This window comes from Gracilinanus agilis, chromosome 2 (genome assembly GCF_016433145.1).
Source record: "Gracilinanus agilis isolate LMUSP501 chromosome 2, AgileGrace, whole genome shotgun sequence".
Taxonomy (NCBI): domain Eukaryota; kingdom Metazoa; phylum Chordata; class Mammalia; order Didelphimorphia; family Didelphidae; genus Gracilinanus; species Gracilinanus agilis.
This window is the reverse complement of record NC_058131.1, coordinates 170,843,774-170,915,862: the sequence shown is the minus strand read 5'-3', so window position 1 is coordinate 170,915,862 and position 72,089 is coordinate 170,843,774. Positions and strand designations below refer to the sequence as shown.

Genomic DNA, 72,089 nt, shown 5'->3' with positions numbered 1-72,089 from the left:
ACATAATAGAAATATCATAGAATTTTAGAATTGAAAGGGACCTCAGCAATAATCTAGTCCAGTGGTTCCCAACCTTTTTTTGCCTACCACCCCCTTTCCAGAAAAAATATTACTTAGCCCCCTAGAAATTAATTTTTAAAAAATTTTAATAGCAATTAATAGGAAAGATAAATGTACCTGTGGCCATCACTGCTCCCCTGGATTGCTGCAGCACCCACCAGGGGGCGGTGGCACCCACTTTGGGAATCACTGATCTAGTCTAACACATATCCAAAAATGAATCTACCATACACCTAACTGGGCACCCAAAGTTTATTGGAAGATCCCTGGTAAGGAGGCACCCACTGCTTTACAAGGGATTCCACTTTTGGATCATCGTAATGGTTAGGAAGTTTTTCCTGATGCCAAGCCTAAATTTGTCTTATTGTAACTCCCACTCGTTGCATATAGTTCTACTCTAAAGGGTCAAATATAACAAGAATAATCCTTTATAATAACTAATATATAGCATGTACTATATGCCATGCACTGTGCTAAGATACTTTAAAAATATTATCTCATTTAATCCTCACAGCCTCTCTGGAGGTGGGTGCTATTATTTTGCTCATTTAACAGATGAGAAAACTTAGTCAGAGGGAGGTTAAATGACTCACTCAGGATTATACCGCTAATAAATATCTGAGGATTTGAACTGAGGTCTTCCTGATTCCAGGTCAAGCACTCTGCCCACTGAGCCACCTAGATGCCCTTCTCCATGTGACAACCTCAAGGACTTGAACACAGCTGTCCTATCTTCCTTGAGTCTTCTAAGCATCCCATTCCTTCATTTGATTCTCATATGAACAGATGGCATTTATCAAGTGCTTACTGTGTGCAGAACACTGTGCCAAGAACTGGGAATTCAACTACAAAAAGTAAGACAGTCCTTGCTCTCAAGGAATTCACATATTTAAAAAACTATTACTTTCTGCTTTAAAATTAATGCTAAGTATTGGTTTCAAAGCTGAAGTGAAGGGCAAAGCAATGGGGGTTAAGTGACTTGTCCGGGGTCCCACAACTAGGAAGTACCTGAGGCCAGCTTTGAACCTAGGATTTCCCGTCTCCAGGACTGGCTTTCTATCCACTGAGCTATCTAGCTGTCCATAAATTCATATTCTGATGGGAGAGAGAGCACATATAGGTTTCAGCAGCAAATTAAATGTGATGGGATCCAATGTCCTCAGAAAGCACAGGCACAACAGATATCATCGCTACTTCTTTAATGGCATTTCCACTTATAAAGAAATATCCATTTCTGATATTGAACCATTTAACAATGGTAAGGATTTTGGTGGTAAGAACTTTCTTTTCTGGGTCTTCAGTAGCTGTGGCTGCAACACCTGCAGGAGCAGTTGCCAATCTGCATGTCCACAGAGGCTGGTTACTTCCCAGGATGATGGCTGAGGACACTGAGCTAGAAGCATTGCTATTCCCAAGGCTTTTGGGTTCAGGGTCTTGGGCTGTCTCCACTGGGATCTGAGAGAAGATGGCAGAGATGATTCCCTAGAGCTGTATTGGTGAAGCCATGGCACAGGTGCCAGGGTGGCATGGGGAGGCCTACTCCATTCCTCTTTTCCACAGCACCTGAGGACAATTTTTGCATGCCCTGCCCCTCTGTCCAGTTGCCCAATGAGAGCACTTCCTCTCTCCACTCTCTGAGGTAATGGGGCAGGGGGCTCACTGGCAGCTTAAAGTTGTACTTTGAGCACATGATTTCAAAAACACTCACCAACACTACCCTAGAGCAAATAGACTCTAATAATAAATAATATTTATTTACAAATAAATAATTAAAAATAATTAGGGGCAGCTGGGTAGCTCAGTGGAGTGAGAGTCAGGCCTAGAGACAGAAGGTCCTGGGTTCAAACCCGGCCTCAGCCACTTCCCAGCTGTGTGACCCTGGGCAAGTCACTTGACCCCCATTGCCCACCCTTACCAATCTTCCACCTATAAGCCAATACACCGAAGTACAAGGGTTTAAAAAAAAATAATTAAAAAGTCTCAAATAGAGACAGGGACCATTAAACCATATATAAGGATCCCTAAGGATCACATATTGACTTAGAAAACTATAAATGTTTATGTATTTTAAAATTTATTTATATATTTTATTATATGATATATTATTTAATATATATGATATATGATATTAATTATATATATGCACATATATATACATTAAAATCAGATAGAAGCTGCATTTTAATTTGGTTCAATCTGTGGGCCATATGTTTGTGGCCCTCTGACTTAGATGTTGGCTTTAACGGCTTGATTGGAAGTAGGACTGGTAGTCTGAGGAAGGCAGCTCCCAGGGCTCCCATATCTATCTGACTCTTGGTAGCAATTGGTTAGCAGTTGGTGGTGATGAGGAAGATGATTTTCCTTTCCCACGATTTCTTCCCTTAATGATGGCCATGGGGAGTGAACTAGAAGCAGATCTAGTTTTGTTGTTGGGTTGGGGTTTTTTGTTGTTATTGTTGTGGGTGGGGCATTGCTATTTCCAAAGAACTAAGGAATTTTTAACTTTAAAAAAATGACCATATATGTCAAGACATCATATGGCATAGACTCAAGGCCCTTTGCCATTCTGATTACTTTTCCTTGAATATTCTCTAACTTATTAACACCCTTTCTTCTTTTTTTAAATTTAAATTTTTATATAACCCTTACCTTCTGCCTTAAAATCACTACTAAATAATGAGGACAGAAAGAAGTTTTGAACATAAGGAGATGGTATGGTGGGTTGTAAGAGAATAGAGGCACTAGTGAAGTTGAAGTCTACATCAGCTTGTTATTGATGCTTTGGGCATTTGTGAATAGACATTTTTGTCAATTTGTTGAGTGTGAGGTGAAAACTCAGATTTATTTTAAAATTTAATTTCTCTTATTACTAGTGATTTGGAGGAATCTTTCATATAGCTATTAATTTTTTGTTGTTGTTCAGTGGTTTTCAGTCATGTCTGATTCTTTGTGACTTCTTTTAGGGTTTTCTTGACAAAGATACTAGAGTGATTTGCCATTTCCTCCTCAAGCTCATTTTATAAATTGGGAAATTGAAGCAAATAGGGTTAAATGACTTGTCCAGGATCACATAGCTAATAAGTATCTGAGGCTGGATTTAAACTCAAGACTTCCTGACTCCAGGCCTGGCACTCTATCCATTGTGCCACCTACCTACCTTTATGATTGTTTATAGTTTGCAGTAACCAAGCTACTCCTGCCAAGGATTGAAAGTGATCTAAATAAATAAGAATAAAGATTTAATTACTTAATGTGTTTCATTTCCTATTAGCATTCGCATTTTGATAATAAAAAGTAAAAAAATAAAAATAAAACCTCCTCAATGAATGTCTAAGCAACAGTGTTATAATGGGGAAATGACTGGATTTTTGAATCAGAAAATCTGATTTTAATTTCTGACTCCGTTAGCAGCTCTATGTTACTGAGAAAACCACTTATCCATTCTGGCCTTTAGTTAACTCTTGTATAAAAAGGAGACTAGGTGGCAACATGGTATTGTGGCAGATTTGCTATCAGAAAACTCAGGTACAAATCTCACCTCTTCTATTTCCTACCACGAGGACCTTGGGAAAGCCAAGTAATTTCTCTAGGTTTCACTTTAATTTGCGATAATTCTGTTAAGATCTGTTTGTTTTTTTTTTAAGCTGTGGAATAGACCTCCCATATTGTTCTTCAACATTTGTGCTAATTCTCCATATATTTTTATACATTAGACTTTTAGTAGAAATACTTGAATGATGTTTTCCTACTCAACAGTTTCTCTTCTTACCCAAGCTACAGAAGTCTTTCAGTGTAATGTAATCAAAATTGTTTTTCTCTTCATATCTCCTAATTTTTTATTAAGAATTTTGCTCCTAGAACATTGTATACAGTAACAGCAATATTGTGGAATGATCAACTTTGATAGACTTAGCTACTCTTAGCAATACAATGATCCAGGACAATTCTGAGGGACTTAGGACAAAGAATGCGATCCACCTCTAGAGAAGGAACTACTGGAGCAAAAATGTAGATGAAAACATATGGTTTATCACTTGTTTATTGGGCATATGTTGGTTTTTATGAGATTATTCACTTGCAAAAATGATCAATATGGAAATATGTTTTGCATGATAATACATGCATAACCCAGATGGAATTACTTGCCAGCTTCTGGTGAGAGGAGGGGTGGGAAGGAGAGAGACAATTTGGATCATATAACTTCAGAAAACTTATGTGGAAATTTGTTATTGCATGTAATTGATAAAATAAAATATCTTTATAATTAAAAGAAAGAATTTTGCTCCTAGCTCCTAGTCATGGTTATAGAAGTTAGTACCATCTATTTTCCTCCAAAAAAATTTTAAACCCTTACCTTCCGCCTTAGAATGAATACCATGTATTGTTTTCAAGGCAGAAGAGTGGTAAGGGTTAGGCAATGGGGGTTAAGTGACTTGCCCAGGGTGACACAACTAGGAAGGCCAGATTTGAATCTAGAACCTCCCATCTCTAGGCCTGGCTCTTAATCCATTGAGCTACTGTCCCTCAACTTTTTTTTTTTTTGGAAGTGACTTTTAAAACAAAAATTGTATCTCTTCTTGGAATGTATGATGGCATATAGTTCAAGTGCTGGTATAAAACTATTTTTAACCAAGTTGCTTTCCTATTCTTTTAGCAATTCTTGTTCAACAAGAAATCTGTTCCCGACCCCCCTAAAGTAATTTAGATTCTTGGGTTTATGAAACACTGAGTGATTGAGTTCAGTTGTTTTGTTCTTTTTAATTTGTGTGCCTATTCCTCTGATAGAGCCTTCATTTTTTCACACACACATCAAAAAATGATGATTACTGTTTTATATAAATTGAAGTCTGAGTAAAGTCAGTGGGCTTTGGGAAGAAGCTGATGAAAAACTTGGGAAAATAAACCAAGAGGTTTTTAATAGACTCTTAGAGCTAGAAGGGACCTCAGAGTTTCACCTCCTTGAAGAAGAATCTGCTCTGTGATACCACCCCGATCAGTCTGTGCTTGAAGAGCTCAGGTGACAGGACACTACTGAGCTCACAAAGCCCTTTTCTTTTGCACAGTTCTAAGTTATTTCTTCTGTCAGGGGAATGAATTGATCAGTGAATTTCCTCTAATCAATTTGATGAGCTCCCTAATCCACCTTATGACACTCTGGGGAACAATTTAGTTTGGAAGTATTTAGGAGGGCCTTATTGAAAGGACATAGAGAACTCCTGAATGGTTTTTGATGAGGGATTTCTCATATAGCCTTTTCTCTGGTCTACAAAAAAGAAAAGCCCACTCTGAGCTTTTCTTTGACTTATTCAGGAGACTAAACTAGCAAGCAGAAGAATCTAATATAGAGGGTGAGCCTGTGCAAAGTTCCTTTCCTCCAAAATCTGGGGCAGTGGTACATGGTTGGTGCATGTATTTGCTGAAGGGTCCTAACGATGGACTTTTCTGGCCCAAATGATGACAACATTCAGGGCACTGATGAGTTCCTACAGAAAGAAGCACAAGGTACTCTGAAATTTTCTTTGGGAATTTTGGGGAGAAAGCTGGGGTAGAGATAAAGATATGCCAGTTGCCTGCCTATAAGTGATAATTAAAGTCATAAGAGAGAACGGAATCACTCAAAAGAAATTTAGAAAGAGAAGAGAAGAGGGCCCAGGATTAAACTTTATTGAAGTAGAGTAGAGGAGGGGGTGAATGAAGATGCAAAACCAGTGAAGCAGAGAGAAGAGACAATCATTGAAGTAGGATAACTAGGAAGTCACCATGTCACAAAGTCAAGGAAGCAGAGAGTATCAAGGAGGGGTGGTTGGTCTATAGCATCCAACGTCACTGAGTGACAAAAGAAAATAAGAACAATTTAAAGGTGGCCATTGGATTGAATAGAATTTCAGTGGCCTTGGAGGGGGCTCTTTCAGTGGAGTGGTCAGAATGAGGTCAGATCCCAAGGAGGCTGAGGATGTGAGTGGGGGCTCAGGAATCGAGTTATTCCCTTAACCTTTCTGGGTCTGTTTCATCATCTAACCAATGAGGGGTTTAAAATAGGGAATCTTATAGCTTTTCCAGGTCTGTATCTATAATGCCATGATCCTTCTTCCTCTGGTGCTCATTTGGGAGCTTAGTTTCCCAACACGAAGGCTAGCTGGGTGATTCTTTTCTCTAGCTTCCAGACCAGCACACTGATGCACTGGCCAAGGTTGAATAGACCTGTCTAGGAAGAGAGGTTTGGGACAGGTCCTAGGGGTCAGAGAGAAGCCCGCACCAAAGTGAGGGAAGGCAGAGCGGGTGCTCTCAGATGAAATCTACTGAGGATGCCTCTGTTGGTACTCAAGGCTTGTTCTAAGGGAAAAGGAATAAAGTGCCTATAATTAGGGAATGGGTAGATTTTGGTGGGGGAGCTGGGTTCCTGAATTCTGCATAGCTTCATCATCTCTCTAAGAGAGCTGTAGATCAATGATGTCAAATGTGGTTTGGCCTTGCAGACAAACCAGATTAAAATGTAATTGGGAAATGCTTTTAAAAGTACAGTACAATATAGATAATGTTAATTTGTGGTTTTCTAAATATGTGGCCAGCCACAATCATTTCCATTTGAGTTTGACACCACTATTCCAGATGACCCCTAAGCTCCTTTCTAACTCTAAATCTCTATGTTCCTGATCTTTTAATTGGCCCCCCAAGCACTAGCTGCTAGCCACAGGGAACCTAGCCTCAGTTCACAGGGTTTCCAGAGCAACAATCATCAAAGTCCCCTTGCGGTCCTCTGGGGCTTCAGTGGGAACTACTGCTGAATGAATGAGATCAGGGAAGGGAGGGAAAGAGAGAGAAAAAGACAAAGGCAAAGTCGACTGATAGGAAGAAGCAAGGGGAATCACAGTCAGGTGGATTCGGAGGAGGGCAACCTTGGATAAGATACCTGTTTGCTTCTGGACTGTTCCACTGTGACCAAGGGTGCTGAACAGGTAGGGAAGCCCTAAGTAAGCTTCTTTCTCTAGCAGACAGGCTGTGTTTCATTGGGCTAATTCTTCAGGCTGCCAGGACCCCAACAATAGAGCTGCATGGTTAATTTTTTTGGTCCCAGAGCTTTAAACAGGTGGGATAAAAGACTAGGCCCAGTCTCTGATTCTAGTGGTTAAACACTTTTGTCCTTTATCTCACCCTTCTATGGCAATTGGATGGAAAGGGGGTTTGGAAATGGGGAATAGAAGTATCTGAGGCTAAGGTTGAGGCTGCTGCCCAGGACATGCATGGTGGTGGTGGGGGGAAGTATCTAGTGATTTAGGAAAGGCCATTCAGAAGAGAAAGTCCCAGTCCATTTCCCATTATGTGGCTAGAAAATTCATCTACTTCCTAGTTGTGTTCTTGTATGAAGGGCTAATAATAATAATAATAATAGCTAAGGTTTATTAAGTGCCTACTGTGTGCCAGGTACTACGCTAAGAACTATATATTTATTATCTCACTTAATCCTCATAACATCTCTGTGTGGTAGATGCTATTATCCCCATTCTACATAGGAGGAAACTGAAGCAAAAAGAGGTTAAGTGACTAGCCCACAGTCATACAGCAAGAAAGTGTTTGAAGCTAGATTTGAATTCAGGTCCTCATGACTCCAGGCCCAGCCCTCTATTAATTGGTTAGCACTGCCCAGCTGCTCTTGCATAAGGAACTAGCCACTTTGATAATCCTGCCATCTTCCCCATAATCCTTCCTCAGTGTTATTGGTCAGGTCAATGTCATCCTACACTCTATGCTGCCTTCATTCCAGCCTATAACTCATCCCTATTCTCCCTTGTTTCCCATTCTTTATTCTTTGCTTGCCACAAGGGCATCCATTTGGGGATGGTAGGTGGAGAGGATGGGGATGTGTTGTTTTTTTTAAGCAGCTAATGAGATAGTAGATAGAATGTTAGATCTGGAGTCAAGAAGATGTGAGTTCAAATCCTGTTTTAGACCTGAGCTGTGAGACCCTGGGCTGGTCATTTGACCTCTCTAAGCCTCAATCTCCTCATCTGTAAAATGAGGATAATAGTAGTACCTATTTCCTATGGTTGTTGTGAGGATCAAATGAGATAATATGTATAAAGTTCTCTAAACACTATATAAATAAATGCTAGCTATTATGATTTTGTATGTGTGTGGTTTTTTTTTTTAACAGCAAAGAGTGTAGCCATCATTATGGTGTAGTTGAAAGATTTGGAGTCAGAGGACTTGGGGTTGAGCCTCTGATTGATGATTCCTGACTGTGTGATTGTGTAAGCCACATTAAGGTGTTGCAGAAAAGTGCTTAGTAAATTTTAAGGTACTATGAAGATGAATAGTTATGATTGCCTCTTACATTAAACAGTCGCTACTTGATGGAGTTCTATAGACACTGGTATGTGCTGCCTTTTTGATCAGGGGTGACATACCAGCTCTATCCTTTCTAGTTTCCTCCCATCTTGTCTCCTAGGCTATGAGCAGGGTTGGCTGCCCTCTGAATCTCTCTTTGCCTATGCCAAAGGCCAGCACTGGACTTAGGAAATGCTTCCTACCAGGCATATTCTGCATACAATGTGTGTGCATATTCTATCATACAATAGAATGATAGAATCACAAAGTTGAAAAGGACTTCAGAGATGAGCAAGCTGTCTATCCACTAGCATGAAGCTTTTTAGAAGATCCAGCACTGTCACCACAGTTTGGCTGAAAGAGCCCTTAATTGGGAATTAGGAGATGGTGAGTTCTAGCTTTGATTTTGCTACTAATCCTTTAGAAAACTTTGGGGAAATTCCCTGAGTCTTAGTTTCTTTGTCAAGAGAGAGAACTGGACTAGATAATAGCTGACCTTTAGAGAGTACCTTTTGGATTACAAAGGAATTTATATCTTTTATCTCATTCAATCTTCACAACAGTCCCATGAGGAACAACATTATTCATATTTTTATAGATAATGAAATGGAGGCATAGTAAGGCCAAGTGGCTTGCACAAACTCACAGAGCTAATAAAGTAAGAGAGCCATAACTGAATTCAGGTCATCTGGTTCCAAATTCGATATTCTGTCTACTATACCACAACTACCTCCTTTGAGATCAACTACCAGCTTTAATGTTACAGGAATATATATAAATCTAGGTTGTTGTTCGTTGAATAAGGGCTGAGGTACAAAGGACTCTCAAGAGAGAAGATGGATGGAGTGGGGGTAGATAGGTTGACACTATAATATTTCTTGAAATAGAAACTCAGGGGGAAAAAGTCTCTAGTCCAGGCAATGAGGGAGGGTCTCAGAGTCCAGGATCACAGTGGTTCTTTAAGCATGACAGGTCAAATTGGGGGTGGGAGTGGGGAGTAGAAGTTCTATGGAATGTGTCTTTTCCATTAGTATCCTCTCTTCTCAGGTACCAGGTTTCATTGTCTTTGAGGCAACTGGAGTCCTAAATTTCTACCAGGGCACATTTATCATGAATGTCACTGGTGACCTAGAGGCCAGAGGATGGGAGCTGCCTACAGTGGCTGCAATAGCCATCTTTTGCCTGGTGTGCCTGCTCTACTTGTTGGCCTTCCTCTATACTCTTCGCTGTCAACACTGTGGCCCTTCCGGACCTTCCAGCCGCCAGCTCTATGAGGAAAATGAAGAGGCCACCTTCCATCCCTCATCCCCTCTTTGTAATGCCTCTGGTTGTCACCCTGATATTGTGGGTTTGGAAAATGTTTCCAACCAGGCATATACACACACCCAGGGTGTGCACAGAATGATAGAATCACAAAATTGAAAGGGACCTGGGAGATCATCTATTCCAATTCATACCTGATGCATGAATCCTTTTCCTGGCTCCCTTGACCAGTGGTCACCTGTTAGCTTCCTTAAAGTTCCCCTGTGGAATTCCACATGAAGCTCCCAGCTTACCTGATCCATGGGAAAGATGGGCATGTGTGTATGTGTTTTGTGCCTTTTGGGGAGGGAAGGTACCATTAATGTTACAGAAGGGGATGTTGTTCAAAAATTACCAAAAGAGAAGAGAAGGGAGAGAATGGGGAGAACAGCTGGCCCTGGGCAATTACCTGCAGATGCTTATATGAGATTAAGAGACTCCTAGAAGACCAATGGAAAGTGGCTGCAGAAAACAGCTGACCTTGACAAGAGTTGGGGGTTGTGAGGGAGAGACCAGAACCACAGTTTCTGTGCCTATTTTCCCTTGAGAGAAGAGTCAAGGACATCAGCCCCAAGAGGGAAAAATGTAAAACCTTAAGAGAAAATTCCAAGGCATCATGTGGAATAATAGGGAACTCTGCCCATCTCTTTTGCTACTTTGGACTACAGACAGCTGGGCTGTACCGACCAACCTGGAATAATACCCCTTACATCTTCTGGCCCTCAGCCACTAAGAGTATGCATTTCCATAGTATTAAAAACAGCTTGGAAGTGGGCCCAGCTTGAAATCAGAGAAAAAGAGGCATTGCTAGAAGTGGTTATAGCCAAGGAAAACTGCTGAAGCTGTATCTTTAGGAATATGGGTCACATTCAGGACAAAAGTAAGGCTCTCCCCTACCTTGATTACAGTCCAAGAACAGAAAGTGTTGTGAAGCCAGCAGTATTTCTTGTTTCTTAATAATTCTACCCTATAATGCACTCGTTAGCAGCCATTCATCTGTGAGTTACACAGTTAAAGGCCTGAAAACATCCTCAGTCACACATGGTGACTTAGAATGGTTTAACAATCAATATATGGGTTGCAAGCTCTACTTGGGCTCACTTATGAGAACACCGTATCAGTGGCAGTATTTTTCAAAGGGGGCTGTAAGGACACAGAATTGCTAAATTGCATCTAGATCTCATTACAGTTGAAAATTACTGCTATGGCTGAAGTGCATGTTTTACAAATTTCATCTAAGCATAGCATATACCTAGTTCTGGCTTTATGTATAAATGACAAATTAGGGATAAGAATTATGCTTTGCCTTTTTTCAAAGAAGTGGGGTATAAAGGGGCAAATGTGGCTATGTCTTTCTGCTATAATCATATCTAAATGTGGCAAGATATTGGAACGAACTGGCATTTATCAAAATGGATTGATGTACTGTGTCATGGCTAAATGGTGTACATGAATGTAAAGGAATATTAAAAAATTATTGCTGATATTTAAAATTTTATTACATGAAAAAACTTTCTCCCAATATCTGTCCTCTTCATTCATCCCAGAGAGCTGTGAAAATTTAACACTAGCCTGTCAAGACAACTTTGGATTTTAAAGCAAAGCATGTTACTTCTAAACCTCTGAACCACATCTCTCTGAGGTGATGGGTAGAGTCCTCTTTACAATGCTGGGAGATATTATACTGGTGTTGGATAGTTGGTCTAAGGACCACATGGTGATTCCTGGTATCCTGAAGACCCATCTCTGATCCAGACTGATGCCAAATCAGAGTGGCTCAGAAAAGTGACATCACAAGGAACTTAAATGGGACTAGAGAAAGGAAGTGGAGCTCTTTTGCCTCAGAATCATGACAAGACAAAGTGGCCAGGACAGCACTGGCATATGTCTCTGTGGATACACACAGTCAGGCTAGGGGCTGCCCAGGAGAGCATTGCTGAGCCTGAGGTCTGGCTGTGAAGCTGGCACAGCCAGATGGGGAAGGAGGCTTGAGAAGGACCACATTTGGCCAATGCCTTTTCTTTCTCTGGCCTACTTTTTATTATTTAATAATTAATTAATTAATAATTATAAATTAAGATGCAGTCTCCAGAGAATCTTAACTAGTTATTCCATACAATAAATATTTTTGAAGGGAAAAAGAAAGAAAAAGAAGGGAAAAAATCAGCAAAACTGATCAATACATTGAAAAAATCAGAAAATATGTGCAGTGTGCAACATCTATGGACCTCTTATCTCTGCAAAGGAGTGGAGATGGGATGTCTTCTCATACCTCTTCTTTGGAGCCACAATTATTCTTTATAATTTTGCAATATTCACTTTTGATTGTTTTGTGATATTTCTTTCGGTTTACATTGTAATCATTGTGTATATTTTTCCTGGGTTCTGCTTCATTCTGCATCAGTTCATGTAAATTTTCCCATGCTACCCCTAATTCTTCATATTTGTAATTTTTATAGCACAGTAATATTCCATTATATTCATGTACTGCAATTTGTTTAGCCATTCTGTAATCAATAGGCATCTATTTTGTTTCCAATTCTTTTCTAACACAAAAAGTGCTGCTGTAAATATTTTGGTGTATATGGGATCTTTTTTCTTACCATTGACTTCCTTGTGTTATAAACCTAGTAGAATAGTTTCTGCATCAAAAGATATGGATATTTTAGTAATTGTATTTATGTCATTCCAAATTGCTTTCCAAAACTGATATACTGATTCGCAGCTCCAAATGTAGTAGAATATTCCTGTACCACAAAAATGGCAATAGTGAAGCTTTCAAGGAAGAATGAAAAGCTATATTTCAGAAACTAGTACAGTGGTCAATAAACGCTCACCAACATTGACCTATTTTCTGTTCTTCACACAATGCTAAATCTCCCATCTCCATTCCTTTGCTTTGGCTCTCCCCCATGACTGGAATACATTGAACTCTTTGGCACCTCCCTTTCTCAGCTAGGGAATTTGTCTTGACTAACAGTGGGGAATGTTGATTGCAGCTGTCAACTACTGATTGCTTTTACATAGTTTCCAGAGCGACCCCCAGTCAAAGGTGATTGAAATCAATTTTAAAGAGGCCAACAGAAATCAGAAGCTAAAAAAAGAAACTATGCTCACTTCCCAGCCTCCCCAGCCTCTGGCTATTGCCATCCTTCCCAAGTTTCTGTGGACTTTCTGTTATTATGTAAAGCAACTTTTATAATTGCTTCTCTTGAGGTTATCCCTCCCATGAGCCTCCTTAAACATATTTAATTCTGCCTCCCTTTGTCCCCTCTTGGGTTCCCCTGTGCTGTGTGGACACTCCTGATTCCAATTTCCTTGCCTTAATTAAAGAGTCTTTATTATTACTATTTTAGTATGCCTCTCTAATTCAGTGTGACACTTGGCACAAGCAGGGGAGGAGGAGTGTGGGATACGTCATATATTGTCAGACATGGTTGATGTATTGGTTTATTTTGCTTATATGAACAACTTTTTCTTGCCAGTTTTCTTGTTTTAAGAGATGATTTGCCAGCCAACAGAGGAGGAGATAACTATGTTGAAATGAAGGTGATATAAAAAGATAGCAGTATGGCCTTGGAGGCAAGAAAATGGGTTAGAACATTGCCTCAGATACTATTCTATGACCTAGGCCAGTGATGGTGAATTTTTAGAGACCTTACAGACTGAGTGCCAAAACTGCAACCCTCACATGACATGTAAGCCCCCACCTTACCCCGGACATGGGTGGGAGGAAGTGCTCCCAATGAGCTGCTGGGCAGAGGGGTAGGTGAAGCAAGACCTGAAAACCCTAGGTCTTTCTCTATTTGTTTTGATACGGGTCCTTTCAGTTACAAATTATTGTTACTACTATATTATATTATGATTATATTTTATATATAATCAAAAACATTCATGATGCTTTGATATTTGAACAGACTCCTTTTTTGGGTTGGTGACTGGTATAAATTGTGACTACTCTAAAGTGAAATACATTGCTTTGCAAATTGCCTTATCTACACTAAATTTAAACTGGTCACATGTGAAGGCCATGCAATTAGGTGACACAATTAGGGAAATGCATATTCCTGGGTTCAAATCTGGCCTCAGACAATTCATAGCTGTGTGACCTCAGGTTCCTTATCTGTCAAATGAGCTGGAGAAGGAAAGGACAAACCACTCCAGTACCTTTGCTAAGAAAACCCCAAATGGGGTCATGAAGAGTTGGACATAGGCCTGAACAACAACAATGTAAAGAGTCAATGCTGTGATAAAAGGACCGCAAGTCAGAAATCTCAAGTGTGACTTTTCACGTTACAAATAATATACTGCAAGTTTAGGTCAAAGTTAAAACCTTTCTCATGCCTTGGTTTCTTCTATGTTTAGCTGAAGCAGTTACTCTTACCAGAGACCTTTTCTCCATTGGTCAATCCTGCTCCCCTCCCCATGCCCTTCCCTTCCAAGTTATTTCATCTACAATACTTTGTATTTGCTTATCAGAACTACTGAGAGAATGTAAGGACCTTGAAAGAAGGGATTTCTTAGCACAATTCTTGGCATTCCCTAACAAATATTCCTCAAATCTGGTGAAATGAATCTGTAAAAGGGAGACGGTGATGCTTTATACAACCTAAGGGTTTGGGGAAAAGAGTTCTTTGTACAGAGCTTAGTGCTATAAGTACATCTATTATTTATTGTTGTTATTCAGGCCTGATGTGCAGCCCTCCAAGACCTGAGATCTTGATAAAATAACCAACTATATGTATAATTTCATTTTCAATTCACTCTGAACTAACCTTATTTGTTCCTAGCCTTGAACAGTACCAAAAGCCAGAAAACACTCTTCCAAAGAAAACTAAAAACAGTCTGAAAAGTAATACTATATGGGAAGTATATTAACCTATTTATTTGGATGCAGCAAAATGGAACAGTGGAGGAAATGCTGGGCTAGAAATCAAGAAAACCTGAGTTCAAATCTAGCCTCACTCACTTACTACTAGCTGTGTGACCCTGGGCAAATCACTTAACATCTATTGTAATAAGTAGGTAATGTGGCTGATAACAGGGGAGCAGGTGGTACAAGTGAGTCACCTGGGCCTGGGAGCCTGTAACTACAATAGCAGGTGATTTGAGACTGTCAGTGCTGTGTAGCCTGAGCTGTGATGCCCAGTCAGTCTCCCTGCTACCTATAGGCTCCTTTAAGGTGGAGAGTGAGGGGCCCCTCCCTGCTGGAGTGAAAGCAGAACTCAACCGAAAGTGAAGCTCACACACTTCCTGAATACAATGGATGCCTGCTCAGGCAGACAGCCGTGAAAGTTACATGTTGGGGTTGAAGTTATTCTAGAAAAGTAGAAAGTGCTACACAATAGATTCACAATTTCATGCACAATCTTCTGTTCTACAATGTCTATGGAAATGCTAATTTTATTTAATGTTTGTTAAATTATGAATATGCTGCTAGGTGATTCATTGGCTAGAGCACTGGGCCTGAAAGCAGATCTGGTTCAGATCTGGTCTCAGATACTTAATAACCCTGGGCAAGTTACTTTACCCTGTTTGCCTCAGTTTCCTCATTTGTCAATTGAGCTGGAAAAGGAAATGACAAATCACTCCAGTATCTCTGCTGAGAAAATGTCAAATGGGGTCACAAAGAGTTGAAAGGTTTACCAACCTTCTCCCAAGGCCTTTTATGTCTCTGAGTTTTGAAGGAAACAAGATGTTTTAAGAGGGAATGCATATCAGGTATGTCATTTGCTAATGCAAAGGAATGGAGTAGAGAGATGGAGTGATGGATATAAAGTATAGTAAGATCCAATGTTGTCATTTCTGTCTCCCAGTTGTTAACAAGAGGTCTACATCTCTCTACTTACCTAGCCAATCATTCCAGTTTTAGTCTTTTTTTATTCCTTGACTTAGAGCAACAGTTTTCAAACTTTTTGGTCTCAGGACCTCTTTATATTCTTAAAAAAGCTTTGTTTATGTGAGTAATATTTACTGATGTTTAATAGAAATGGAAATGTCTTAAAATTAATTATATTTATTATGTTAATTATAAAATTAAAATTATTATAAAAAGCTTTGACCTCATGGACCTCCTGAAAGGGTGTCAGGGACCCCCCCCCAAGGGTCCCTAGAAAATAAATTGAGAACTGTTGACCTAGACCAGTGATGGCGAACCTTTTGCAACCTTTTAGGGTCTTGTGCTGCCCTCCCATGCTATGTCCCATTCCCACATTGGGGGTTGGGGCCAGGCTGAAGGCCACAGGGACCTGCCCCTGTACCCAGCTATGGGTGTGTGTGTGTTGGGAGGGAAGCAGAATGAGGGACCTGCTGGGGAGGTGTCTCAGAGACCAAGCAATGCTCCACTCTCTGTTCAGAGGCAGGGCAGGTTCCCCCCATCTTGTTCCTTGGTGGGGAAAGCTGTCTCCTGAGGCCATGGGGATCACCCCTGCATCCAGCTTCCCCAGGGCTATGACTTACATGGGGGTGGGAGCAGGAGGTGGAGAAGCCTTTGTGGGGCAGGGTCACCTCCTAGACTGGTAGCTGGCTGGGAAGGGAGAAAGTGGAGATCTCTTAGGGGCTCCTAGTCTCAGGCAGAGGAGGGAGAAAGGGATGGAAGTGACCTAAACACTCGGCTCAGGGGAGGGGTAAGTGCAAAGGTGAGGGGAGGCATGATAGAGAGAGGGAAGGGACCAATTGCCAGTAAGGGCATGGGCATGCCAAATGTCTCTGTATGTAGTCTTTGGCATATGTGCCATAGGTTTGCCATCACAGGCCTAGATTATTTGCATAGTCTCTTTATTTGTTCTCTGTCTCAAACCTGTTTTCAAATCTTCCATATATCTATCAAAGTGATTTTCCTCAACTATGTTATTCTGCTCAGTACATTTTAGTGTGGCTCCCTATTGCCTCCAGGATCAGATAAAACTCCTTGGTTTGCTATTTAAAATTCCTTAAAACCTTTGTAGTGAGAGCAATAACCTAACCCATCCTCCCATACAAATTAATCTAGCTTTTCCTTAAAAAGTGTTGGCATAGTCCTAGAGACTTGATTGGCTCTGGGAACTTTGGGACTTAGCTGGTAAGGGAGTAGTAATGATTAGATCTGAGCTTTAGGAAAATCACTTTAGCAACTGCTGGAAGGATGGACTCAGGAGATATTTGTGTTAGGGGGACAAATTAGGATGCTCTTGCAGTAGTGCCAAAAAAAAAGGGGGGTGTGTGACAAAGAGTATAATAAGATAGTGGCTATGTCTACGTATGGCAAGATTTGGCAACTGATTGGCTAGAGGGGTGAAAAAGAGTGAAGAGAGAGGCTCAAGGCTGACCTGGGAGAAAAAAGGAAGCTCACCAGAAGGATCAGTTTGAGAGGAAAAAAGTTCTGTTTTGTACACATCAAATTTGAGATATCAACATGACATCAAATTTGACATGTCCAATAGGCATTTAGAGATGTATAATTTGAATCCAAGAGAGATTAGGGTTGGTTATATAGATCTGTCTAGAGATGATAATTAAATGCATGAAAGACAATCAGGTCACCAAGGTAAGACTAGAGAGAAAGGAAAAGTGCAGGATAAAGTCTTGAGAGACACCAATTAGAGGCCAGTACTCGGACATTTATAAAGAGAACCAAGAGAGAGCAGTGTCCCAAAAACTAAAAGGAGAGAGAATGGTTATTAGTGTCTAATGCTGCAGCGGTTAAGAAGAATGAGTAGTAAGAAAATGTTGCTATGTTTGGCAATGAAGAGATTATTGGGTTTCTTTTAAGAAAGCAGTTTTAGTTGAGTAATGACCTTATTAGATGGTAAAGGGTTGTTTGTCCTTTGTTTTTGAAGAGGACCATCATAGGGTTCACTTGTGAGTAAATTGGATTTAAGCAAGGCAGAGTTGCACAAAGTCATCAGCCTCACTCTCCCAGAATCATTGAAGTCCAGTGACAAGAAAGTTAAAACAACTGGAGATGGCCTAAGATGCAGCAAATGCCTTTGGCATCTTTGATCTCTGACCAAGCTCTAAGTGTTTCTGCCAGGGAAAGTCTTCATATACTTAGGACAGACGGCCCCTCTAACTTAATGATGGTTTGAGGTCTGTTGGTTGTTCTCAACCTGGGTGGGCTGGCTGGTCTTCAGAGATGTTTTTACTGGGATGTGCTACTGTGCATGATATAGCTTTTTGGAGCCACAGGTAAGAGTCTGGTGATGTGTGGAAATCAAAGGGGTACTTGGCAAGCCCTCACACCAGAGGGGCTAAGCATCCCTGAACAGAAGAGGAAGGAGAGGCACTGAAGTATGAACAGATGGCTTTCTCAAGAAACTTAATGGAAAAGGGAAACAAAGATATAGGATAATGGCTATCAACAATGGTAGGATCTAGGGAGGTGTTGGTTTGATTTGTTTGCAGGCAGCAGGGAAGGAACCAATAGAGAGAAGCTATATGGGGGGACAAGACCAGAAGGGATAGGATTAAGGATACATTGAGTGGGGCTGGCCTTTGTTGATAAGGAGGGATGCTTCATCATCAGGGCCTAGTGTATGGTAGACTTAAGAAGAAAAGATCCTGGAGTTTAATATGGTACCCAATGGCCTACTAATAAAATAGTTCACTGGCTGACAGAAAAAGTTTAGCATGGACACTAAGGAAGTACAATAGGGAATAAATTTGGGAGAAGTACAAAGACCATCTTACTAATGTGAAAACTTAGTTAAGATTGCTTAACAAATTTGTAGTGGACCCAGTTGCATAAATTCTTTAGCTTTGTTCAGTTAGTGAGTAGGTGCAGAGGAAGTGGGAGTCCAAGGCACAGGTTTGGTAAGGTATGAGTGACAACAAGACAAGAAAAGGAATTTTAAAACAGAGAATAGGGTAAAATTGAAAGTTTACTCTTAAATTGAGATTAGAAGGAAATCAAGTTGAGTAGGATTCATGGCCTAGGAGAGAAATAAGTAGTGAAGGAATTAGAGGTCATGGTGAAGATGAATAGGTTTAAAAAAGGATAAGGAAGGGGGCAGCTGGGTGTCTTAGTGGATTGAGAGCCAGGCCTAGAGATGGGAAGTCCAAATCTGACCTCTGACACTTAGCTATGTGACCCTGGGCAAGTCACTTAACCCTCATTGCCTAAGCCTTCCATGGCCCAGAGGGCAAATTCAAGCAGTCAGTAAGCACCCCCCAGAATTACCAGAGCTGAGAAAGTGCTTGCTTTTATGTGGAGAGAGGAGTGGGGCATGCAAAAAATGTCCTCAGGTGCTGGGAAGACAGGGCAGCTCCCCAGTGCGCTGCTCTGAACTACTGGTGCCACAACTTTGCCAATGCTGGTCTAGCCCTTAATGCTCTTCTGCCTTGGAATCAATACACGGTATTAATTCTAAGATGGAAGGTAAGGGTTTAAAAATAAAAAGATAAGGCAGAGAGAGAGAGAGAGAGAGAGAGAGAGAGAGAGAGAGAGAGAGAGAGAGAGAGACTGACTAATTATATGATGAAGGAATTTGGAGTTTTTGATTGGGAAAGTAGAACATGGGTATGATGTGCAAAGGTGTGACCAGTCCTATATGTATTTGAGGCAGAGTGGAAGAATAGGTCATGAGAGCTAAATAAATAGAGGAGCTGGGAAGTTTAGGTGTTGGGGGGAGGGGAGAATAAGTTATATTCTAACTTATCTCATACACTTTCCATTCTAGCCAAATTAGACTAAATATTCTTTAGTCTTGCTTGGTATTTGCCTTTTATGTATTCGTTTTTTTACCCATAGAGAATCTACTTTCACCACTTAAGACTTCTTGAAATCTTTTTCCTTGTTGAAGATTGTTTAATTCTTCATAGATTTGGAAGGGCTTAGAAGCCATTTAGTCCAAACTCTTCTTTTTATGGATGAGGAAACTGAGGCCAAAAAGTTGCGGCTTTCCCAAGGTTACTTAGTCAGTGACAGAGCTGTATTTAGAACAAGTTCATCCTAACAGTAACATTTATATAAAAGGGAAACAGATTGCTTCATGTGGTGGTGGGTTTTCCCTCCTTAGATGTCTTCAAGCACAGGCTGAACCACTTGTTGGGTATGTGTATAATAGGGCTTCCTTTTGAATATGGGTTGGACTACATTGCCTTCAAATTCCAAATTGCAAATTTTTTTTTTCATGAAGTCTTCTCCAACATCACCCTTCCCTGCTCCAACCACAGTTAAATCATAGGAATATGGCATTTGGAGCTGTAAGGGATTAGATATATCTAGTCCATTGGCATCAAACGCAAGTGAGAACCACTAATCTGTACACAAGGATTCTTGCATATTGTTTTAAAGTGTATTGCTTTATTCCATTTTTGTTTTGTTAGACACTTCCTAATTATATTTTAATCTGGTTCAGCAGTGCTTTGAAGTATTGTGGCTGATACCTCTGACCTAATTCAAATCTGATTTTATAGAACATGGAGCCTGAGGCTCAGAGAGGTTGAGACTTGAATATCAGTGGTTGCCTCAATGCCTATACAGATTTTTTTTTTTAGTGTACTTGGTCTGGATCTCTGTTCCTTTCACACTGTGTATGTGCCACATCCACCTCTACTCCCCCTTTAGGAAGGTTCCTTAAGGACATAGGCTGTATGATTTATTACTGATTGCATCCACAATCCCTGACACGAATAGAGAATGTTTTTGAATAGATTGCCACATGGATAGGAGCTTGACAAGTACTATCTACATAAAATTATTAGCTTTTGTTTCTCGCCAGACTTATGATTTCATCAGTCATTAGTTGACATGAGAAATATATGAATATGTAAAATGGGGAGACATAGGGTACTCTTTGAAATTAGATTTTATCTGTAGTATCTTAAGGCATAGGGTATTACTCTCATACTTCCATTTGAATGCAGAAAAAAAACACAAATTGGTAACTTCCTCTACTAACACAGACATTAGTATCTTCTCTTCAACTTAAAAAAACCCAATTTTCTGGAGCACTGACTTCCTCAGGATCACACAGTTGGTATGTTTGCATCAGAAAGGGCAGTTGAACCTAGGTCTCCTTTGACTCTCAGGCCAGTTCCCCATCCACTATGGTGAACTAATTTGCTTCTTTTTTTGGGGCAGAGGTGTGGTGGGATGGGTGGGGAAGAAGAGGAAGAGAATGGAAAAATGTTCATGATGAAAATTTAGGCTGAAAGAGTTGTATTGGATACTCTTTGACCTAGGTATATTAGGCATATGTACCCCAAGGAGGTAAAAAACTGGAAGGTTTCATAATCTTCAAAATATTCATAGTAGCACTTTTTATAATAATTGTTAAGTGGTGTTCTTCAAAGGGGGAATGGCTAAGCAAATTGAGTACATAAAAACACTATACCCTAAGCAGTGACAAATATGAAGAATTAAGCATGGGGAAAACTTTTATGAACTGATTCAGTATGAAGCAGAACTAAAAAAAACCATATAAGTAACTACAATGTAAACTGAAAGGATCAAAACCTGAGGCTTAATACCATGAATTTAAAATTATGATGTTTGATCCCCAAAAGAGATCAGAAAGTGCATTTCCTTTGTATTCACAAGAGTAGAACACTATGGGTATAAGTAAAATGATTAAAAGCTGTCAAACTTCGCTGATATGTGGATTAATTTTACTGAACTCTACCCCCCCCCAAAAAAAAAAAAACTTTTCAGTAGGAGAAGGGAATTGGTGGAAGATCAAAAGATATCAAATTTTAAAATCCATTTCTGGTAGAAGCAGGACAGTAATTAGTTGTTTCCTAATAGAAGGAAAAGGGATAAAACAGCTGGTACAGGGACAATCAACTGCTGTCTCATAATATAATAAGGAAACTGAAAAGAAATAGGACAGCAGGCCCTGGCAGTCGGGTATGTGTGTGCTTGAATGTGTGACATTTTCTATGTCAATTTATAAGAAGTTTTTTTGGAAAACTCACCTTACTCAGGCTCCCCCCCACTCCAAATTAAGATATAGCTGCTCTGGGTAGTTGTTTTTACTGTTTAGCAAAAACAAAGTTGAGAAGAAGGGAAACCCTTAAAACATATGGCTCAGAAATATGCCTTACATAATAAGCCTCACACAACTTGTATATACACATTATTTTTGTGACAGGCTACTTCTTAAGCTAACACCTGCACAGAGAAGTAGGATTCAATGTGGGTGGAATAAGTTGATGGTTTTGAGATTCATACTTTATTTACAAGTGAATGAAAACTTCCCCTATAAAACCTAGTGGAAGTAATCAGTTGGCTCCACAGCCATATGTGAAAAAGTCCATGCCCCTTTATACAATGATTCTATTAAGAAAAAATAAGGCCACATGATTTCTTCATGGCACAATTGTGAAACTGAGAATCCAAAATAAAACCATTTTCCAAAACTCTAGTCTTCAGTCCAATGTAAAGAGTAACTATTGTATCACTTAAACTTCAGTGACAATTTCTGCTCCTAAGAGAACAAGGTTCTGAGTAGAACATCTAATACTCATCCAGAGTATCTGCTCGGGGAATAGAGAGACCCCTTTCCTTGAGAGCTTGGACTTTCAGTTTTTCTGCTTCCTGCTTAGTCTGCTGCTCTACTCTTTGCTCTTCGAGGATTTCCTCAATAGACACTTGCTGGAGGGGAGTGTCACTTTCCTTCTCCAGGTCCTAGAAAACAAAGGTGTTTAAAAAGTTAATTTGAAAAGGGAGGGATAGTATGTTTATGTGTGTGGGCAGAAATCTGCACCCTCAAATGGATAAACTATTTTAAGAAAAAGTAAGCAACTAATGTTATATGACTACAAAGACATCAGATAAACCATCGGTTGACAGTTACCTATTCCAATAGATTTATTCTCAGGCAGACACGATTTCATTGATCTGGGTATGCTCTTCGACAGTAAAGATGGCTGGCTACTGTGATATGTTCGTGCTTTCCCATAATATTTTCCATAGAATATCTACAGAAGGCACTATGAGCTTTCCTTCTATTTTCTGATTATTGCCAAGGCACCACCATACCACTTGAGCTGATCAGCTGGTTCATTTTTTTCTGGTCAACTATTGCTTTAATAATGGCTTTTAGAAGAGATTCTAGGCAGAAATCTACTTATACCTAAGTATGTACCTTTCTACTGTCCTTTTATAGGTATTTTGTAATTTTAATCATTTTGAGGCTCCTTTTTTTGCAGTCACAAAGCATCACTGGAAGAGGACTGATTTTAAAAGAGATGGGCTTTTGTAGCAATAATCTGAGATAAAAGCATCCTGCTTTCTCTTATTCTGAATCTGATCCAGCCCCATTTCTTCTTCTTCCTCATTCAAACTAGTTCACTTATTCACCTTGTTGCCAGAACCTAGGCATAGCCATGGAATATGGATGTCTTCAGGTTAGACTCGTCTCTTTTTCTGCTACTGCTATTCATGAGCAGTGGTCTTGGGCAACTAGTAAAATATTACCTTGGTCTGGATCATTTGGAAGACCTTTTGGTTTATACTTTACACAGGACATCTTCTTTGACACCCAAATGCTTTGGATGAACATATCTCTATCTATCTATCTATCTATCTATCTATCTATCTATCTATCTATCTATCTATCTATCTATCTATCATCTACTTGCTATTTAATAGCTCAATTGATGTTCATTAATGCTGAGTAGATTGCTGATGGATATTCTTTGTGGTCCCATTTGTCAAAGACTCATGATTTTTTTGGATGATTTTTTAAAAAGAAAAGCTATTGAGACCAGATTTTAGGAAATCTTTCACTTCAAATCATTTTATTCACTCAACCACATTTCTTATATATTAAATATCTTAATAAAGGGTATTAATTAATATTAATAGACTTCTAATAAAATAATATGATTTTGTCCCTTCTTTGTGCATCTCAGAAAAAAAGACTTTGGTTTTGGAGGTATTCCCAGACTGATTATCCCAAACTCCCTTAATGGTCTGAGGTTTTCATAGGATGTAATTAAGTTGGGCTGAATTATAAATCATTTCTTCTCAATCTATATATTACATCTTTTTAAGGGAATTTAAGTCAACCTGTTAGCAATATTTCTTTTCATCTGCCCATTTCTACCTGAGAGGTCCTCATACTTTCTCATGAAAGAACTGATGAATTTATTTAGTATGGGGATGGAAGGAAGACTGGCATACAATTGTTTTTTCTAACAAATGTGAGAGACTTTTGAGGGCATGAAGTAAATTAATTTACAAAGATCAACATATGACAACAAATTTGGCAGATTCACTTCTAAAATATATTCTTTTCAGAGTCTGGTGATAAGACTCAAAAAGGTGATAATCCCTTAATAGACCAGCCAGGTGGAGAATCTTTTGGGAGTCAGTTTAGTCTTCACTGAACATGTCTGTTTGTGAATATGTAATTTCAGAAAGGGATGGGCAAAAACACAGCTACTTTGGATGTCCAGTACACCAACCAGATACTAATTTCAGTGTCTCACAGCATCTACATTGGTAGTATGTGTATCAGGGGTGGGAATCTCATCTGAAATATTAAAAGATGTTAAGGTCTTTTAGCAGCTAATCCCATAAGTGATCTCACACCAGGGACAAAAGCAAGAAGCTGTCAAAATATCTATTCTCATTCATATCTAAAAATATTTCTGCTATACCAGTACAAAAGTATGACTAAAAATGTTGATGAGATCAGTAGCCTTTTTCCATAATAGCTCCTTGGGTTACCATCTATAGAAGCTAGATGGGATAATCATGTTCTTGGCTCTATACTTGGCTTCATCTGCTAATATGTTTATCTAGTTGATACATTCATGTTCCTGTTAAGTTTTCTAGCAATCAAAAGGCTATATTACTTAAGACCAAGTACTGTAGTGCCCTTGAAGAGTTATTTAGTGATTGCTTAATTTCAGGATCATTTATAAAATCTTCGTGATTCTGGATATGTCCCTAACTCTCTGGGACTATTACATAAAGTTAAATGATAGTTAAATGATAGTTACCCCATAATAGTATGACATCATTCTTAATCTTTGTTTTTCTTGTTACAGCATTACTAAAAGCTGTTTGCAGCACAAAGATAAGTTCAAGCCCTTGAAATTTCTCTCATAAAGATGAGATTTTAAGTTTGCAAATTTTGTTCTAGGTTCATTCTATCTTCCCATATCCTAGAACATTTTCAGTGGTTTCTCTAGAAGGCTTACTACATTTATTTCTTTAAAAACACAGGACGGCATTTCATAACAGGCCATGACAGCATTTCAATGCTGTTTAAAAAGAAGTCCTAGGTTTAAAAACAAAGTTAACTATACTTATCAATATCAACAACTAATTTAAAATCACAGCATAATAAACTAGAAGGGACTATAGGTTACTGAATCCATTCCCTTTTCTCTATAGATTGCCCGCAGATGAAGGCCCAGAGAGGTAACTGTCTTGAACCAAGTCACACTCGGGCACTAATAAACAGGACAACCATGAGCTTTTTGTACTGTACCAAGCTGCCTTTATCAAAGAATTCCCTGGTTTCAAGTGAGTAGCTCAATGAAGTGAAGATAAAAATATTCACACATTATTAGAAAAAGGCAGAACCCAACTAGCATGGTACCTGGTTCAATCCTAGCTCTTTACTTACTATTTCTCCTAGGAGGACCACATTTTCTCCACGGACAACAAAAATCCCTCGAGGAATATCACCATATTTTTTGCCCACATGAATGCGTTCCACAGTCTGGTGTAACACTAAATTGGCTGCAAGCATATTTGGGGAAGGGGGGAGGGAGGGAGAAGGGAGAATGAGAGAGAGAGAAGAGAGAGAGATTTTAAATTCCAGGGTACGAGTGTGAAAAATCCATTTATTCACATATTCTGAGGTAAGCTTCTGTTTAAATTAGAAGATATTCAAATTAGGATATCTTCAGATTTGCCCTATGGAAGTATATAGTATTAAGGCTTTGGTTGAATTATAAAAATTGGGAATTAAATTCTCCTCCAAGACCTAATAAGTCTCCCCTGAATAGAAGATTTAATCAATTTCAAAGAGAGATCCTATGACACTTAAATTAAGAAAGCATCCTATTAACCTAAGAGAGGGCAAGCCTTTAGTTCCTGGGAAGACAGAGGCACAGGGCCTTAGGAAAATAAAAATGCACCTCTCCAGGGGGATGTCAATTCCTTCAGGGTAGGGACTATTTGATTTTTGTCTTTACCAAACCTTTTGTCTTCAGTTCCTAGCATAATAAATGCTTAATTAAGGTTTGTTTAATCAAACTGAAATTCACTGAACTATAGTATTTAAATAATTTCCTCATGGATTTCTTTGACTTCACCATGTCCTATTCCATTCTGTTCCACTGCTGTCTCCATCGTCATCTCCCCCCACTCCACACCTCCCCCCCCCCATCACTGGGAAATCCTAATATCCTACAGGATCAAATCAATCTTAATTCCTACTTCCTCATTACCCTCTGGCACTGACTGGAGGAAAAGGGGGCATGAATTCCTCAACCTCCATTTAAGGAGGGGGGTACAGTACAGAAGTCTCATTTTCCACCTCACTGATCTTATTTTGGGCATGTTCATTTCTCTATCATACCCTCCCCTACTTTTCTACCGTCATCTTCTTTTTGTGAGTCTTCTTCCATTAGATTATAAGCTCACTGAAGGTAGGAATTGCCTTTCATATTTGTTTCCCCAGCACTTAGCACATAGCAAGTGTTTAATTTTTTTTGCCTACTGCTGAAGTTTTTAGAGATATTTTCTTATTATGTCTATTTCTGTATTCAATGAGATCAATTAAACCCTATTCTATGACTTATAATCCTGACAAAACAAAGGGCCATGTTGTCACCAAGAAGGACCACAGGATTGATCTGTACCTAATTGTACACTGCAGCTCACTACTATCATTAAACTATTATGTCTGACACATGATTTATCAACCAAGAAATTTACCTTTATTTTATCTTCAATTAGGTTCTATCTATTTCATTTAAAAACTTTTAATTCATAAAGATAAAGTTCATTGAAATAATCAGAAGGAAAACTCGGTCTTTCACTTCAGCAGACTTTGAGATACAAATAAATGTCTCATTTCATTACTGTCCTCCATGTAACTTGTGCTTCAAATTGGAAAACTCTCTACTACACCCAAATAGAGTTCTTCATGTACCTGTGCACCTTTGACTTGGCTGCTCTCTGTGCCTGGATTGCCACAGAATCATCAATTTGGGGGTTGGAAGGAATGTATGAATCATTTAAAATTTTATTAATTAAACACTACTATGTACTAGGTATATGCTAAACTCTGGGAATACAGGAAAGGCAAAAAAGTTTCTACTCTCTAAGATCTTACATCTTAATGGGGAAGACAACAAATATACAAGATATATACAGAGCAGATGGAAGATAATCTAAGAGGGGAAAGCACTAGCTGAAGAGACTGAGAGAGGCCTCCTATGGTAGCTAACAGCACAGAGGATCCAGCACAGGGCCTGGAGTCAGGAGCACCCAAGTATAAATGTGGCCTCACTTGACTAGCTGTGTGACCCTATTTAAATCACTTAACCTCTGTCTTTTCAATTGCTTCAGTGTCTTCAAAATAGGGACAATAATAGCACCTATCTCCCATGTTTGTTGTAAGGATCCAATGATCTTATTTGGAAAGCACTTAGCACAATGCCTGACACACAGTAGGCTTATTCCCTTTCCCTTCCCTCCTGAAAGTGAGATTTGAGCTGAAGGAAGTAAGGAAGACCAAGAGATGGAGGAAGAAGGAGCAAAGCTTTTCAGGTATGGGGGACAGAGAGTGCCAAAGGCATTGGGTCAGGGAATGTAGATTATTTTAGAAGAACTGCAGGTTGGCCAGAACAGATGGATCACAGATAGTATGGAAGAGAATCATGACTAAGAAGATCAGAAAAGTAGGAAGGAATTAGGTTATGAAGAGCTTTAAGTGGCAAGCAAAGGAGGTAATATTTGATCCTGGAGGTAACAGAAAACTACTGGAACTTACTGAGAGAGGTTAACATGGCCAGACCTATGATTCAGAGGAATTAACTTGGAAGCTGAGTGGAAAATGGACTGGATAGGGGAGAAAATTGAGAAAGACCAGTGAGATGGCTATAACAAAAAAACTAGGCAAAAGATAATGAGGGCCTGGCCTAGGGTTGTGGTTGTATGCGTATAGATGGGGACTCATATGAGATATTTGTGAAAGTAGAAATTAGAAGATTTGATGATGGATAGATGGGCCTTTTGGGATAGGCAACAGTAAGGAGTTGAACATGACACTGAGGTTTTAAGATGTGACTGACAGTAATTAGGAAATCTGGATGAGAGGAAAGTTTAGGGGAAAAGAGATGAATCTACTTTGGATTTGTTGAGTTTGAGATGTCCAAAAGACATCGATCTTTTGTTGAATCAAGACTATTGCTCAGGAGAGAGACAAGGTCTGGCTATATACATCATGCACAGTGATAACATAACTCTTGGGAATTTATGAGATTACCAAGTGAGACAGTTACAGGGAGAACAGGGCCCAGGACACAGTCCTGAGGCACATTCATTGTAAATAGGCATGATATAGAAGAAACAGTAAAAGAAAACCTAGGGAGAAGAGAGAATCAAGGAAGAAGTAATCAACAGTATGTAGCCAAAGATGTTGAAAAGGCCATTAGGCTTGGCAATTAAGAAGTCATTGGCAACTTTGGGAGAACAGTTTCAATTCAACGGAGAGCTCAGAAACTAGGCTGAAGAGGTATTATGAGAGTTAGATAAGAGACCTGGAGGCACTACAATAGACAGCTTTCTTGAGGTTATTAGTCATGAATGGAAGGAAATAATAGGACTAGAACCAATGGAGATGGTAGGATTAAATGAGGGCCTTTTAATGATAGGGGAGACAGGCATTTTGGAAGCAGCAGGGAAGGAGTTAATGGATATGGAGTGATTAAGAGAGAATGGGGATGGTAGTGAAAAAAATTTGCTAGAGAAGATAGGAAGGGATGGAATCAAGACTGTACCTGGAGGATAGCTAGGTAGCTCAGTGAACTGAAAACCAGGTGTAGAGATGGAAGACCTTGGGTTCAAATCTGGCCTCAGACGCTTCCTACCTGGGTGACCCTAGGCAAGTCACTTGGCCTCCAATGCTCAGCCCTTATCACTTTATTGCCTTATAACTAATATATAGTATTGATTCTAAGACAGAAGGTAAGGGTTAAAAAAACAAAAAACAAAAAACAACCCTACATCTGGAGAGGTCAGTTTTATCAAGAAGGATCACTTCATCTGTAGAGACTGATGGTGAAGGACATAATAGGGGAAGCAATATGAAAAATGTCAGATGAGGAGGAAAGAAAGGACAGCTATTAGCAAATGCCTCAACTTTTCCAATGAAGTATAAGGCAGAGTTCTTAGCTGAGAGGATGAAGGCAGGGGAAATCTTAAGGAGATGAGGCTAGGAACAGGAACTGTGAAAAGTGGGATAGTGAATTAACTTGCATGGCTGCAGAGCCCAGTGGAAATCAGATAATAAATTTGTGGTGGATCCAGATCGGCTAATTATATGAATTCCTGTAGAGTGCATCAATAGGTATGCTAAAGTCTCCTAGTATAAGGGATGGAGAGAAGGACTTCAAGTCATGCACTGACCTCATTTGAGGAAGGAAGGAGAAAGTCTTGCCACCTTTTTAATTATTCAACTGTTGGGTAATAAAAATCTGGATAGTTTGAACCTCAGAGGAAAAGTTGCTTAGTGAAAGTGGTAAAGTCTGGAATTTGTACTTAAGAACAAGGAGAATTGTGACTCCCCTACCAGGAACAACGTGTGGGTGGGAAGATGAAAGAAAGCATAGCCTGTGCTGGAAAGATTTGGAGACAAGCATTGTCATCTGGAGGGAGTCTAGGCATCAAGTGGTGTGGCTTCTTTATCTTACATAAGGAAACTGAGTCTTAGAGATGAAGAGATTTACTTAAGGTTACACAGCTAGCAGAGCCAGTGCTTGAACTGAGGTCTTCTGACTTCAAATCCAGCAGTTTTTTCATGTCCAGATTGCTTCTCTTTTTCCTCATGCTCATCTCCCTCTTTACTTGTTAAATTTAAAAGGTTAAAACCTAACCTTTAATAGTTTCACTCAAAGGCCACCTCCTCCAAAATGGCTTCTTTCATTCCCTTGGCAGATAATAATCTTCCTGCTCAGGTCTCACTTAGAAGTTTGTTTTTTAATTTTTTGATGCACTTATGTGATTATGTGTTATAGCTATCTGGGCATTTTATAACTTTTCTAGTTGGGAAATCCACGAGACAAGGACTTATCTAAAATTTACCTTTCTAGAATAAGCATGGTTATCTTCACACAACTCAAAAAAACACACTTATAATCTGAAAGAAAAGTTTCCTAATTAGAAAACTTTTGTATCAACAGTCCAGTCATCAAAATCTATAAACTCTCAACAGCCTATTGTCCAAGTTTTGTAGTAGAAATTTAATAAATGATGCATTCAGAAATCTATGTAGTTTTCTAAGTTTCAATTTGGAGACCCCTGCAATAGAAATAGATCCTAATTCTCTCACTGTAAAACAAAGACCTACATCAGTGATATCTTTCAGTGCAGGAACTCCTTGGGCAATTTTATACCAGTATCCATGTGCTAATGAACAGCCTTAACTTTAGTGTAGGAACTTACCCTGATCCTTAGCTCCACCTAATGGGGAAAGAAAAGCAACCTAGAACTTGGTGAAAATGAATTTTGAGAATCAAGCTTGTGTGTCCCCATGCACATAGATATACATACATATCGTTTTTTAAAAAAATGTAGCCATATTTAAAGAGAATGATGCACAAACTGCTGACTTAAAAAAATATGTTTCAGCATGGGGGGGGGTAAGGTGAATAAAAGACATTTGTAAAACAAAAAGTTACTTTTAAAAAGGAAAGAGTGGAAAGGATTGGAAAACACAATGAAAAGCTAATGCTTTTCAAGATCCTCACTAATACATACCAAACTGATCAATGCTTCGCAAATAGCCTATAAGGGTCCTGCCATCTCGAAGGAGCACCAAGTGTTTCTCTGGGGAGGGAAAAAAAGGATTTAAAAAATGGTGATCAGTAAACTCCAGAGATGTTGCAGTGGTATAATAGCATATATGATGGTGAAAATTATTTAGATGGTCTATAAAGCAAGTTCTAAAATGGGTGATTTTCTCCTTTTCCAAGGCTAAGTTCAACTGAGAACTTCAGGTCAAGACGTAGGTGTTATAAACTGTATCAAAGCAACACAGTTTAGTAAGAAAAATACTGTACTGGCAATCAGAGAATTAGGGATCTAGTTTTGACTCAGCCAAAACCTTACTGTGTCCTAATTGTTTAGTTTCTCTGTGCCTGAAAGTTTCTTATTTATAAAACTAGGGTGTTGGATTAAGCATCTCAAAGGTCTCTTTTGGTTCCAAAATTTTATTTTGTTCCATCTGAAAAAGATTACTTAAAATGCTTATCATAACAATTCAGAACTTCTTTCTATGAAAAGCATGTTCTTTTTTAAAAATACTAATTTATTTGATTTAGAATTTTTTCCATGGTTACATGATTCATATTCTTTCCCTCCTCTCCTCCTATCCCCCCCCTCCTGTAGCCAATGAGCAATTCCACTGGGTTTTACACGTGTCATTGATCAAGACCTATTTCCAAAATATAAGGTGATTGTTTAGAGCAGTGATTCCTAAAGTGGGTGCTACCGCCCCCTTGTGGGTGCTGCAGGATCCAGGGGGTAGCAGTGATGGCCACAGGTGCATTTATCTTTCCTATTAATTGCTATTAAAATTTTTTAAAAAATTAATTTCCAGGAGGCTAAGTAATATTTTTTCTGGAAAGGGGGCAGTAGGCCAAAAAAGTTAGGGAACCACTTCTCTAGAGTCTACATCCCCAATCATATCCCCACTGAACCATGTGATAAAGCAGTTGTTTTTCTTCTCTGTTTCTACTCCCACATTTCTATCTTTGGATATGGATAGTTTTCTTTCTCATAAATCCCGCAGAATTGTCCTGGGTCATTGCATTGCTGCTAGTACAGAAGTCCATTACATTCGATTGTGCCACAGTGTATCAGTCTCTGTGTATAACGTTCTACTGGATCTGCTCCTTTCTCTCTGCATCAATTCCCGGAGGTTGTTCCATTTCACATGGAATTTCTCCAGTTCATTATTTCTTTTAGTACAACAGTATTCCATCACCAACAGATACCACAATTTGTTCAGCCATTCACCAAACAAAGGGCATCCCCACATTTTCCAATTTTTTGCCACCACAAAGAGCGCAGCTATAAATATTTTTATACATGTCTTTTTTCTTATTATCTCTTTGGGGTATAAACCCAGCAGTGGTATGGCTGGATCAAAGGGCAGGCAGTCTTTGGGCATAGTTCCAAATTGCCTTCCAGAATGGTTGGATCAGTTCACAACTCCACCAGCAATGCATTAATGTCCCAATTTTGCCAAACCCCCTCCAACATTTATTACTTTACTTTGCTGGCATATTAGCCAATCTGCTAGGTATGAGATGTACCTCAGAGTTTTGATTTGCATTTCTCTAATTATAAGAGATTTAGAATACATTTTCATGTGTTTATTGATAGTTTTGATTTCTTTATCTGAAAATTGCCTATTCATGTCCCTTGCCCATTTATCAATTAGGGAATGGCTTGGTTTTTTGTATGATTTAGCTCCTTATAAATTTGACTAATTAGACCTTTGTCAGAGGTTTTTGTTATAAAGATTTTTTCCCCAATTTGTTGCTTCTAATTTTGGTTGCATTGGTTTTGTTTGTAAAAAATTTTTTAATTTAATATAATCAAAATTATTCATTTTATATTTTGTAATATTCTCTATCTCTTACTTGGTTTTAAAATCTTTCCTTTCCCATAGGTCTGACAGATATACTATTCTGTGTTCACCTAATTTACTTATAGTTTCATTCTTTATGTTTAAGCCATCCACCCATTCTAAAGAAAAGCATGTTCTTCAAGAGCTATGGGGAGGGGGAGAAAGGTTTTGGCTAATCATTACTGAATATTAAAATTTTTATTAATGATTTTTAAAAATATTACCTTCAATTCCACTATACATCTCTGGTTTCTCTGTAAATATGCGATAGTAAAAGAATTAAAGAAGAAGCTAGGTGGTTCAGCATTGGGTCTGGAGTCAAGAAGACCTAATTCAAACTTGGTCTCAGACACTTGCTGGTTGTGTGTCCCTAGGCAAGTAATTTAATCTCTGTTTGCCTTAATCCAGTGAAGAAGATGGTAAATTACTCTAGTATCTTAGCCAAGAAAACCCCTTGGACACTATTGGTATACTATTGGGGAATGGCTTGGGTTTTTTTTTTTTTCTGATTTAGCTCCTTGAAGAGTTGGATATAACTGAACAATAACACAAAAAAGGATGAAACTGGAATCTTAAAATCAAGGCTAAAGTTGAATTTCAAAATGACAGGACTTCAATTTCTTCTGTAAAATGTGGTGGTTTGATCATATGATTTCTAAGGGCTTTCTGCACATTCATGCTATCATCCCAAAATGTGTGTTTTTTAATGGCCCGCAGGTAAAATAAAAGAGGGGACCATAAGATTAGTTAATGAGATTCCATCTGAATTATATAAGCTCTGACACTGATTACACCTGTTTAAAACTGTGTCTAATTACTACAGGTAATGAGATCAACTCTGATTAAAAAGTTAAAAGTGAAAGTAAAGCAGGAGGAGAAATAAGCATCTAAAAGCTTTGGAGAGAACCATCTAACAGAACTATAATTAGCCTTAGAAAAGCATTGAGTTAAGCAAAAACAAGAAAAGAGCACTTAACAATTAATCATAAATCCATTTTAAAATAACAGAAAAAGATGGCTTAATTATGAAGTAGGCATTAGAAGTGATTCAGAGTCTCTAAAATCTTTAAAAAGCAATTGCAATGCAGACATGAAGAAACCATACTCCATTATCTTTGAAACCATTTAATAGTTTCAGAAAATTCTAATATTTATTTAAAACTCTATGGCTACAAATGTATTATATGATCTCATTTGATCTCATACTAAGGCTAGGAGGTCAAATGAACTCAATAAAGAAGTTGATTTCTACTTCCTTCAGGTGATTTGCCCCAGACCATATATAAATAACCAGTTAAATGAGCTGGACTTAGAAATCAGGTGCTGCCTCCAAATCCAGAGACCTTTCTAGTATACCAAAGTGACTTGAAAGATTTTTAGGTTTCCTGAACTTCTGGGAAAACTTCTTATCCCCTATTAGAATTTTCTCATACTGCTAATCTCAAACACAATGGAAGATGATTACCTCACTTCTACAAGATGTTGAATACTTTTAAGCACTTTTCAAGTTTTGCTACTCCTATGAACCCTGGCTTTCTTCTCATGTCTGGACTTAGGGTACTAACTCTGGGGGAAATTATGATCTAAGTGCCTACTTGCTAAATCCGATGGCCTTTAGTATCTGACCTCTGTCACTGTGGACCACAAGGTCCTCCTGAACATTCTCTCCTCTATGGGTTCTTTCTGGTCTCCTTGCTCTTAGTCCTTTTTGCTGGACTTCCCTTTGGTTTGCTAAATGTGGGCATTCTCCAAAGCTCTGCTATTGGCCCAGTTCTTTCTATTCTTTCTTTTAGAGAATCCATCGGTTTTCTTGGTTCAATTATCACATCTATGTTGTGATAATTGCTTGCTCCTAAACTCTAAGCTGACATTATCAACTGCCTTCTAGATAGCTCTACTTGGATGCTGCTACAGGCATCTCAAAGCAAATGTATCCAAAATAGAACTCATAATTATCCTCAAATCCATCCAGGCAGTAACAGTCATTCTGCTAGGCACTCGGGATGCAAGGACATGTTTCTTGATAAAACAGATCCTGCTCTGAAGGAGCTTAGGAGGAGAGGGGAAGAAGATGTATACACAAATGTGTGTATGTATGTTTTTGTATACATACAAATGAAAGTACATATACAAAGTAATTTGGGAGACAGTGAGCGGCACTAGAATTCATAAGTCTAAGTTGGGGGAACCTATTGCATGTGTGCTAGAAGGGGCTGTTCCCCTTCTCCCTCCCCACATACCTGAGGATATTTCTCACATCACCTGACCCTCTGCCCAACAGCCCAATGGGAATACTTCCTCCCTCCTTTGTCTGGGGTAAGGTGGTGGGGCTCACATGGGTGAGTGGGTGGGGGGTTTGCAGTTTAGGCACTTGGTCTCTAAAAGGATCGCTATCACTGCCACAGGGAATCAAGAAACCTTTGAGTAGGGAGTGATCCTTGAATAGAGCTTTGAAGGAAGTTAGGAATTCTGAGGGAGTGCATTTTAGGTATAGGGAACAGCCTAAGCACAAAAGCACAGAAGCAGGAAATGGAATATGAAAAAAGCTAAGTGTGTTATCGGAAATTTTGGGGTCCTTGAACTACATTTCCCATTGTTCCACTGGCTCCCTTTCATTACATGATGACATAGACAGGAGGATAAAATTGAATGGCTGGTTTACTTCCTCTTTTGCTCCTAATCCAGCATGGTGGTGATAGGTAACGGCGGGCCTTTTAAACTGACTAAGCCATAATGGCATGTGGCTTCATTTTCTAATGGCTACTAATAAATCTATAAAAACCATAATATTTCTAAAGCTATCTTTTTATATTAATTTTACTTCTTACACAAGTAAGGCCACTTTGGCTAGAAAACAACACACATGAAGAAGGTAATATCTAAGTCTGGAAATGAAAGATGGAGCCAGGTCACATAGAACTAGCAGCTAGAGGCAACAGGGAGCCAATGACACTTCTTAAGAGGGGGAACTAACAAAGTGAGATGTGCATTTTTAGGAGTATCAATTTGGTAGTTCTATGGAGGATGGAGAAATATGAGGCAATAGACTAATTAGGAGGTAGTGCAATGAATAATCCAGATGAAAGATGATATGGGCCTGGATCAGGGTGGTGGTTTCAAGAGTGAGAAGAGGATGAATATGAGAAGTCATAGAAGGAGATTTGATAAGATTTTAAAATAAAAGAGTTAGTTGTTGAGGATGATTCAGTGGTTGAAAATTTAGGTGATGGAAAGGATAATGGTGCCCTTGATAGAAATAGGCAAGTTAGGAGAGAGGTGAGTATGGGGCATAAGATGAGTTTGGTTTTAGACATTCTGAATTTTAGATGCCGAAAAGATATCTGGTTGGAAATATCTAACAGACAGTAGGTGATGTAGGATCAGAGCTCAGCAGAAAAACTGAGATGTATATATAGATATGTGAGACATCTCCATAGAGACAAATGAATCCACTGAAAGCAGATGGGAATACTGAAAAAGTTTATCTAGAGCAGTGGTTCCCAAACTTTTTTGGCCTACCGCCCACTTTCCAGGAAAAATATTACTTAGCTCCTCCTGTCAAATACTATCACTGCCCCCTTACAGTTATTCACCACTCCAAATGCACCTGTGACCATCACTGCCTCCCTGGATCACTGCAGCACCCACTAGGGGTTGGTGGTGCCCTCTTTGGGAATCACTGATCTAGAGGGTCCAGGACATTTTCTACTAGAGATCAGGATATGGATGAAGATAAAACAGGTGAAGTTGAAGATAGGAGAACAAATAGAGAGCAATGTCATGAAAACCCAGAGGTGAGAGAACCCAGGAGAAGATGGTTTGCCAAGAAAGATGTGAACCAATTGTAAACTAAGAGATTGGTGGTAACTTTGTAGAGGATGGAGAGCATCAATTGAATAATCAAGTAGGAAGCTTAATTACAAAGGGGTTGAAAAGTAACGGGAAAAAAGGTGACAATAAGTGTAGACATTTCTTTTCAGGAATTTGTATGTGAAAGAGAATATATTTATATAAATATACATACTATAATGGATGTACAAAATGATAGTGTGAATGGATTCTACCTCTATTTTTCTTATTTTACATAGCCACTACTTGGTGCAGACCCAGTCTACTTCAATATCCTAATTGATCTCTACGGTTCCAGTCTGTCCTTTCTCCAAATTATCCCCCAACATAGCTGTCAAATTGATAGCAGTTTACTTTATAATGTTAGGTGCTGGTTGCACCTCCAAAAGAAAACAAATTTTGAATGACCTCCTAATGACCTCTAGCATAAAATAAATACCAATTCTGACATTTAAGGATCCTCAGGATCGGGCTTTTAAGTGATTTACAGTCACATTAATTTTCTTCAGGCATTCTCTATTCCATTTGAACTGGCACTGAAGCTGTTCCTTTCACAAAGAATGCCCCCCCCCACTGACTTTCCAGAAGAGATCACACAGATTCCGGGTCTCTTAACCCTCTCCCCCCCCAATATAATTCCTTTCCCCTCTTGAAATTACTTTGCTAATTGTCTCTCATCTTATTTGGGCTAAGATAAAAGTTTAACACGTTTACTTTGACCTTAGCTGTGTATGTATATCCCCTCAGTAGAAGGAAAACTTTAGGGGTGGTGTTTTTTGTCTTTCTGTCTTAAATGTTTGCTGAAATCTTAATAGGGGTAGGGGGATAATCAGGAAAATAAATCTTTGCAACAACTTAGAGAAGAGTTGGCCACAATTTTCTAGAAAACTATTGTATGTCTTGCTTCAGTCATTTACTGTGTCTACTTGTTATTGGACCAAAGTTCTTGAGCTTATATATCTCAGTGCATAGCAAGAAGCCTGGCACACACCTCGTTATTTCTCTAAGGCTCCTTGTGTTGTGTTTTTTTGTTTGTTTGTTTTTATCATGGAGACCAATTTTGCCATTTGGGCAAATTATAATCCTATCTTCTTGTAGTTTAGCAAAAGGTTTTCCAGAATGGTCACGGCCTAAATGATTTACCAACTGGGCCACGCTTCCGGCGATAAGCCTCGCAAATGGCAAGCCCTTAATAAATCTGTTAAAATTCAGAGAAAATCACTTCTGTGGAGAGCATTCAGAGGCCGAAAGCCTTTGAAGGACCTTCCCTGCCTTCTTCTCGTAAAAGGGGAAAACCCCGCCCCTGCAAGACCCCAGAATGTCTGACCCCTCCTCCCCCCAGGTTGTCTGTGGTAATGGGGAATGCCCCAGCCACCCAGGGTTCCCAGGCTGAGAGTCAGGGTCACGACCTGGTGTCGCGTCCCAGCCTCGGCCCGGCACCTACCCAAACCCAAGGGAGTAAGCAGATCGACGAGGGAAGGAGGACTGGCGCGAAGACCACTCACTGTCAATGTCCTCGATGAGGCTGGCGGTACCCGGCATATAGTTCATCTTGAACAGGGTTGGGGAGGCTGGGCTGGGTAGCGGTAGGGAGGGGAGGGGCGGTCCTGCCGCGTCCTGCTCCTCCCGCCGCTTCACAGCCTCCTCAGAGTGGCCGGTATCGGCAGGTCCACAGCGGCTACCAGCAAAAGAGAACCCCCCGGAAGTTCCTCCTTAACCACGCCCACTTCCGGTATCACGTGGCTCTCATTTTCTGGGCGGGTTGGGTTGTCCGCTGCAGGCCTTCAGTAAAGAAGGGGTAGAGATGTAGGAAGAGATGTAACTTGGGCCGCACTAGATAGTGGGACATGAGTCTTCTTCTTTAAGCAGAAGAAGAACGTGCCTCTTCCATTTCTCTGCTCCCCCATCCCAATTCATGCAGGCTGGCCCAAACAAGCATAAACCCACGAACAATCTCCTCTCCTGTCTCATTGGTGGGCGAATGGACCACGAGCCCGACTCCCGCGGGGGAGGGGCCAGACAGGCGATTGGCTGCTCTTTCCCCGCCCCCTTTCCCCAGGCTAGTTCCTCGCCCTCCGCGGGCGCCTGCGCATTGGGCTCGGGGTGGGGGGAGCGGGAAGTGCGGCGGGATAGCGGAGCCAATGTCTACCCTGAGGAGATCGGGCTATGGCCCGAGCGACGGCCCGGGCTACAGCCGCTACTACGGGGCTGGGCCTGGACCGGGACCCAGCATTGGAGACGTGCCACCGCCTGGGCCTCCCACCTCGTCGCGGCCCGAGCCGCCTCCCCCTCCGCCTCCTGGGCCCTGGAGGATGCGCGGAGGCGGCCCGGCGGAGGCTGTGTGGCCCGGAGAAGGCAGCGGCGCTTGCGGAGCCTGCGGAGGCGGCGGGGGCTATTACCCGAGCGGAGCCGCCTGGCCGGACCCGTGCCGGGCCGGAGGCCACCAGGTAATCTCCGAACCGGCCAGCCTCTGGGGTCACCGGGGTCGTCCGTGCGCGGCGAGGGTGGATGTGGAGGGGACCCCAGGGCTGGCCCCGGGGAGGTGAGGCCGGGGTCGCGCAGCGGAGCCCGAGGACGCCGGGGTGAGTCACTGTTTGAGGGTTTCTAACGGATCCTAGCTTCATTAGTCTCTTATTTCTGGAGGGTGGGAGGAAGGACAAGATTTGTGGCCTGGGTGATGATGTCTCACCGAGCAGGGATTGGGGGACAAGCAATATTGAAAAAAATCATAAATCGTTTATTGCAACCCTCTTCTGTGCACAAATTCTCGTGCTAACGGTGAGGTTACCCAGGGAAGGTATCCTAAGGTAGTGGGAGGGGGGCCTGGAGTGGACCTCAGACTGTGCCCATATAGCTGATAGAATTTGCTCCTCACCACTAGGCATAGGCTCTTCCCACCCCCACCCCCTCCCCCGAAGGCGGTGACGACTATGTTGCCAGCTCTCTTTGAGGAGCCCCTCCTATATGCTGGGACCTTCGGTGGTAGGATCTGGATTGTTTAATATGCCAGCCTGCCATTTAGAAGGTTATCAGCAATTTTTTTTTTAATACCCACCTACCTATTAGTGCAGAATCTCTCTCAGGGTCATCACTGCAGCATCTCTGTTCTCTTTCCATTCATCTGTTCATCAGTCTGCTTTGGTACCTCCTGACTAGATCTTTTATTTAAGCCGGTCATCCTTTTAGGTAGTCCTACAGATTTGTTGGCAAGGTCTAGGAATAGCCTAGAGGAAAAAATGGGACAGCTTTCTTTGGTTGTTTAAAGGACTTATCTTTTACTACCATGATCTTATCAATGGTGATTTTGTGTGTGTGTGTGTGTGTGTGTGTGTGTGTGTGTTCGTTTTTTCGTGTTCGTTTAGTGACGTTCGAGGATGGTTAGAGAACTTGGTCTAGACTTAATCTTTCAAGGTAGATTTAGAAATTGAAAAATTATGTTCTCAGGGACTGGTTTGGTTTCATGGCTACTACCTTGCAAGTAGGAGGTGGGTCTATTAAATGCTTGTTAGAAGATTGCTTCTCCTGTGGGAAGGTGGGAGACAAGGGGAAGTGTTTGAATAAGTGTAGGCCTGGAGGAACCATCCTTATTACACAGCATTTTGACTGATTGAGTCATCCATGAATTCTTCAGACTTGATATGACCAGCAGGTGGAACCTCCATCTAGGCTTTGGATATTATCTCTAGACTCCTTAGAACTGGGCTAAAACCAGTGTCATGTTAGAGAGAATAAAGAATTCTTCCTTCTTTCACCGGCCAACTTTTTTGTTTCTTTAATACTTTTTATTTCAGTTTATCTGTAATCTCATCGATTTGGGAATCCCCTCATGGGTACAAATGGCAATGCATTCATGATTTCTTTTTCATATTCTTACTTAACCACCTAACTTCCTGGAAGCCTTTTTCTTGGTCTCCATTAACATTCTGTGTATACTAACTGAGTGTGGTAAAACTGGCCATCTATAATTCTTTCATTTGTCCAAATGTCCAGTCCATCTCCTTATCTCAGTATACATTTCTTAAGTGATAACCCTCATCATTTAAAATATTCATGAATACAACCCAATACATTGACATGTCACAAAGTTTAACAAATGTTATAGAAATTCTATGTGGGTATTTGTTGTCAATTATTAAATAGGTTTGAGGATTTTAAAAAGAGATAAGAGTGAATATTCTATTTTGGATTTTCAAATTTGGTTTTGTTTTTAAATTTAACTGACTGAAAGCAACAGTAATGCAAAACATTAAAAAATATTATTGTTGACTGAACATCAAAAAGAGGCAAAAATCAATAGATAAATGAAAAAGCATTTATTAAGTAGTGATGATATACCAGATGATCACCTCCTAGGTGCCAAGAACATAAAGATAAAAAAGAAACTATCCTTGTTCTACCTGAGCTTGAAGTATTTTTTTTTTTTTAAACCCTTACCTTCCATCTTGGAGTCAATACTGTGTATTGGCTCCAAGGCAGAAGAGTGGTAAGGGTAGGCAATGGGGGTCAAGTGACTTGCCCAGGGTCACACAGCTGGGAAGTGTCTGAGGTCACACTTGAACCTAGGAACTCCCATTTCTAGGCCTGGCTCTTAATCCACTGAGCTACCCAGCTGCCCCCAGCTTAAAGTATTTTAAAAGAAATAAGATGTATGTGCTGAAATAGAAACAAAATCTATATAAATACAAGGTAATTGTGGAGGAGAGGGGACATACTAGCATTTGGGGGATCAGAAAAGGAAATGGAGAATGCAGGATGTGGCACCTTAGCTGGGGTTCTAAGTGGCAGGAGGAGTAAGTGAATTCCAGGTATAGGAGGTTGCTTGTACAAAGTCAAAGAAGCAGAAAGTGGAATGACATTTGTGAGAGGCTATAAGGAGAGGCTAGTTTAGCTAAATCCAGGAGAGTTAAAAAGGCAAATACTGTTTGGTAACTTTGGAAAAGTAGGTGGGGAATCTGCATTTTAGTTTAGAGCCAGTTCAATTCTTAGCTCACAGTTTTTCTTTCTTCCTCAACTCCTATCCTCATTCTAGGGGGCATCAACCCTCCTTTAAACATCCTAACACCCCTTTAAACATCCTAATCTCTCAATTCTTCATTTTACTAATTTTCCAGGATTTACTATTCAATAGCACCTCAGCTACACTCATGGTCATACCCTTGATCTTGTGTCATGCACAAATGTTTCATTTTCTTGTTCATGACCTCTGAAATTTCCTTGTTTGATCACAGTCTCTAATCATTCCACTACACCTCTGCCTTTCAATCTTAAATCTTCTTTGTCCTCTCTCTGACTTCTTCCCTTATATTTTATCCCTAGGTTGTCTACATTGGCATATCTTCTCCATCTAGACCCCTTGGTGAACCAGTTCATCTCTACATTGACCTCTTTATTTGAGGCCCCTCCCTCCCTTATCCTGTTTCCCATCTTGCCCTACTAAGCCTCAGCCTTGGATTTCTCCCACCATTTGCCACTGTCTGATACTTCAGCACTACTGAACAAAGCTGGAAAAGTATAATAAAGATGTGCTGACTGGGTTCATGATAATGTGTTATATAATCTTAATTGGACCCTTAATGCAGCAAAGAGATCTTTTTACACTTCCTTAATTTATTCAACCTTTGCTTAACCTTTCGGCCAAGAACCTTGTCTCATATTACACTGAAAAAATTGAGGCCATTGACCAAATGCTTCCTCTTCTTCATCCCAAATCTCCCAGATATCTTCTGCCACTATTGTATCTGTTGCCCATCTTACATGAAGAAGGTGTCCTTGCCTAGGCAACCTCCTCTGTCTGCATGTGGTAACATTCCTTTCCATCTTCTCCAGTAGGTTGTCCTTCCTATCATCCTTTCTCAGTTGTTCCCTTCCTACTGGCTGTTACCATGCATGCTCACGTGTTCCTCTCCCCCACTCAAAGTTTCATTGTATTGTATCCTACTCATTGTATTCATCAGATTAGGAATAATGTCCTTCGAGGGATAGAACATTTCAGGGGGCCTCATCTGGCCCAAAGGCCACAGTTTGCCCATCACTGGCCTAGGTGATTGCTCTTTCTCAGATTTTTTTAAGAGCTGGATCTTCATCCAGGTCACCCATACTAAATATGGGTATTCTTCCGGGCTCTCAGGCAGTCTGTATTATTTCACTTGTTGATGTTGATCTTATCAGCTCCCATGGATTCAATTACCTTTTCTGTGCTGATGGTTCTAGCTATATATGTAGTCGAAGCCTCGAATTTCCAACTGCCTACCTAGCCTCACTGGATGTTCCATAGATACTTTAAACTTAGTATAGCCAAAACCAAACTCATTTTATTTTCTCCCAAGCTATCCCCTTCTCTTAAGTTTATTATTACTCAAGGCCACCACCATTAATCCAGTTACTAGGTTCATAACCCAAATATCATCGGCTTCTCACTCTCTTTTACCACTTGTATCCAAATGCCAACTCCTGTCCATTTAACTCAGATTTGTCATATACATATCCTCCCTTCTCTCTTCTGTCACTGCCATTGTCTTGTACAGACCAACATCATCACATGCCTGGACTATTGAAAATAGCCTGCTGATTGGTTTCCCTGCCTTCAGATTCTTCTTACTCTAGCCCATTGATGGTGAGCCTATGGCACAGGTGCCAAAGATGGCACATGGAGCACTCTCTGGGCACCTGGCTGCCCTTCCCCCACCTCCACCCCATTTCATTACTAGAAAGGCAGAGGGACTTGGGCAGAGCTGCTCCCCTCCCCATCTCCATCCTGCCTTACAACATTTTTTCATATCCTCTGCCCCTCTGCCCAGCAGTCCAGTAGGAATGCACAAAGGGTTAGGTGGGCAGCTCACAGGCATCAGAGCTGGAGTGAGTGGAATACTCATGCCACTCCCCTCCCCCTCTCTACATTTGCTGAGGACATTCCTCACTTCACCTGCCCCTCCATCCAGCAGCCCAGTTGGGAGTTCTTTCTCCCTCCCCAGTATGAGGTAAAGGGGGTTGGTGGGAAGAGGCACTGAGCTTGGTCTCTACGGGGCTGTGGGCACAACACTCAGTCTAGGGGGTGGTGTAGGGGTAGGCACTGGCACTCTGTTTCTAAAAGGTTTGCCATCACTGCTCTATCCCATTCTTCACTCAGCTTATCAAAGCCTTTCAAAACCTGGGCTCTTTCTGCCTTTCCAATCTTTTTAATCCTTTACTCCCTTTATAGCTACTGTTATCTAGTGACAATGGCTTCCTTACTATCCTTGCAGTAAGATATAACATCCCTGAAATCCATACATTTTTGCTGGCTCTCTCCCATGCCTTGGTTTTCTAACTTCTTTGGCTTCCTTCAAGTCCCAGCTAAAACCCCATCCTTTGCAATAAGCCTTTCTCTGCCTTTCTCTCTTTGTTCTCCCTAATTTGTTCTTTATATCTTGTTTCTACATTTTTTTAATGGATCCTCCATTAGAATGAATTCCTTGAAAGTAAGAACTGTCATCACATTTTAGGGAAGGGCTTTTTTGACTTTCTTTGTATGCACAGTACTGACATGGAGTAAATGCTTAATAATTGCTTATTGGCTTGACTTGGACATTAATTCCTGGAGATGATAATCCAGAGGAGATCATCAAACAAGGCGATGAAGGGAATCTAATCAGGTCATGTGAAGATTTTTTTTTGTTTTGTTGTTTTTTAAATCCATACCTTCTGTCTTAGAATATATACTAAGTATCAGTTTCAAGGCAGAAGAATAGTAAGGGCTAGGCAATTGGGGTTAAGTGACTTGTCCTGAATCACACAGCTAGGAAGTGTCTCAGGCTACATTTGAACCCAGGACCTCCTGTCTCCAGGTCTGGTAATCAATTCAATCCACCAAGCCACCTAGCTGCCCCGATATGAAGGATTATTGAAGGAACTGGATATGTTTAGCTTGGAAAATTGAAGACTCGAAAACACATAGACATGATTGCCTACTGTCTTCAAATAGCTCAGGGGTTGTTATGGAAGAGAGATTATTTATTTATTTTTGGTCCCAGGAGGGTAGAACTAGAACAGGTTAAAGTGATACAGGCACAGATTTTATTTCAACTTAAGAACTTTCTAATTATTATAGCTATAGAATGGGTTGCTTTGATAGGTGGTGAGTTCTCAATTATTAGAGATTTTGAAATGGGGGCTTGATTATAATTTATTATTGATATTATAGGAGATTTTCCTATGATGAATATGAGTTGTTTGGAGTTGGGAATTCTTTCAGCTCAAAGAGATTTTATACTCTACTTTTAGTAAAAACTACCACAGCCTACCTATGACATTTTATGTAAACCAATAAACTTGCACTTCTTTCTCTTCTTATCCTGGTGATACAGAGTCATTAGCTACCTAGGGGAAAACTCTCCTCCTCTAGTACCATGCCAGGCCCTATCTAATACATCATGCATCTAATTCTGAAGTGTTTTATCAAGTTCTGTCCTTCCCTTCCATCATTGTGCCTTATGAGCCTCCCACTGTTGCCCCTTTTATTGTTACCAGATTTCCTTTCATCTTAGACCTTTTCCTTATAACTTGACTCACTCCAGAAAATCTTTCATTCCTGCCTGGTCACCCTTTCCACCATAAGATATGCCTTCTATTGATTTGTTGAGTTTTGTCTGACTCTTTTTGACCTCATGGATCATACCTTTTCATTGATTTTCTTGCTAAGGATACTGGAGTGGTTTGCATTTCCTTCACTGGTGGATCAGCTGGATCATTTTGTCTGGCATTCAGAGTAACTTGCTAAGTTCACACAAATAGGAAGTATTTGAGCTCAGATTTTAACTCAGATCTTCCTGTCTCTAGTCCCAGTACACTCTTATCACTTGATATTGCCTCTTGACACATTGGGACTTAGAGGAATACACATATGCTGCTTCTAAAATATTTTAGATTCTTCCCTTCTAGATATGGTAGCTTCCCAAGCAAAAATGTCCCTGGTCACCACCATTCTGAAAATGTGTGGTTTCTTCTATATTAGTATTTAAGCTCCTTGGGAGCAGGTACTATTTTATTTTTCATCTTTATGTTATTATAACCTACTGATCTCCTCCCCCAGCCTCATTCTCTTTTCTCAAGGTTTCTTTGCCTAGTTTAGTCTTTTCTTTCACCTCAACTGCTACTTGAATATAAGTACTAATATTTCTGTACGTTAAAAGTATTTTTTCTCCATCTCTCACTCCTATCACCAAGCTCATCAACCTTCTTAACTCCATTAATCTTTACTCACCTCACCTATTCATCGTCATGGTTATTAACCACTGTAGTATCAGGAACTTAAAATTGTTTTATCTGACCAAAACTTCTTATCTTTCCTTGGTCTTTATTCCTAACCAGTTTTTTATCCTCACCATGACCTCCAGTCAGTTTATTCCTTAGGATTCTCTCAGATTTCATTTTCTTCCTTTCATTTCTTGATCCTATAGTTGACCATTTCAGCTCTACGGTGAACTCAGCTCATCCTTTGCGCTATTGTTATATTGCTCCTGCTTTGCCACCACACTTCTCTACAGTTATTCACCTTTGTCCAGTAGCTGTTCAGACAGGATGTTTTTTGAGCCCATTCTCTCTTCTGTACCTCAAGCATACTTGACATCATCTTCCCATTTGCTTCTTTGCTTTAGTTCCTAATCAAGAGCTGCCCTTTCTACTTCCCAAGACTAGCCCTTCAATCCCATCTCTCAACTCTTCTGGCATTTTGCCCTTTTAATCATTCCCTTTTCTTACCTTCTAGTTCTTTGCAGCCCAGTGTCCTTCCTATTATCAGATTTCACTTAACCCTAACATATGGCCCCCAGTTATCCTCATTTTTCAGCCTTACTGAATGTTATTCCCTTTCATTTGCACTCTGTTCCAGTTAAAATAACATATGGCACTACATTTTCTGCTTCCTTGCCTTGTCCAAACTGTGTCTTTTACTTGAAATATATTTCCTCACTTTTACCTCTAAAATCATTTAAAGGATGAGAACATCCTTTTTATATACAAACTCTTAGAAAAAGCTGACGTTCTTTCCTCTATTTCCTCTTCTCTTATTCCATAATCCCATTCCAATTTCTGGCTTCCAACATTTATCTTATAACTTATAATAGCTTATAACTATTACTAAAGGTGATCTGTGCTCATCTTGGTGGTCTTTTTCCCTCAGCCCTCATCTTTCTTGACCTTATTACAGAGTTTGGCACTGACCATTATCTTAATGCATTTTCTCTGCTTCCTGAGTTTTAGTGCCAGTATTCTCTCCTTGTTCCCCTTCTACCTTTGTTGGACTGCTTCTTAATTCCCTTTATTGGATGTCATCCACATCATACCCCAGACTTGAGAGTGTACCTCAAGCCTCTGACCTAACCTCTTTTTCTCTTTGTTCTCTCTGGTAATCTCATCAGTCTTCTCTGTTAACAGGTGACTCATCCAGGCCTGCATCACCAACTGCATATTGGACATTTGTAATTTGGATATGCTGTAGGCATTTAAAATTCAATATGAAGAAAACATATTTTTAATAATTTAATAATTATATATATAAATAAAAATTTAATAATTTTTTCTGGACTTCAGCATAAAAAACAATTCTATATATACTGCCAAACACAAAAAAGAAGTTTGTATATGAAACTGAATTTCCATACTATTTGCTTTTTTAAAATATGTAATTCCATATATTGCTTTCTAAACCATCTTGCTTTTTTTGTTCTTCCTTCTGGCTTGCTTTTCTTCCTTTCTGAGCATTTCAAATACGGTTTCAGTGGCCCTCTTTTGTTGTTGTGGTTGCAGAAAATTCCCCTTTTCCTTCCCATCTCAATTAAAAATTCAAAGAAAAAACTCAAACATCATCAAGCATAATGAATCTATAACAAACATATTTAAAATTTTGTTTTATTTTGTATTCTGAGTCCACCAATCAATCAGCAAACATTTATTAATTCTTAAGGAGGCAACTAGCTGGAGGAGGGAAGTGTTAGGCCAGGAGTCAGGAAGACCTGATTTCAAATTGGGCCTCAGACAGCTAGCAGTGGTTAGGTCACTTAACTTCTGTTTGTATTAATCTACTGAGAAGGAAATAGCAAATCACTCCAGCATTTTTGCCAAGAAAACTCCATGGACCACCTTGGTGTGCTATATTGTCTCATGGGGTCACTAGGAGTTGGATATGACTGTGTTTAACTGTGTTGTTATTACAAACAGCGATTTATTAAATTCCTCTTATGCAGCAGGTACTGTGCTAATTGTGAGGAATATAAAAAGAGACAAAAGATGTTCTCTGCCTTCAGAGAGCTCATACCTTTCTGTAGGGAGCTTTAATATTGATCTTCTAGAATTGTAGCTAGTCATTACACTGATCTGAGCTCTTAAGTCTTTTAGAGTTGTTTTTCTTTACAGTATTTTCCTTACATAAATTGGGTGGTGGTGGTGGGTGCAGCTAGGTATTGATGGATATTGACAATTGGTAGAACTACAGTCCTAGAGAGAACCTCAGACACTTCTTACCTACTTGACCCTGGGGCAAGTTATTTAACCTCATTGCCTAGCCTTTGCCACTCTTCTGTCTTAAAATTAATTATTCAATTAATTAGTACTACAGTATGTAAGAGGTTTTGTTTTTTTAATTCTTCTGGTTTTGCTCATTTCACTCTGCATCAATTTATACAATCCAGGATGCTCTAAAATTGTCTCATGTTATTTCTTCTAGCATAATTCTATTATATAGTACTATAATTTATTTAGCCATTGAATGAGTACTCTCTTAAATTATTTAGTCTTCTTATTTTCTCTTTTAATTCCCCTTCATGATGGAGAAGTTTGTTTTATAGCTATTTCTTCTCCAGTATTATCTTCTCTCAACTCCTCTTCTTTGTCCTTGCTTATTTCTCTAAGTTTGATGAATTGCTACGTCATATTGTTTATATCAGATGTTTTCTGTGTGTGGCTGTTATATATTTCCCTTTGTCCATTTCAGATAAGAGGGAGGTTCATCTAATGCTCATTTCTCTGCCTACATGTTTATGTTTGTACTTGATTATTGGAAATTACATGTTCCATCCCCTTCCTCCTTTCTCCACTAATATATTCCCTTCCTTTCTCTTTTCCTCTTAAAACTTGCAGAATAGAGTCAGCATAGCTTCATGGCTTTTAAAAAATCTTATTTTTTTAACAAATAAAGATCCACTTTTTCTTTCCATCTTTGCCCTTCTACATTTAAAAAAAACCTTTTTTTTTTACAAATATGAATAATTGAGTAAAACATTTTCACATTAAGGGAATGCAAATTAATACCTCCTACCCCTCATCAAATTATCAAAAATAATTGAAAGCAATGAAATTCAGTACTGATAAAGTTATAGAGAAATAAACATTACAAACTTATATACCAATCTTAGAAAGAAATAAGACTTTTGAGATGTCATCAAAGAATTACAAAGCCAAAAAGAAACAAGCATTTGCATCCCAGATGGTGTCATAGCAAAATACTTAAAAATTTTCCATGAACAAATTTTTCCTAAACTACATAGATTGTTTATAAATGTAGAGAAAGAAGAAACATTATCCTAGGACTTTTTTTTTTTTTTAAATAACCCTTACCTTCCATCTTGGAGTCAATACTGTATATTGGCTCTAGGGCAGAAGAGTGGTAAGGGTAGGCAATGGGGGTCAAGTGACTTGCCCAGGGTCACACAGCTGGGAAGTGTCTGAGGCCAGATTTGAACCTAGGACCTCCCATGTCTAGGCCTGGCTCTCAATCCACTGAGCTACCCAGTTGCCCCCATCCTAGGACCTTTTATGAGGCAAATGTGGTTCTGATTTTAAAACCAGTTAAAGGGAAAACTTAAAAAAAAAAAAAAAAAAAGAAAGAAAGAATAGGCCAATTTTGTTAGGGAATGTAGATGCCAAAATAATTAATTAGCCAATAGAATATATTAAGAAAGTTATTAATCTTGAGCAAGCAGTGATTATACTAGACACACAAGGCTTATTTGATATTAGTATAATAGTATATTTTATTCCCATTTTACAAGGAAATAAACTACTCAGTAAGCTTAAACATTTTGGCCATATTCACATAACTGGTAAGCACCAGTACCAGTTCTAAAAGCCAAGTCTCTTGACTTCAAGTCCAATGTTTATTCGTTTTTATTTCTTTTTACCATTTACCAGAGGAATTAGAGATACCATATTTATGATGTTGATGAACATTTTCTTTAAATTTATACCTCTCTGCTCAAAATAACATTTTAAGCATTTTAAACATATCCCATTAGCAACAGGTTCCATTTGTCTTGCAGTTAATGATTTACTAAAAGAGAAAATCAGGAGACTTTAGTACAGCCTTTAATATTATTACTATGTATTAGTTGCATAACATTTAGCATCCAGGAGCTTGCTATTTTCTTGAGAAATAGTAGAATTTGGCCTAAATGGATCAAGAAGATCTCAAAGAGTTTATTATTCTGTGAACATAATTTACATTGCACTTCCTGGCTTTTAACTCATTTCTCATATATGTTTGCCTAAAATTACCATTGATTGCTTTGGAAGTTGCATGAACAGGGGCTATATATGTTTCTAATGTGTTAAGTTTAGCAGCACTCAAGAAAGGGGGTGTTCCTGTACTGAGTTAAAAAACAAAATTTATTTATATCTTTTGTTTTTACATTGTTTGAATTTTCTCTTGTATCCTATCTGTTCTCAGACAGCAATCCCATATAACAATTAAAGCTTCTTTTTTAAGAAGAAAAAGAAAAAAACTTAGCAAAACCATTTCATACATGGAAATATCTGGAAACATATGAAGAATTCCATATTTGTGGACATCTCATTTCTGAGAGGAATGGGGGGAGGTGTCCTCTCATCTCCTCTTTGGGGCAATGCTGATTTATAATTTTGAAACATTCACTTTTCTTTGTATATAAAGTGATTCTATCTATTTTTAAAGTTGATTTACTTACAACTTTTCATAGAATAACAGAATCATAGGAGTTAGAGGGGACCTTAGCAGCCATCTAGTCAAACCTATATTTTAAAAAAGAGTTCTTGTCACAGTGTACTCAACAAAATTCTTAAAATGACTCATAAAATTCCCTGATCTTTTACAAGCAAGAAGCTATCTAATGTTTCTCTCATCATATATTTTTATTTTTTTAATTTAAATTTTTTTAAACCCTTAACTTTTGTGTATTGGCTCATAAGTGGAAAAGTGGTAAGGGTGGGCAATGGGGGTCAAGTGACTTGTCCAGGGTCACACAGCTGGGAAGTGTCTGAGGCAAGATTTAAACCTAGGACCTTCCGTCTCTAGGCCTGACTCTCAATCCACTGAGCCACCCAGCTGCCCCCTCTCATCATATATTTTTGAAGGTGATGTTTGTAACCCAAATGTAAGTTATCCTTTTAAAATTGCATCTTGTAAATTCAGCCCAAAGTTATAGCAACCAAAATATTTTTGGATCCTTACTCTGCTATAAAGGGTGTAAAGTTTCCATTCTAACTTTGCCAAATCCTAATTTGAAAAGCATGCTACCTCTACCTTTATCCAAGTCGTTGATAAGAAATGTTAAACATCACAGATTCCTGGGAACTCCACTGGAGATCTCCTTTCAAGCTAGCATCAAACTCAATGACTATTCTTTGAGTTGAACAACTATCAGTCAGTCTATTTAATTATACTGTCATCTAGCCCACATTAATAATTTTTTTCATAGGAATAATATGAGATCCACATGTATTACTTCAATCTGGTACCAGCCAATATTGTGTTATTTTACTTTTCTATACTATTGAAAGCATTTGGTTTATCTGCTTGTGCTCATTGCATTTTCTTCTTCCTGAGATCTTTGGTAATTTTCAGTCCTTGTTTTTCTTATTTTTTCCTCTATTTTTCAATTTTTGATTTCCTCCTCTTTGATATTGGTTTCTCTGGGATTTGGATCTCAAGAAATCTAAACTTCCTCCTAAGCTGGGCAATTCACTTTTCACCAGCCTCAGGTGATTTCTAGGAGGACAATATCGACTAAATGTATGCTGGGCATTTTTTCTCAGGTTTCATAGAGTGCCACATGCATATTGTGTGGGGGTAGGGGTCTTTCTTCCCCTCCCCCAGTTATCTGGTTTATAATGTTGCCATACTGCTTATAGCAGCCTGAACAAATAACTGCTAAATCTCTGTTGCACACTTAGAACTGGGAATGTTCAGCCTAATTCTGTTGTAAACTAGAGGATGGGCCTGTACTGTGGGGAGAGGGGGAAAAAGGGAAAGGGGTGGAGTTTGGGGGGAAGTTGAGTAGGTTTGCTTTAGGAATTAGGGATTATTGTCCTCTGTGGTTAATTCAAGTATTTAGTGTGTTTAGGTTCTTGATGTTACAGATGTGGAAATAGCTGAAATTGCTTTATCTTTGGTGGACATAGAGAGATTTGAAAGGTCATGAGGATTGAAGAAAATGTTTAGTCCTTCAATTTTTGTTGGTCCACATTTTTACTGGTGATAGTTTTGTTTCTTTATTAATGTTTTTTATTTTCGCATCTTATAAATTTCTCCTTTGTATCATATCCTTACTCCCTCTCAGAGAACTATCTCATATAATAATTTATTTTTTATTTTTTTTAAACCCTTACCTTCCGTCTTGGAGTCAATACTGTGTATTGGCTCCAAGGCAGAAGAGTGGTAAGGGTAGGCATGGGGGTCAAGTGACTTGCCCAGAGTCACACAGCTGGGAAGTGTCTGAGGCCAGATTTGAAACTAGGACCTCCCGTCTCTCGGCCTGGCTCTCAATCCACTGAGCTATCCAGCTCATATAATAATTTTTAAATTAAAAAAAGGAAAAAAGGGGAGAAGAAGAAAAAAGTAATTGGCAGAAAAGAAATCAGTACATTGAAAAAAAGATGAAAATATCTGTTCTGCCTCCTTCTATGGATGCCCTACCCCTGTTAAAGAATGGGGTAAAGAGTACCTTCTCATGATTCTTCTTTGTTTAGGGTCTATGTTTATTCTCTGTCTCCTTTTTTTTTTAAATTAAATTTTATTTTATTTGGCAGAAATCCACCTTCTCTCCCCACTGCTCTACCTCACAACTGACAATGAAAGAAAAGAAAAGCTTTTACAACCATGTATAAGTCAAGCAAAAAAAAAATCCACATTGGTCATGTACAAAAGGAAGGAATTATACATATGTGTATGTATATATATTCATGCACATACATATATGTCTGATTCTGCACTATTAGGTTTCACTTCTCTATTAGGAGTTATGCATTATGTTGTATCAGACCTCTAGAATCATGGCTGACCATTGCATTGGTCAGAGTTCCTAAGACATTCACGTATATGTTTTTCCCTTTGTTCTTTTCATTCAATTTTGTGCCAGTACATTACTAATCTTCTAATATTCTCTCTGACCCCCTCCCCCCCCTTTTTTAAATATTTACCTTCCTTTATCAATGATATATGTAAAACCCAGTGGAATTGCTCATTGGCTATGGGAGCGGGGTGGGAGGAGGGGAGGGTAAGAACGTGAACCATGTGACCGTGGAAAAATATTCTAAGTTAATTAAATAAAAATTTTTAAATAAAATATTTACCTTCCTTCTTAGAATTAATGCTGTGTATTGGTTTCAAGGCAGAAGAGCTTGAAGAGTGGTAAGGCATGAGGGTGCAATTTGGGTACTTGGTCTCTAAAAGGTTCGCTATCACTGGGCTAGGCAGTGAGGGTTAAGTAACTTGCCCTAGGTCACATAGTGTACTTGTCTGAGGCTAGATTTGAATCTAGGACCTGCTGTCTTAGGGTCAGACTCAATCTCCTGAGTGAAACCGTCCTCCTAATTTCTTTTAGTATTCTGTCACACACACACATATATATGATCAAAACTTGCTTAGCCATTCTCCAGTTGATGACATTCCTTCAGGTTTCCATAATAAATGTTAAAAAAAGACATATAAATAATTTTGAACACCTTTATTTAGTATTTCTTTTGCTTAGTATTAATTCCTCCCTTAATTTACTGATCTTTTAATTCCCCCTTTCCTTCATCTCTTCCCTTTATTTCCCCATTGAGTAAAATAGATTTCTCTGTGTGTGTATAGATATATATATGTTTCTCTCTGTCTCTACCTATAACTATGTAAATAAATATATAACTATATATGTTTATTCTTCTCCCTTTTAACCCATTCAGATGAGACTGATTTTCATGTGTTAGTTTCCTCCCTCCCACCTCATTTATAGACTTGTACTTGAGCACGCAAATTATCTGAGATAATTTCCCCAGACTTTCCTTTCACCCCTTCCCGTCCCCTTACCCCCATGTACACCTTGCCTCCTCTCTGCCCATTCTTTTAAGATCAAGACATAACAGAATCACTCAGTGTTTTCTGTCTAATTAGACTACCTCTTTAACTCCTAATGATGGTAGGGTTCAAAGGGGGACACTTACATTATCTTTTCATTCTAGAATCAAAGAGGTTTGTTTTTATTTAGTCCTTTGTGATTTTTCATTTGTGTTTGCCTTTTAAAAATATATTATAGGGGGGCAGCTGGGTAGCTCATTGGATTGAGAGCCAGGCCTAGAGACGGGAGGTCCTAGGTTCAAATCCAGCCTCAGACACTTCCCAGCTGTGTGACCCTGGGCAAGTCACTTGACCCTAATTGCCCACCCTTACCACTCTTCCACCTATAAGTCAATACACAGAAGTTAAGGGTTTAAAATAAAAAAAAAACAATCAACAAAAAATATATTATAACTTTGTTTTTATTTATTTAATTAATTTTATGGTGTTTTTTTTTTTTTTTTTTTTTTTTTTTTTTTTTTTAGAATTTAGCTCCTCCTTTCCTTCCTGTACCGCACAAGGCATCATCTGGCAAAATATATAAATTATGTCTTTCATATTTCTACTTTTCAGTTCATTCTTTGAAGGAGGTGAACTTCACATTCACAAGTTATTCTTCAATTATTAAATCTATAGCTGTATATATTGTTCTGTTGGTTCTACTAATTTTATTAATTTCTTTTTTTTTTTTTAACCCTTAATTTTGGTGTATTGTCTCATAGGTGGAAGAGTGGTAAGGGTGGGCAATGGGGGTCAAGTGACTTGCCCAAGGTCACACAGCTGGGAAGTGGCTGAGGCTGGGTTTGAACCTAGGACCTCCTGTCTCTAGGCCTGGCTCTCACTCCCCTGAGCTACCCAGCTGCCTAATTTTATTAATTTCATATGGTTCTTTCCAAGTTTTAAAAAAAATTTTAATCATCATTTCTTTTGAATATTCTACAATAGTATTCGAACACAGTCGTGTACCATAATTTGTTTAGCCATTCCTAACTGATAGACATCCCCTTTGATTTCCAGTTCTTTGCCAGCACAAATGGAGTAATATAAATATTTTGGAACATTTAGGTTCTTTTCCTTTTTCCTTGGTCTCCTTGGGAAATAGAGATCTAAGGAGATACACACAGTTTGATAGCTCTGGGTGTAATTCCAAATTGCTCTTCACAGTTACACTAATGGTGTTCCCACTTTTCCAAATTCCCTCCAACATTTGTCATTTTACTTTTTTGTTATTTTAGCCAATCTCATGGGTGTGAGATGATACCTCAGAATTGTTTTGGTATGCATTTCCCTAAACAGTAACAATTAGGAGCATTTTTTCATTTATATATGGCTTTGATTTCTTCCATCTTAGGCAATTAGGGGTCAAGTGATTTGTTCATGGTCACACAGGTAGGAGTTGTCTGAGGCCAGATATGACTCCAAGACCTCCTGTCTCTGTGGCTGACTCTTGACTGAACCACCAAACTGCCTTTTCTCTATATTTTCAATGTGACACCTCTTTCTGAGAGACTGAAAATTTTTTTGCTTTCTTTATAATTTTAGCATCATTTGCTTTATCTGTTCAAAAACTTTTCAATTCAGTGCACTCAAAATTAACCATTTTATATCTCACAATGCTCTCCATCTCTTGCTTACTCATAAATTCTTCTCCTGTCCATAAATCTGATGGTTAATATGTTCCCTGTTCTAATTTGCTTATGATATCGCCCTTTCTGTCTACATCATGTATCCATTTTGATCTTATCTTGGTGAATGGTGTAAGATATTGGTCTATATGTAGTTTCTGTCAAACTTCTTTCCTATTATCTCAGCAGTTTTTATTAAAAGGAGATTTCTTGCTTACAATAGCCTGGATCTATATTTTTGCTAAATACAAGGTTATTGTATTCTTCTATTACTGTTTGTTGTATGTCTGTTTTGTTCCACTATCTACCTTTTTAAAACTCTTAAGCAGAATCAAATGGTTTTGATGGTGTTTATCTTTTTATGTTTCTCAAGATGTGTTTGAACTCCAGTTTGAACCTTCTACATAGCTGTGGTCTTTTTTATCAGGAATGCTTGGAAGTGTTCTATTTCATTCCTATTGAACTGCTTCCTTTCTTATCCTAGGTGCATTAATTTTGTCTGTGCAGAAGTTTTTCAGTTTCGCTTGAACAAAATTACCTGTTTTATTTTTTGTAAATTGCTTGTATTCCTTTTTTGATTAAGAATATATCTCCTACCAATAGCTGTGAGATGTATAGAAGATTTGTTTCTTTTCTAATTTTTTAATACTATAATCTTTAATATTAAGATCTTATCATTTAGAATGTATTGTAAAATATGGTATAAAGCGTTGGTATAAATTTAATTTCTGCAAAATTGCTTTCTAATTTTTTCCAGCAGTTTTTATGAAATAAGGAATATTTTCCCAATGTAATTTGTTTTCTACTTTATCAAACACTGAGTTGAGTTTCATTGTTTCTGTTTTTCCCTTTGTCTAGTATATTTCATTGATATCTTTTTTTAAAAACCAATATCAGTTGATTTTGATGTTAATGCAGAAGCTTTTCAATTTTAATACAAGTTACCTATTATCTTTTGTAATTGTCCCTTGTTTGGTTAAGCCTACATCGTTTTCTCTCAAATTTGAAAGATATATGAACTGTTTTTCTTTTAGTTTTTAAGTGATGATATTTAATATTCAATTTGCATGTCCATTTAAAATTTATTGTGGAGTATGGTAAAAGATGCTGGTTTAAGCCTAATTTCTTCCAGGCTATTTTCTAGTTTCCTGGCCATTATCAAATAGGGAGTTCTTTCCTTAGTAATCATATTTGACAAATATTGTTATTGAGTTCTATTATTTCTGATTCTCATTTGTCTTGTCTCTTCTATCAATCTCCAATTTTTTAACCAGTACTAAAATAGTTTTGATAGTTATTGCTTTATAATATAGTTTCAGATTTAGAATTGCTATTTTCCATCAACCCTCCTTTTTTCATTATTTCTTTTAACATTCTAGATCTTCTATTTACCCAAACAAGTTTTGTATTATTTTATCAAGTTTTGTCAATTGTCTCTCAGCTAGTTCAACTAGAAAGATAACATTAAAACTATAAATTCACTTCAGTAGTTTTGAAATTTTAAATGTTCTTTGAGGTGCTTCTTTTATCTATCCTACCAGCAGTTCTTACGGAGTTGTACTTAATACTTTTAGAGATATTGGTTGGTGTCTAAATTCTTTGCCCCTTGGGGAATGTTAAGGCATTGTTAGGTGCTTAGGATTCAAAAATGAAAAGAAACCAATAAAAATCGTGCCTGTCTTCAGGGAGTTTATGTTCTTCTCTTGTATGAAATGTATATCAGTAAGTAAATGTAAAGCATATACAAAGTAATAATCGCTAACATTTATATAGTGCTATGTGCTAGGCAATGTGCTAAGGGTTTTACAGTTATCTTAATTGATCCTCATGGCAGCCTTGAGAGATTGATGCTATTATCATCCCTATTTTACAGATGAGGAAACTGAAGCAAATGGCTTAAGTGATTTGCCCAAGATCCCATACCTACTAAGTGAGTTTGGATTTGAACTCAGATCTAACTGACTTAATGCTCTGTGCCAATAAGTAGGCATAGTTTTAAAGTAAATCCTCTAATTACCTCTCCTTTAGATAACATGTAATCTGAAAGAATCACAACAAATTTTTTTGCTATTGATACTAAAGTCTGATAAGTAGTCATTTAATTTAGTTTCCTTTTAGTCCATAGAAAATTATAAAGAGGAATTTAACTTTACATGGAACTCTGCCCTCTTAGCTCATATTTCTTCTGCCTTACGTATTGTATTAAATCTTTGAAAAATGTTGAATGTGCTGTGAAATCCTTAATTTTTGTCATAAAACTTTCCTTAGTGGACAAATATGAAGTATTTACATCTAGGTTTCCTTCTGAAATTTGTGCTCTTTTGTAAATCATTTCTGTAACTAAGACTGATACCAGCCTAATGGTAAAGTTACTTTTCAAAAGATCAGTGTGGGTATTTCTTCCACTTTCACATATTACTATTCTGCCATGCCTTACAGTATTCCTCCTAAATTAGCTCTTGCTAAGATAATGGTAATAGCCAATATCCAAATAGAACTTACTATGAAAAATTTCAGCTGGTGGTAGCCACTTTTTTGATGATTTGCTACTCTGAAGTTCCTAGGTTGGTCCTTCAACAACAGAAGACTAGTCTCCCTCCCTGTGGTTTTTCCTGATCCTTCACATTACTGCAGAAATAATGCATTTCATGTCTGACTTTGTCACTTCCCTGTTCAAAAATCCATTGTGGCTCCCTGTTACCTATATAATAAAATTCAAACTCCTCTGTCATTTAAGGTTTTCTACTATCTTCCTACCTTCTGGGCCTTATTTCACGTTATTCACTTAATAGCCAATTGGGACTCATGGCTATTCTCCTTCATCTCTGTTCTTTTGTGCTAATCCTCACCCTAGGTCTGGAATGCATTCCTTCCTGCCTCATTTCACCTTGTAATGGGCCTTTTCTTCCTTAAAGGCTCAGATCATGTGTTATTTTCTCTATATTGCATCTTTCCCTTACTTCTCTGCTCTACCTCCTCAAATATTACAGATCACTTTGTTTGCATCTCTTTTGCCCTTCTCATTCTACCTTATGTTCAATTATTTGCATACTTTTAAATTACCTTTTTATGACTATAAGTTCTCCCAATGTGCTGACTGTTATAACTTTGTATTAAAATTGAATAATGGACTTTTTTCTGCCATCTTGAAAGCACAGTACCTTGCTGTCTAAGAGTTCAGTCAATGGTTGTATAACTTCATTGAATATGCATTTCTTTAGCACACTGCTATATATACTTAGAGCTTTTTCCATTATGGGACCACATAATTTCTCAAGTCTCACTGCCCATATCTGTGGAGTGAACACAGAGGAAGATGAGAGTGAAGAATAGTAATGTCACATGGAGTAATAAATGCCTGGTCACAGAATACTTTGTAAGCAAAGTATTATCTAAATGTCAAATATTACAGTTGTACCAAAGTGTTAGTAAAATATTTGCAAACCAGCTTCATTTTGAAGTCAAAATCAAAGAGACAGCAGTGTTGTGTGGCTGGAGAGAGAGCACTGGCCTTAAAGGAGGGAAGTCCTGGATTTAAGGCTTATCTCGGACACACATAGGCCAGCTAGGTTGCAAACAGAATAGAACACTGGGCTTGGAGTCAGAAAGAGACTTATTTTCTTCAGTTCAGTTCTCACTCCAGACACTTACTTGCTGTGTGACCCTAGGCAGGTCACTTAACCCTGTTTGCCTCTATTTCTTCATTTATAAAATGAGCTGGAGAAGGAAATGGCAAACAGCTCCAGTATCTTTAAAGAAAACTTCAAATGGGATCATAAAGAGCTTGTCATAACTGAACAACTGACACATTGGCCAAGACACTATGGGCAAGTTAACTTAGCCTCTTGGTGCCTGACCTATACTCTCCTCAGACTATTGAGTTAGATAAATTGCTGGTGGGCACAAAGGAAGTTTCTTTTCTGTGAGTTTACTGAGCCAAATTGAATCATAGATCCAACCAGTTCAACTGCTATAAACAGATATTTAAGTTTTTGTTCACACTGGTGCTCATCTTAGAATAGATGCCATGTTAGATGTTTAGAGAAACTTTGGGATAGGTAATAAATGACACCTTATATCAGATCTTATCAATTATTTAGTAGTTTGTGTTCATTCTGAATTGTACAATTAATGCCTGGTGGGAGTATTATTGTGGCGGTGGCTGCTACTGCTTTCATGTACAAGTTGGAGCATGGCCTGCTGGTTGTTCCACATCCATTCCTGACATTAAACAGTTGTGGTCAGCCAGCCGAAAACCAGCCAGAGCAACAAGCATCCAGGAATATTCAAAATCTAAAATAAGGCAAAAAGAACTAGACAGTGACTACTATGGAGAGATTTGTTTTGTGCTTTAAATGGAACTTTAGAACTAATGTCAGTAGGTTCCAGAGTATTTGTTTTTGCAACTGCGCTTCCTAGAGGCTGAAAAGGTACAGTGATTTCAATCATGAATAAGTAGCAGTATTTTTTTTGGCGATATGGAGACTAAATTTTGTTTCTTCTGGACATTTAGTACTATGGACTGGTTTTGATAGAGGTTTATCATTTTGAGGATAGTGTCACTGGTATTTCAGGCTTTTACTACATATTTTGGCAATTGCCTTTTGATAGAATCATTATTAATTTGGTTAAGGTTGGGTTTTATTTCTTTGGTCTGGAAGTTAAAGTTTTGCCTATACCTGCCTCTTTATCAAACAAAACAGAATATTTTAAGAATTTTATTTAAAAGTAAATTCTTTTCTTCCTCAGGAGCAGTCACCTTATCCTAGCTATGGACCTGGCTACTGGAATTCAGCTGCCCCAACTAGGACTCCATATCCAAGTGCATATCCTGGAAGACAGGATTTGCAAAACCAGGTATAGTTTAAAATTTATTGGGAATTCTAATAGAGGTTTGGAAATGGAGGCTCCCCCCCCCCCCATTTGAAATAGTTTATTCTCAAGGGTCAGCTGGGTAGCTCAGTGGATTGAGAGTCAGGTCTAGAGACAGGAGGTCCTGGTTTCAAATCTGGTCTCAGATACTTCCTAACTGTATGACACTGGGTAAATCACTTAACTCATTGCCTAGCCCTTACTACTTTTCTGCTTTGGAACCAATACACAGTATCGATTCTAAGATGGAAGGTAAGGGCTTTTTTGTTGTTGTTGTTGTTTTTTTTAAGAAAGAAAGAAAGAATTTATGATCCTTGACTCCATTTGTCCCTTTAGAAGTATAGCTTTTCTCTCTAGTATCTGTGTTGACATTTTAAAGGAGTTTTTCTGCCTCCCAGATTCTGAATAGTCAAAGACTTCACTGAGCATATCTGAATGTTTTCAGCTTAGAAAAAAGGGACAGAAAGTGCCAATAGCAAGTATAGCCCAACAAATACATAACTATCTAAAAAGGAAGGCACTGTGGTAATAGACAAAATGTCTTATATCTTTAAGTCTGGAAGTAATAAACATAAAATTTTGTAGTATTTAACATTAATGTAGTGTTTTTAAATTGTGAAATACTTTACATACATGGTTTCTTTTGTACTCAGTGCAGTATTTGTATTATTCAAATTTTTAGTCAGCATTTCAGTAAGGTCGAGTCTGCTAAGAAGCAAAATTTTTTTTAATAACCCTTACTTTCCGTCTTGTAGTCAATACTGTATATTGGCTCCAGGGCAGAAGAGTGGTAAGGGTAGGCAATGGGGGTCAAGTGACTTGCCCAGGGTCACACAGCTGGGAAGTGTCTGAGGCCAGATTTGAACCTAGGACCTCCCATGTCTAGGCCTGGCTCTCAATCCACTGAGCTACCCAGTTGCCCCCTAAGAAGCAAATTTAATCATAATGAACTATATTTGTTATATAATTTTAAACTCTTAGCAGTAATTCTTATTTTCATGTTGGTGTATGTATTAAGGTGGCAGTGGAAATCATATAAGTTCAGTTTGTGCATTGGGAATGATTGAATATTCATTGAGTGTTGAAAACCTGTTAATTCATCAAAATAATCTTTTTAGAGTGATGAAATTTTTTTTTAAACCCTTAATTTCGGTGTATTGTCTCATAGGTGGAAGAGTGGTAAGGGTGGGCAATGGGGGTCAAGTGACTTGCCCAGGGTCACACAGCTGGCAAGTGGCTGAGGCCGGGTTTGAACCTAGGACCTCCTGTCTCTAGGCCTGACTCTCACTCCACTGAGCTACCCAGCTGCCCCTGAGTGATGAATTTTTTAAAAATTAGAGTAACATTTATTTGGCTTCAGAAAAATGGGAGGCTGATTTACTTTTTTTAACTGAAAAATTCTATTGTCAAAACATTTTAATATAATTATTAGAGATGACTTAATGAACAATAAGATTTTTATGAGATGTTAAAGTAAAGGTATGTGACTGAAAAATCAATCCCGTAAATTAGTATAAATTTCTATTTCATTTCATGCTATCCTCATTACATATATGGATGACATTTAGCTAGCAAGGAATTTCATTACTGAAAGCCAAATATGTCTTTAGTTTATATTTTTCCTTCACTGTGGATGGAGAAAGTTATCTTTTTTTTTTTTTTTTTTCATTCCATGGGGTGAATGAGTGATACTAACATGAAGCCAAATTAGATCAAGTTCCCCTTAAGATGTTCACTCTCAGGCTACTCTTTCATGGGATTCATTTAGAATGAAGAGTATAATCTACACCAAACTCATTAGAAATTAGGAACCCAAGATTTGGAAAGGGGAAGTGAGTTGCTTTAATCTTAAGTGATAGAAGTTCTTCAGGGTTAAGCTGGCAACAGATCTATCCCATGATAGGTAGGGACCTTGAAATGCAGCATAGTGTGGTGGGTGGTGAGCATACTAGATTTTGAGGCAAAAGACCTGAGTTCAGATTCTAGTTCTGCTGTTGATTTGCTATAATTCTATTGACTAAGGTTGGTCCCAGAGAAGAGATGAGAAAATGGATCCTCCCTCCTTTTCCTTAACGAAGAAGTCTAGAGATGTGGAATGTTGTATGTATTGTCAGATGAGTCCAGTATTTTGGTTAGGGTTAAATTCAAGTCAACAGGTTTCCACTTACAAGCACTGAGAATGCAAAGAAAGAAAAAAAAAAGTCCTTGCTTTTCAGGAGCTCACAGTCAAATGGGAGAGAGTGTCCAAAAACAGTTTTGTACTAACATAATATAATATATACAGGAAAAACTGGAAATAATCAACAGAGGTAAGGTGCTAGCTTTAAGGAGGAATCAGGAAAGACATTTTTTTTTGTAGAAGGTAGGATTTTAACAGAGATTTGAAGAAAGCTAAGAGTTATAGATGAAAGAGAGCTTTCCAAGTAGCCAGTAAAAATGCATGGAACTGAGGGATGGAGTGTCAGGTACAAAGAGCAGCAAAGAGGCCCATATTCCCTGTATTAAAAGTACATGGGGGGCAGCTGGGTAGCTCAGTGGATTGAGAGTCAGGCCTAGAGATGGGAGGTCTCAGGTTCAAATCTGGCCTTAGACACTTCCCCGCTGTGTGACCCTGGGCATGTCACTTGACCCCCATTGCCTACCCTTACCACTCTTCCACCTATAAGTCAATACACAGAAGTTAAGGGTTTAAAAATGTAAAAAAAAAAAAAAAAAAAAAAAGTTAAAAAAAAAAGTACATGGAGGGAGGAAAGGGGTAAGGTATAAGAAGACTGGAAAGGTATGAATGATCCAGGTTAAAAAGGACCTTTAAAAAAAAAAACCCTTACCTTCTATCTTGGGATCAATACCGTGTACTGGTTACAAGGCAGAAGAGCTGTAAGGGCTACACAGTGAGGGTTAAGTAACTTGCCCAGGGTCACACAGCTGGGAAATGTCTGAGGTAAGATTTGAACCCAAGTCTTCTCAAGTCTAGGGCTAGCAACTCTTTCCACTGAGCTACCCGGCTACCTGTCCCTTATAAAGGGCTTTAAAGGCCAAATAGACTATTTGATATTTGATCTCAGAGGTAATAGGGAGTTGATTGAATGGAGTTTAGGGGGAAAGTTGACATGTTCAGACTTACAGTTTAGGAAGATCAATGTGATAGCTTCATTCACATGAATGTGATGTAAAAACAAGTCACTAATCAAATTAAAATGTATGAGAGAGGGGCAGCTGGGTAGCTCAGTGGATTGAGAGCCAGGCCTAGAGACGGGAGGTCCTAGGTTCAAATCCGGCCTCAGACACTTCCCAGCTGTGTGACCCTGGGCAAGTCACTTGACCCCCATTGCCTACCCTTACCACTCTTCCACCTATAAGTCAATACACAGAAGTTAAGGGTTTAAAAATAAAAAAAAAAAAGTATGAGAAACTGTCAGAAATTAACAATAATAATTCCCAGTCCACAATAGTTAAAGGAACATGAACTCAAAATTTCCAAAAGCTGAAACACAAATTATTAATAATTACTTGAAAAAATACAAGCTCAAGTGATCAGAAATTCAAACATTTTTTGAGGTACTACCAAATACCTACCAAATTGGCAAAAAAAACCTTTTATTTATTACTAGTATAACTGAAAACTTGTAGCACTCTGTCAGTACATATTACAACTTATTTCCCCCCTTCCCCTCAATAATTCCATTATTGGGAATAGGCTCTGAAAGTGTTATAAAAAACAAAAAGAGCTCTGAGGATTTTTATAGCATTCTATACAATGGTAAATTAGGGCCACTGGCAGTTTGAATGAAGTTTCTGTGTGAATTTAAAGAGCTTTAAAATGAGACTTGATTATTTTTTCTTACACATTTCAGTTCCTACATTTAGCAGCTAAGGCCTTTTCAAATGAATCATCGTGTAATAATTCAACATCTGCTCTGAGGAGGGGGAATGAGAAAGCTCATGCACAAGATGTTTCAAAAATAAATTTATTGTTAAGATATTCTTTATAGCAAATTGGGATTGAGAAAAGGGGTGCATCCAGATTGGAATGGTGTTTGGCTTTCTTAAAGGTGGCTTCCCTGCATTCTTTTTTTTCATAGAAATTATCTTATCTCTGACGTATGATAGGGATGCTCCCTCCTTTTAAGGGTATTCTAACTTGATATTTGATGTACAGAACAAGATGGATCTTCACTTCTCAATTATGTTTTGGGATCTTTGAGCACAGCAATATGGTGAGGGGAATGAGAATATGTGATTGGAATGTTTCCCAATCTATTTAAGACTGACTAACAAAGGTGATATAGAAAACCTTAATTTTGATCCTGGGTACCATGAGGTTTATTCAAGCCCAGGTAGACTTACATATGTAACTAAAATTTGGGAAATAGGAAAAAATAGTGTCCTGATTCCCTTCTCCACCAACAGTTCACAAATACAAATGTGCCTGTTTTCCTACAGGCCCTCCATTTGTTATTCCTTTTTTCTCATTTTACCAATCTGATGGTATGACTTGGAACTTCAGAGTTGTAATAATTTGCATTTCATTTTTCAATGTTTGTTGGTAATTTGGATTTCTTTTTTTGAAAACTCCTTGTGCATATCCTCTGACCATTTATCACTTGTGGAGTGGTTCTTATATATTTGAATCAGTTCATTCTATATTTTGGAAATGAGACCTTTCTAAGAGAACCTCACCTGCCTGTCTAGCCTCATTACATTTCCACATTCAAACATCTAGCCAGACTGCCTTTCATTGTTGTTTTTCACAAATAACTCTTACTTGTACCTGTGCCTTTGTATTAGTTGTTCTAGAATATGCTTCTTCCTTATTTCTACCTCATAGAATCTCTCTTCTCCTTTAAAATGCAGCTCAGGGACCACTCTTACATGAAACTTTTTCTGATCCCTCCAACTGTTGATGCCCCCAACTGATTTGTTATTATTTTGTATTTTTTATATACTTGTTTTAATTATGTTTATATGTAAATATTTTCTGATAGAATGTAAGCTCTTTGAGAATAGAGATTGACTTATTCTTTGTTTTTGTTGCCTAGTACCTAGCTAGCATAGTGCCTGGAATAGAGTAGACACTTAATAAATGTTTGGTTGTTTTTTTAAAATAATTTTTCATGGGGGTTGGAGGGGAAAGCAAGAACACGAATCATATTAACCATGGAAAAATTTTTTCTAAAAAATCAAATAAAAAATAAAATAATTTTTCATTGACATCTTTTGTTTTTACATTGCTGACATTTTCTTTTGTGTCAAACCAGGAACTATGAAATGAATAGTGGCAAGCCAGTCTAATGAATCCTATACAAAATTACTAAAAAATGGAAACAAATTTCAAACAGTAGGGGAATAGTGAAATACATGAGCCTAATGTAATGAAATATGTCATTAAGACCAACTAATCTGCAAAATCCAATCTAGAAAGACTTATGAAAAATTTAGAAGATTTCTAGAAAGAAGCAAGAAAGTCAGTAGGTTATGCCTGACGAAATATATTTTATTCATTTAAATTAATTAAAATAAAAAAATTACTAAGACAGTTTGATCATATTGAGTGAGATTCAGGGTTAAACTTTTAACAACTACTTTAAAAATGATGAAGCTCAACACAGTTTAGTATTTGAGTTTGTGCTTCTACCTGGTTTTTAAAATAATAGTAGATTTTATTGTCTGCCATAGACTGAAGTTGTTTTATCACCTATTATTCTGTTATCCAAGAAAGAATGAGAAAATTTGTATCTTCTGACTTTTTTTAGCAATATAGTCAGACATTTTTGCATATTTCAAAATGTTTGCATGAAGATAATAATTTCTTAAATAGAATATATATGTGTGTGTGTGTGTGTGTGTGTCTACACTTATACTTTGGAAATTATTGTTATAGATCAGAACTTTAGAATAAGAGAGAGATTAAGAAACTTGGGATATTTGTGATTTGCTAGTTCATAAAAAGTTTAGAAAGTAAATCTCTTCATATTGTCTGAGTCTCTGAGTTAGTTATATTAAATAACATAGGAGTTTCTAAATCAGTTACCCAAAGTGAAATCATTACATTAGTTGCAAAGGTGTTGGGATTTTAACAACCTTTCACTAACAACCTTCTTTGATATTACATTCATATTATGACAGGAACACTTTTTGTTTCTTGTTATTGCATTGGTAATGATCCTAAAAAACTAAGGTGAATGAACAAAATGCCTAACTTGGAAGAGATAAAGTATGTGATGGAGAAAGTCAAATGAATCAAAGGTTGTTTGACTGTGATTATGTATAGATCCTTTCTTTTTCTGTCTTTTTTTTTCAGGTCAGGTGTAATAATTCTATTTGAATTCTTAAACTGGTGGCCTTTCTCTCTAACTTTGTTTTTCAGGGAATGGATTCATATACAAATGGGGCCTATGGTCCACCATACCCCACAGGCCCTGGAGGAACTGCATCCTCATATTCTGGGACTTATTATTCATCTGGGCATCCCCCAGCCCCTTATACAACAGATGTGCCAAACACTTATCATTCCCCCGGCAACAGCCCAACCCCTGTTTCTCGTTGGACTTATCCACAGCAAGACTGTCAGACGGAAGGACCTCCTCTGAGGGGGCATGTTCCAGGATATCCTATGTCCCAGGTAAGTAGTTTTGATTAGTGAGAAATCCATTTCAGTCAATGGGTTTCTTTGATTGTGGTGCTGACTCTAGAAAGTGCTACAGACATCCAGACTGTACTAGAAATGTTCATGACAATGATTCTGTATTAATGCCATCTTAACTTGTAACTGTTTTCTTTCACTTTTTGGAATCTGACCTAGTCTTCCTTTAAAATCATGAAATCAGAGCTTTTTAGAACTAAAACCGTAAGAGTAATTTATTTAGTCCAGCTTTGATCTCCAGTGATCTGGCCCTTGCTTAATGTTTTCCCATGTTAACATGGTACATTAAAGGGGTATTGGATTTGGGGTTAATATGGTTTTGAACTCAACTAGGTCATTTAGTAGCTTAGATAGTCCCTTATCCCCTTAGTGCTTGAATTTTCTTATCTGTAAAATAAAGAATTGAACTGAGATCCACATTTAGTTTATCCTGTGATTCTCTACTTTTAGCTATTTTATTTAAGTTCTTTGGATTGCGGTTGGTAGAATTTTTTTTTGCTTTTTCAGAGAACAACACTTATTCCTTCACTTTGTTTCCTCGTAGTGCATGGGCATATTCTTCATGGTAGTCTTGGCTTAAAGCAATAGACCTGTCATTTCTACTCCTTCTTCTATGACACCAAACCCTACGAATTCTTGGCAAAGTTTACAAAATTGATGAGAGTTCATGCTAGTGCAGAACTCTCTAAGAGAGAAGAAGCCCTTCAGAAGATTTGTCTCTAGTGAGGTGGTTTAGTATCTTCATTGAGCTTTGGCAATGACCACTAATGGATCTTCTCTTCTCACTTTAGAGTCCTGGGATGGCCCACCCCCATTACTCATATGGGGATGGAAATCCAAATGTCCCACCACCAGCACCACCACCCCTCCGAACACAGGAGCAAGTATGGACCTCCTCTGGGGTTTATGGAATGACAACACGCTACTCTTGGCCTTCTTCAGCTGCACCCTCGGCACAATCTGGGAATTACTTTATGTCAGGATCCACTTCGTCATGGTCCAGCAGTGCATCCTCTCAGCCACCTCCTTCACCCCCACCCCCTCCACCTCCACCCCCACCTCCCACCCAGGATTCCAAGGTATGTGAAATTTCAAGAAATATGGAAACATTGCATGCATGCTTTTTAACGAGGGAGTGAATAATAAAGGATTTTACTGCATTTGTCTTTGTCAATAAGCGATATTATAAATGTTTCTCTTTATTTTAGGAAGACTCATGATGATTAGATACCAACTTTCACCCTCTCATAAGTTTTAATTGAGTTTCTTCCTTTTCTCAAAGAGACATAGAATTGGTTAAATTTCTGTTAAATTGTAGAACTTTAAGAATATTAACTCATAGATGACATTCAGTTCAAGTATGTGGGGACTACATTTGACAGTCCTCAGATCATCCATATACACAAAGGCACAATCAGTGGGAGTAGATTCTAATTTTAGTAGTGGATTCTAATAACAAAATGTATATTTTAATTAAGGAATTGAAGTTCACCTAAGTTCACTTTCCCCATAGGTTCCATTTAAGGGGTTTGTCTCACAATTATAGCCTATTGGGAAAGGACTATTTAATTCTCGTTTGTTAGGTCACAGGATAGATTATGAGGTGGTGATGATGTTCATTTTATTCAGAGGGCAGATTCCAGCCTTTGCCCCATTTTTGTCCTTTGCTTAGGACAGAGCACTCCCTTGTACCATCAGGGATGTGCTCTTTCCAGATGATTCAGGAAGGTCAAGCTTCATTATCGGGAGGTCTCTTCCATTGCCCTCCTGGTCATGTGGTTAAGATGGGGACTAAGAGACTTAACACTGATGGATCCCTATTAAATCTAATTTTCTCCCCTTTGTCCCTGCTCCCAAGGATCCCTCATACCCTCATAGCCAGCCAGAGCAAGGTGTGAACCGGAACAACTTTCCCAGCGATGTCCATCAGTACGAATCCTCCTCGGAAACTATGAGCAGTAATCCAGACCTTTTCACTTCCAAAGTTCAGTATAGTGCCCAGCCTCAGATGTACGGTAACTCAGCCAGGAGAATTCCCAGCAATCAAGATATGGGATATAAAATCCCTGATGATCATTCACCTTCAGACGAAGGTCAACCACCAGGTATTAAAAAAATCACACAAGTGCTAGAGAAAGTTCAATACCTTGAACAAGAAGTAGACAAGTTTGTAGGGAAAAAGACAGACAAGACTTACTGGCTTCTAGAAGAAATGCTAACCAAGGAGCTCTTGGAACTGGATTCAGTTGAAACTGGTGGCCAGGACACTATTCGACAGGCAAGAAAAGAGGCTGTTTATAAGATCCAGGCCATACTGGAAAAACTGGAAGAAGAAGCATTATGAGAAGGATATGCAACTAGTAGAAGCCTGTTACTAACATGACCAAAGATCTCTTGATTTTGGTTAATTCTTATCCCTTTGAAACTGCTGTTGATGATAAGAAGCAATAAATTCTGACTTTTCCTTCCATTTAAAATGATTAAAAAAGAAAAAGTGGCAAAAGACTTGGAAGAACATTTTGGTTCCGAATTGTTTTCAGTTTGTTGTTTCAGACCAATGAATGTAATAGGAAACTATGGAACCAGCAGCATTACCAAGTCAGCCACTAGTTTTGAAGGCATCTAGGAATGTCTACAGGCTTCTTTTCAACAGAAGGGAAATTCACTTTATGTAACAGGCTTATCAGAACCAGGCCAGATAAGGCTGAATATAATCTGAAGCAAACAGGCACTGTTTTTTAAAGAGCTGGAATACTTGTCAAATTTTGTATGTCGTGAAGGCTTTATAACATGCACTCCGTGTGTAAATTATAGTTTGGATTTGAGCCTCCTTGGGCCTGTCTTGTGTTGCTATTTACAGCTCCATAAATCTGGTCATGCGAATTGAAATGTATCATTCCCTGTTTGGTGCACTCATATAGTAGTCATATGTTTAAAGTGACCATACAAGAGACTGTATCGATAGCCTGTCATTGTGGCAGCTCTGAATATTAGTTTATACCTTTCCAGCTCTTGGAAATACTGCAATGTTTAGTGATATTCTTGATTGTGAATTGTTGTTCCCCTCTCTCCTTTGTGCAAATCATCATTAGGTTGGAATTTTTGCCCATGAAATGTAGTAGTGGAAGCAGAATTTGGATATGGCAATATTAACTTAAGAGTGAATGTGTTTGCAGATTTTTTTTTTTTTTTACATCTGAATGAGATTTGGGTGAAGATCTACTTTATCTTTTTCACACAGTGTAATTCTGTTTTCAACTGTATCATATACACTTGCTGCTTCTGTACAGAGCGCTGTGATGACCACAGGTAAGATATGAAACATCACAGTGACTAGAAATAGTGACTTCAAGAAATAATAAACTTGATTGAAACCTGATTATTTGGTTAATAGCACTCTCCAACTCAGACAATTAATTTTTGCCCTCAGTATTCTTATGGACAGAGTAGAGTTCTGTTCAGTTTACAGCTATGAAAAATGAGTGTGAAAGCCAATTATGAACGTTTAGGAAGAAAATCAGCCATATAGCTCAAATAAGAATTCAGGTTGGTTTTTGTGTGTGTGTGTGTGTGTTTTCATATTCTAAAAGTGTACCTACCTGGTTATCCAGTCTTGCTAAAAGCAAATTAATTCTATGGCTAGAACTCCCTTTTTAACAAAGATCTCCCTTTAAGCCACTGTTAGCTTAGTTATATGTTGGTACCAAATTTCAGCAAGGATATTTTTTAAAAGATACTATCTCTGGTGGTTTGGGCAGTCGGTAGCACGATTTTAAGAAAGAGACTTTTGAAATACACTGAATTCAGTCATCTGTGTTGGGCTTCAGTATATTGAAAAACTTAGCTATTCCTAAATAGCAAATCCATGCAGCAGTGGCATTCTGTAGACTAACAGCTTCATTAGCTTTAAAAGGGAAATGTGGTTTTCTACCCTAATATATGATGAGAAGAGTATTAGTGCACACTATTACTTGTAGTTTTGATGAATGATTTTACAGTTGGATGTATTGATAATTTATTTCAGGGCTATAGCCCGAGTTTAAGAACCTTAAGGGAAAAGGTATTATTGAACGTAGAAAACATTAAATATCTTAAATTACAGAAAAGGAAAGAGTCCTTAAAGCTATATTAAATTTAACTTAAGACACCACTTCAGGAACATAGTGGGTTTTAAGGGGCTAGAGGAATAAAATGATTCGTTTCTTCCTTGCTTTAACATGTGAAATACTATTTCCCCAAAGACTGGAATTGGTATAAGAGGATTAGGATAATTCAGGCCAAGTCCCAACTTTTCTGAATTAAAATACGAACACCAAATTGTGAGCAATGAATACAAATGCAGACAAAAAAACTTAAGGGAAAAAATTAAGCAAGTAATTTCATTTAGCACCTATGAAGAAATTGAAAAGGTGATAACAGTGTCCCTGATCTATTGGGCTGGTTCAGCTTTTGGGAAGACCAGTATTGACATGTTTATTTTAGAAAATTAAGAGTTTCCTTGAATGTTTGCATTAAAACCTGAGCTTGTTTTATACAAAAAAATTTTTTTTAAGTTAGTTTTTGATGTCTGTGCCATATTGTGTTGGGTATCCCTTTCACCTGAATCTTAAATAAAGTTACTCAGACATGGCTTATTAAATACAACTGAGTTTTCTTTATAATGAGGCCACTCCCTGTTCAAAGTATGAAAACAAAAAAATAAAAACTTTATAAAAACACTTGGGATAGAGTTATACTTGTCTCTACCTTGTTAGTGCTAAATTCTTTCAATTTAGTTATTGTAATCAACTGACTTAATTTGAATACAGGCCAGGGTAAGGGAAGAAGCTGGAAACCTTGGAAGAAAATGGCCTGATTTCTTCCAACCTCCCTTCCCCCCCTTCAGGATAAGGAAAGTAGCAGGGCTTTTTTTCCGTAATTGTTTACAAAATATTTAATAAATCAACTTTTGATTGTCATTGTTAATGGAAGAGATGATCCAAAAACACCTTCAATTTGCGTTTGGGGAATATAGGCCAAGCTTACTTTTAAGCACTTGTTAAAATCCAGCAAAGTAGATTCTTTGTTAAAAATGAGTCACTAGCTCTTACTTATAAAGGGCAATGGAAGACCATGGTTGGTATACATTTCCTACAGTATGTTACTAACAATAGGAAGTATAAGAAGTATATAAAAGTATAAATGGTCATGAAGGACACGATGACTCCAGAAGCAGTTCAGATGACAAATGGGAACAGACATTTAAGTGTTACTTTGGTACCTTCAGCATAGTAAAAGAACTGGGAGAT

General features: G+C 38.4%; 2 protein-coding genes across 4 annotated transcripts; one reads left to right on the top strand and one right to left on the bottom strand.

Moving 5' to 3' along the window:
* Positions 1-21,820: 21,820 nt before the first annotated feature.
* On the bottom strand, positions 21,821-38,008 carry LSM1 (LSM1 homolog, mRNA degradation associated). 2 transcript variants are annotated; one of them, XM_044660857.1, is made up of 4 exons: positions 37,847-38,008; positions 30,617-30,685; positions 25,251-25,366; positions 21,821-22,294 (listed from the first exon to the last, which is right to left on the bottom strand). In XM_044660857.1, the coding sequence occupies exons 1-4, from the start codon at positions 37,890-37,892 to the stop codon at positions 22,124-22,126; spliced, it is 402 nt and encodes a 133-aa protein (XP_044516792.1). In that variant the 5' UTR covers positions 37,893-38,008; the 3' UTR covers positions 21,821-22,123. The 2 variants fall into 2 exon arrangements, with proteins under 2 accessions (XP_044516792.1, XP_044516793.1); XM_044660858.1 differs by lacking the exon at positions 30,617-30,685.
* A 474-nt stretch (positions 38,009-38,482) lies between these two features.
* BAG4 (BAG cochaperone 4) lies at positions 38,483-69,294 on the top strand. Of its 2 annotated transcripts, XM_044660855.1 has the most exons (5): positions 38,483-38,788; positions 60,036-60,143; positions 66,526-66,780; positions 67,593-67,837; positions 68,644-69,294. In XM_044660855.1, the coding sequence occupies exons 1-5, from the start codon at positions 38,483-38,485 to the stop codon at positions 69,143-69,145; spliced, it is 1,416 nt and encodes a 471-aa protein (XP_044516790.1). In that variant the 3' UTR covers positions 69,146-69,294. The 2 variants fall into 2 exon arrangements, with proteins under 2 accessions (XP_044516790.1, XP_044516791.1); XM_044660856.1 differs by lacking the exon at positions 60,036-60,143.
* The last annotated feature ends 2,795 nt before the right edge of the window (positions 69,295-72,089 follow it).

Bases quoted from the DNA above. Each gene is read 5' to 3' on its own strand.
- LSM1 (XM_044660857.1), bottom strand. From the start codon at position 37,892: ATGAACTATATGCCGGGTACCGCCAGCCTCATCGAGGACATTGACA. The intron at 25,367-30,616 runs GTATGTATTAGT...ATATGCTTGCAG, and splicing joins GCGAAGCATTGATCAGTTTG to CCAATTTAGTGTTACACCAG. The intron at 22,295-25,250 runs GTAAGTAAAGAG...TTTGTTTTCTAG, and splicing joins TGGTCCTCCTAGGAGAAATA to GACCTGGAGAAGGAAAGTGA.
- BAG4 (XM_044660855.1), top strand. From the start codon at position 38,483: ATGTCTACCCTGAGGAGATCGGGCTATGGCCCGAGCGACGGCCCGGGC. The intron at 60,144-66,525 runs GTATAGTTTAAA...TTTGTTTTTCAG, and splicing joins GACAGGATTTGCAAAACCAG to GGAATGGATTCATATACAAA. The intron at 67,838-68,643 runs ACCCCCTCCACC...TTTTCTCCCCTT, and splicing joins CAGCCACCTCCTTCACCCCC to TGTCCCTGCTCCCAAGGATC.